Here is a 57,514-nt window from a genome sequence, read left to right as displayed (position 1 = left end):
CCAGTAAGGGTCCAGTGATGTCCTTCAGATAAGCCAGAACCAGTTTTTCAAACGACTCATGACGACAGATGTTAGAGCCACAGGTCTGTAGTCGTTAAGTCCTGTAATCTTGGTTTCTTTGGAATGGGGATGATGGTGGAGCGTTTTGAAGCAGGAAGGCACTTCACACAACTCCAGAGATCTGTTGAAGATCTGTGAAAAGATGGGGGCCAGCTGGTCAGCACAGGTTTTCAAACAGGCTGGTGTAACGCCATCTGGGCCTGGTGCTTTTCTTCTTTTGTTCTTCCTGAAGACCTGGTGCACATCATCTTCACAGATTTGAAAAGCAGGAGGTGTGGAGAGGGGGATTGCAGGAGGTGTTAACGGTTGTGTAGAGAGATGGTCAGAATGGGGTGTTGGGGGTTTCAAATCTACAATAAAACTCATTCAGGTCGTTAACAAGTCGTTGATTAGCCTCAGTGCAGGAGGATGGTGTCTTGTAATTAGTGATGGCTCTCAGTCCACTCCACACTGAAGTTGAGTCGTTGGAAGTAAACCGGTCTTCCAACTTTTTAGCGTAGGTCTTTTTAGCCGCTCTAATCTCTTTGTTCAGTGTGTTCCTGGCCGATTGTACAAGACTCTGTCCCCATTTCTGTAGGCATCCTCTTTGGCCTGACGAAGATGTCTGAGTTTTGCTGTAAACCATGGCTTATCATGTTGAATGTTAATAAGTCCTGGTAGGAATGCATATATCCTCACAAAAACTAATATATGATGTTACGGTCTCTGTGAGTTCGTCCAGATTGGTGGTAAGCAGCTTCAAAAACACTCCAATCAGTGAGGTCAAACAGGCTTGTAAATCCCGCTCTGTTTTCGCTGGTCCATCTCTTTACAGTCCTTACCAACAGGCTTAGCAGATTTAAGTTTCTGCCTGGTCGGTATAAGAGTGAACCAGACAGTGATCAGACAGTCCCCAAAGCTGCTCGTGGAACAGAGTGATATGCATCCTTTATTGTGGTGTAACAGTGATCCAATATATTACTGTCTCTGGTGGGACATGTAACATGCTGTCTGTATTTTGGCAGTTCACCGGAGAGATTGGCTTTATTAAAGTCAGCAAGAATGATTAAAACAGAGTCCGGGTGTTGTTTGGTTCTGTCTCTGTAATCTGGTCAGCGCGTTTTCTGTAAAGCCAGACGTACTACGTGCGCTTGCGGAGGGATATAAACACTCACCAGAATGAACGAGTGAAACTCCCGCGGCGAATAGAACGGCTTGCAGTTAATGAAGAGTGTTTTCGAGATCGGAGCAGCACATCTTCTTTAACAAAGTTACATCTGTACACCACCGTTCATTGATGTAAAAGCATGTCCCGCCGTCCGCGCGCGATTTCCCCGTTGATTCTGCGTCGCGATCCGCTCTGAACAGCTGAAAGCCCGGCAGATGGAGCGCACTGTCCGTATGGCTTCATTGAGCCAGGTTTTCCGTGAAACACAGAGCAGCAGAGTGTGAGAAATCCTTATTTGTCCGAGAGAGCAGAAGGATTTCGTCCGTTTTGTTGGGTAGAGAGCGGAGATTTGCCAGATGGATGCTAGGCAAACGGCGTTCGAAATCCGCGCTTCCTGAGTCTAACGAGCGCACCAGCTCGCTTCCCCCGTTTTGCGCGTCCTGAAGCGTTTGATCAGCGCCGCTGCTCCGCCGACAACAACGTTCAGTAAAACGTCTGAATAATTGACGTTTTATAATGTGAATATGTGCCTTCGCCCTTAAAGTATGTACTCATTTGGTGAAGAAAAAATTACACACTTTTGAGTGTGTAAGTAGAAGAGTAGGCAAGCTTCCAGCCGTACTGGAGAGAAAAGCATTAGCTCGTTGATCTGCCAGTCGCGGGTCTTTCATGCGGAGAACTCTGCTCATTTTCTGCATAATGATGCATTTAAAAGTTAAACGACCAAATGGATGTTTATAAAAGTTCACATTGCTGTTGCAGATGAAATATAACACGGATAACAATAAATAAATATATTTTTTACCAGGGTAAATGTTGATTATTAGTAACTCAAACGGCAAACCCCTTTTTGTAAAGCTCTCTACCTACCCGTAGATCGCGCGCATCCGCCACATTTGTAGTTTTTCTAACGCGTTTTATTCGTGTTTGTAATTCTGGACCGAATCCTTCAATGGATTGTGGGCAATTTTAGCCATTAGAGTGTGCGTGCATCCACACTTCAAAAATCGACCTGAAATAGTAGACCATCCGGGGACTTTTGGCATAGCCTACTCTTTTCAACATACTATGCTTTGGGACACACTTCTAAGATTAATTCTAATCTCAGATACTACTTAGGATGGATAGTATGAACATTGAGAGGCAGGGTTGATCATAGATTTCAGTCACGGGGCGGAGGGAAAAACATCCCTAGAACTGCAGCACAATCCTGTGTCATTTTATAATGTGTTTCAAACCACTGTTATTTAAAACACATTTAACAAGAAGAAAATCGAAGATATGTGAACAAACGGCAAGTTTTGGGCACTTTCGGTCCATGCACATCATCGCCAAACAGTGGGACAGTCTAAACGTTTATTGTAGCAGTGATAATAAAGCTCAGATTTACACCTGAATGATGATGCATACTATACAAGGCAATCAGATGCTCATAGAATAGATGCACCTAGAAATGGACATTTAAGCCACATTTGTTGTCTGAATAAAAGAATGAATTAACATTCACATGTAGGCTTTAAAAAAAAAAAAATATGGCAAATAAAACGTAAGTCGCAGCAGTTTGCCTCTTTTTTTTCTTTCTTTTTTTTTCAAAACTTTACACATAAATCCAAGAATTGCACACACAAAATGCAAAAATGCCTCACAGCTCATGCAAAATGAAGCACTGCATTCAAAATATCACAAACATATCTCAAAAGCAAACATTTGTAAACACTTTTGCCATAATATTAATTCCTGTTAGGTTTTTGTGTGTTACATAGAGAACTGTGTGTTGTGTTTTGCAAAAAGTGTTTTATGAAATTGAAAACTGAGAATTAGTGTATGGTTTTGCAGATTTGGTGTGTGCTTCTGCTGTTTGAGGGTCAGCTTTCAGAAATTGTGTGTCAAGGAAAGATTTTATGTGTAAGCAGTTGAAAAAGAACTGTAATTTGAATTTATTTCGACATCCATTCTGACTGATTTGTTTTTTTTAAGAAAAAGAAAATGTGAAATTAGCCTATATAAACATATAAGGTACTTTAAATCTTTATAAATGTAGATGGAATAGAATATAGAGATCAAAACAAGATTTATAATATTTTCATATAAATAATAAAAACTACAACATATAAAATGCATATTTAAATGTGTTATGCTCACACTGTTATAAATAGCGTTTTTCTTCATATGTGCATGTATTTTGTTGGATTGAAATAAATATGTGGAGGGCAAAATATATTTTTAAATGCTTAAAAATATATTTGTATTCTTAAAATAGAATTTTAAACTATAAATTTTTTTTAATAGCCAATGACCTTTAATGGCCTTCTTATTTACCATTTTGAAATGCCAGATGGGAAAAAAACTGGTTTCAGTTTAAAGTGTTCATGCTGGCTTTATGTTTTAGGTTTAGAGAGGCTTAAGTGTAAGTTGTGTTTGTGTCTGACGTGTGAGGCTGTGGAGCAGGTGATGGTCGTGTCCTTGACTCTCACACATGCTCTCCGCTCAGCACCTGATTTCAAAGGCAGGTGTCACTGCATTACACACCGAACACAAGCACGCTAGCCATGTGCTAGAGATTGACCTCATTTAGACTGGCACAGCTATACATTGGCGAGGGCAAGATTTACTGCTTCAAACACTCCATATACTGCAAGCAAAGCATCGCATCCATAGCACTGTCGATGGGTCTAATGATTCATATTAATGTGTTGTTTTGTATATAAAGGGCTTGAATTAGGTCATGCCACAACATCTGAATTAAAGAGAAATTACTTGTTTGATAGTCTAAAAAATTATTGTAAATACTCCAACCAGGGTGGGCTGCATGATTTGGGGTAAAAATCTTATTGTAATTTTTCTGGGGAAAAAAAGAAGTGAAAGCAATAAAAGGATTATATATCAATATGGTTATAAAATAAAATAATAATAAAATTATTATGATGATTATTTAGCGGTTTGGTATATTTTTATTTAGTAATAATAATAATAATAATAATAACAATAATAATTAAAAATTATTATTACTACTACTAAATATGACTACAAAACAAAATAAGAAATATTACTATTGTACAAAACAAAATAAGAAATATTACTATTGTAATATTTCACTGAAAAATAAAAGTATTTTTTTATATATTTTAATAATAATGATGATGATGGTTATATTTGTTATTAATATTAAATAGTATTATTATTAAATAAATTTATATATTTACAAAATAAAAAACTATATTAGAATAGTATTATAAAATGTACATTAACAACATTATTATTGTGAATTATTATTATTAAATAAAAATATAAAATAAGTAATAATTTTACATGAATTTTATATAAACTGTAAAATTACAGTACTAATATCCAATACTGTCTTAATGAGCAGATAATGTGCCGCTTGTGTGTAAAAGGACACAGACAGTGCCACGCCTCACTCTGAAACATGCAGCGCATTTACTCTTTTAATTAAATACCAGCCTTTGCTAATTTACTAATTACACATCAACATTTTGATTTTTATTAACTTTATGCAGCCGTAATGCTAGGTCTTTTTTTATTTCTTTTTTTTTTTTTTTTGGTCAGATATGTTCAGAATAGCATGCTACCATATTACTACCATTAATCTTACAGAATATCATATATATAGCATGTGAATGCCTGCATGAATAAAGATACCTAGCTAGTACTCACTCCACACATTTGTTGTAGGATAATGTTTGTGGTTGCACATACTATCATACTATTTTTAAACTATAGGAGGCAGTGCAGCGTTTCATTCTGAACATAGTGATCTTGTTTTTGATTTGTCTTGGCACATGTATTTAATGACAAGATGTATACTTTGGCTGTCCCAGCTTTTAGGAAGGCCCAGTATTTCACAGTTAATCCTATACATTCTCATGTTCAAATCAATTGTTATAACTATTTTGAGCCCACACTTTGTCCAGTAAACAAAACACTAGATATGAACATCACATTTAATTGTATATTATTAAAAAGTATTTTCTTATATAATGTAATTAAATCAGCAAGTACCAGTTACGTAATTTATTGGTACTTTTTGTTAAGTTCCCATAGTTGAGAAACTCAAAGATTCGATTCAACTGAACCAGTTGTTTCGTAAAATGATTCACTGTTTCGACATGTAAAAGTGTAGACCCTGAATATAAGATGACCCCATTTAAGATAGATAGATAATTCTGTCACTACTGTACACACACACACACACACACACACACACACACACACACACACACTAAATAGGTTAGAGAAGGTCATTTTAGCTTCAAGACATTGTATCACACTGGCTTTTCAACACATTTACACACACACACACACGCACACACACACACACACACACACACTGAGAGAAACACACACCAGACACATGCATGAAGGATTTATGTGCTGTCAGATGGCTGTTCTGTTTCAGTAATGACAGCTCAATGACAGCCATAGACATACCAAACACACACACACACACACACACACACACACACAAACTGTACTGCATCTCACTTCTGTCTACTCGTGAAGTTCTACGTATTTATATTTTTAGAAAAGACTGGCAGTCTGGCACAATCATGACACCTCACCCCCCCCCCATATCCTGAAAAATCTTTGATTATTAGTATGGTGGAATTGGATCATCGAAGGTCAGCACAATGACACTGGTTAATAAAATGGTTTGAATACATAAAGAATATCTGTGTAATTTTGTTATGTGAGTGAAGTATGAAACAAAGATATTATTCACAAATAAATCTCGAGCTGACAAATAAATAAAGAAAAGAAGGTAATCTGGAAGGATGGAAATGCACATTTAGAGAATTTAGTAGAAATGGTCATTGGTCAGAGCTGCAGAAACACACTGTTTATCTGTACATCATACACGTGTTTCCCTCCTGTCTTCTGATTGAGAGAGGAAAACCCTGGCGTCTCATCAGCAGGAGCATCACTATCATGTCAGTAGATCAAAGGTGAACACAAAGCACAGTGACCAGTAATAATGCAGTTATATATCAAACACACATCCTATTAGTTATAATACAAAACTGTTGACTGGCTGCAGCTAAGCGTTGGTTGTTTTGAAAAGACTGCCAAGTTACAAGTCATTCATCATTACAAGACATTAAAAATCAAACTAGCTTTTGGAAAAAGTAGTTACAGTAGCTGCACTAGTTACAAAAAATAAAGAAGAAAGTATCATGTATGCAAAAACGCAAATATTTGTATGGGGTAGTTAAACTGTGCTTGTACAGAAATACATTATTACAAATTTTAAATGCAAATTTACTATTTAAATAATAATAATAATAAATTAATAAATATTTGTCATTTAAAAATAATTTAGAAAATAATTATTAATTATAAAAACTAATAATTTATAATAATTGTGTGTATATATCTATATATAAATATATATCACATAAATATAGAATAATTTAATTTTGCATATATACATAATGTAATTTTGATTATTAGATTCATAGTTAGATCAATACTTTTGATTATTATATTATTATTTATATATATTTTATATATAATAGACAGCACGATCATTCCATAATTATAGTAAACTTATAACGACACTGGATTTATTTACAATTTTTACTATCCACGATTTACTGTCGCCATCCACGGATATTGACTAAATGTGACCCTGGAGCACAAAAGCAGTATTAAGTCGCTGGGGTATATTTGTAGCAGTAGCCAAAAATACATTGTATGGGTCAAAATTATAGATTTTTCTTTTATTCCAAAAAATCATTAGGATATTAAGGTAAAGATCATGTTCCATGAAGATATTTTGTAAATTTCCTACCATAAATATAATAAAACTAACATTCCATTGCTATATATCAGCCAAATATTGTTCTATCTTAACCATACATTAATGGAAAACTTATTTATTCAACCCTCAGATTCCAGATTTTGAAATAGTTGTATATCAGCCAAATATTGTTCTATCTTAACCATACATTAAAGAAAAACTTATTTATTCAAATTTCAAATGATGTATAAAATCTCAATTTCAAAAAATTGACCCTTATGACTGGTTTTGTTGACCAGATTCACAAACTCACAATTTACATTAGGACGCTGTGTGAAGGATAAGTGCTCTGCGGGCGGTTAAGGTTTCAGTGGAGACATCACATGCATTCTGTGCCATGCATGCATGTATTTTAGGCCTGCTAATCTCTGGATCATATATCTTATAAAAGTGTTAGAGTGGAATTTAATCTGTCAATTCTGAAATGTAATACACATTTGTGCCAGCTGCATCACACACACATACAGTATACACACACATACTCCTTTGTTTTCTTTACACCACGTTACTTTCTCAATGTCACTTTGTCATTAGAAACATTCACATGCGGTGTGCAGCTTCAGTGATTTGTTTCCTCAGGTGGGCAACAATCCACACAATGAATATAGACTAATAACATTTTATGGAATATACATAAAGGATTCTGTGAAGGTTAGGTTTAGAGGATAGACATATTGTTAGCTTGGTACAAAACATGAATAGACAGTTCTCACCATGATAAAAACAACCACATCTGTGTATCTAACCAAGTCAAAAATACAAAGCAAGCAATAAATAACACAAAATAAATAGATTGATAAATATTTTAGAATTTAATTAAATTATTATATAATTTATTATACATTTCACATACTATTCTAGATTTTATTACTATTTTGATTTTTTTTATATTTTGATAGTTTTTTATTTCAGTTTTTTTTTTTTTCCATTTTACTTAGTTTTAATAATTTTGTGTTTCTGTTATTATTACATTAAGTGGAACCGTGGTTCATAAGTTTTTTTATCTCTCTCTCTCTCTATGCAAAACAAAATGATTTTGGGTTAGGTAGGTTTGGGAATCTTTACTAATTAACATACTGATACTCATTTAAGTTATTTATATTATTACATTATTTATTTTATGTAGATTTTGTAGCAAACAGTGTTTTTTAGTATCATTTAGATATTACAGGTTTTATTCATTTTGATTTAATTTAAATTTTTGTGTTTAATTTTAAAGTTTTAGTAATTTTCTTGTGTGCTTAATAAATGTATTTTCAAATGTATGTATATAGTTTTTCATTTTATTTCTGTCTTAGCTTTAGCAATTTTAGTACATTAAGTGGAAATGTGGTTCATATTTCTATTTTACATTTTCAACTTTTTTATTTGAAGTGATATATTTTTGTAATATGGTTTAATTTACTGTAACTATAATAACCCTGATGGCAGCTTCCATTTACATCTGCAGGTATCTCTGTGTGTGTGTGTGTGTGTGTGTGTGTGTGTGTGTGTGTGTGTGTGTGTGTGTGTGTGTGTGTGTGTGTGTGTGTGTGTGTGTGTGTGTGTGTGTGTGTGTGTGTGTGTGTGATTTGACCCAGTTTGTGGTCCGTTACATCACTCCAGTGATGTGTCTGTCTGTGCATTTGTGTTTCTGATGTGCTGCCTTTATTTGGCCAAACCGTGACATTGGAAACGCCCTCCTTATGGTTTCTAGTGGCCATGTGCCCATCTCTCTGCACTATATGTCGGCTATAAAAGAGCCACTGCACCTTACACACGACGTGGTAAGGTGCATATCCAGACACATTACATACAGACAAACTCAAACTCAATCATCAAAATGCCTTCAAGCACAAGAATTATGGCGCCTCAAATCAAGAAGACAGGTAAAGCATTACTATCATAATTAAGAACTAACCCACAAATAAATCTCAGAAAGTATCTTCTGTAGTCAAATGAGGTTGTAATGTACAGGTTCTATTTTTATGCAAACATTTTAAATGTATATTTTGTGTGTGTGTGTTTTGTTACATTGTTATTTGTTACATTATTTAGCTGTAAAATTATAGGCATCGTACAGAAAAAGCAAATGTAGCCTACCTAAAAAACTGAATTAGTACAGATAGTAAATAATTAATATTTAAAATATTAAAATACATATAGAATGTTACAAAGCAAACTGAGTTCAGTCTGAAACTGTCTTAAAATAAAATTAAAGAAAAATCCTTAAAATAAAATTAAACTTGTTTTATTTCAGTTACCAACATTTCTCATTTTCATGAAGTTTGAGTTCTAAAACAACTATAAATAAACTAACACTAAAAACTGAAACTTAATTAAATGAAATGAAAATAGCAAAGTAAAATCTTATTGAAAATATTAAAAGCTACAAAGCTGTAAATAAAACAAAGATTTTTGGAGAGTGAGAAAAAACTTCAGTCTTTCTAGTTTCACGCTTCAAAATGTCATGTTTAATTCAATGCAGTTATATCATGTTTAATTTCTATGTCATTATTTGTGAAAAGTACTAGCAATTTCTACAAAAAATATAATAGTATATGTATAAAATGTATATTAGTATATCAGTGACTCTAAATCTAAATCTAAGTAACAAGCAACAGTTTCAAAGGGTGTGCATGAGGCCATTATGTCAAGTTTATTTATTATCAAATCAATGCATGCGATTTAAATTATAGCAAATGTGTCGAGAATGTCAATGCAACAGGGAGTACAATAACATGAGTATAAATTAAACTGAAGCATGATGTCAATTATCCAAATGCAGATGCATCAGTTTTGGGGTCGGGGTATCATTCAGCTGTACTGTAGGTATCAGGGTTGCCACATTATCAGAAGTACTGAACAAGTGTTATAAATCATTTCACACTGCTATTGGGTCGTGGGTTACTTTCACACACACTCATACACACAGTACATTGCCACATGTCTGAAACGGGTGCCAAAGATCATGTGTCTTCAGTGGCTTAACTATAGACTCATATCAGAGAGGACACAGACTGAACTTGACAAGAGGTCATATAACGTTTACCCATTTATAAAGTTCATCTATTGGTACAAACAAGGCCGTAGCCATGCCTTGATTTTTATAAAGCACAAAAATAAATGGAAATACTGAAGTTAATTTTTTAGATGGTAAAATAATTTTGAGAACTACTTGCAAATAATAATGTAAAAAACGTCATGTCTCGTCACATTTAGTTAGGATTTACAATGAATGACGAAATTGATACGCATTTTCATTCAAAACTGCACATATTTGAGAACAAAGTTGAGTAGATTGTATCCCTGGATATTACTGTCGGTCGTTTTTAACATTTCATGTCGTAAATCAGCTGAACAAATTTAAAATGTTTTGCTAGTACGATCGTCTTACCTTGCTCTCTTTCAACGTTTGACGCTTCGCGCTCTGCTTGCGTGAGCTGTAAACCCCGCCTACAAGCACTGCGATGAGGAAGATACAGCAAAAATTTACCATTTAAACATTTTGTCATCCTAACAACAAACAGAGAACTGCATAATAGAAAGAATATGTGCCTGTATTAAACTACTGGTTTTTTATTTCTTCCAGGAAGGAAAATCAAAGCCGGAAATACTCCTGCTGGTATGATGAATTCAACCTCTGTCTGCATGATAATGATAAGTATTATTTAACTTTATACGGATGAAATCTAAATCTAAACTGATATTTCTCATATCTTTAGAAAACTTCCAATTTATGAGCCAAACATCCCAGAAACCGACGTCCCGAGAGGAGTGCTCAAATGTGAGTCACACTCACAGACAATCAAACTCTAGTTAAATCAGTAAACACAACTAATTCCCTGTTCCTTTGGTCTTAGACTGGCTCAATATTTCATTGGACGAACGAACTGCCAATAAAGTGCTGTGGTTGACTGAGGGGCGGGGCTTAAAATTGTGGTCCCGCATGACAGATGAGGTGTGTCCTTGACCTGGACAGGCCAGAGAGATTTGACCACAGTCCTCAGGTAAAACACACCACACGCATGTTTGTTTTTTGGGGGGACATCCCATAGGCGTAATGGGTTTTATACTGTACAAACTGTATATTCTATTCTATCGTCCCTACACCAACCCTGCACCTAACCTACCCCTTACAGGAAATTTTGTGCATTTTGTACTTTCTCAAAAAAACTAATTCTGTATGGTTTGTAAACGTTTTGAAAAATGGGGACACACACACACACACACACACACACACACACACACACACACACACACACACCTACTTAGCAGAAAGACCTCTGTGAAAGACACTTAATTGTTGATTGTTGTTAATAATAAAAATAATTATAATTCACAGTGCATTGGTTATTCAATTAATAATTTGTCCAGCAGAAGTTTAACTTAATTAACTTACAGTACTTGTTTTATATATATATATAGATAGTATAATATATATATATATATATATATATATATATATATAATACATATTATACATACTACATACATACATACATACATATATATATATATATATATATATATATATATATATATATATATAATATATATATATATATAATTTAAATGTTTGCATAATTCTGATAATCATTGATCATTAAATAATTTAATAACTTTTAATTTAGTGAGCAACAAAACATAAAAGAATCTAATATTAATGATAATGTCTACAATTATAATAATAATAGTAACAATTATTTATCATTATATTAGTTTTCATTATTATCATAATTATTATTACTTACAGCATAATAAAACTTTCACACAAATGAATGCATTGCATTTTTTATTATTAACATTGATAACTTATAAACATTTAATTAACTTTTAAAATAGTAAGCAACAGCCAATAAAATGTACTCAATAATAATAATAATAATAATAAAAATTCAATATGTGAAGGTTTTTCTTTATTGGTAAGTATTATTATTATTATTATTATTATTATTATTATTATTATTATTATTATTATTATTACTTGCCAGTATAGAAAAACCTTCACAAATGATGCCTGTTAATTATTATTTTGTATTATTATTAATAATAACTAATAATTTACAGTGCATTAATTTAGTGAGGGTCTTTCGGCTAAGTGAGATGATACAAATGTCAACTATCATCAAAAATATTTAAAATGAACAAAACATATCTGGAACCATATGTTTTGGAGTTGTGGGCCGATTCAGCATTTAAGAATGCAGTAAAAAACACACATACAAGATCTCTCGCATGCATTATTTACAAAATAGTTTCTATCTCATCTTTTCATGCATTATTTACAAAATAATAACGAGCAGTCCTCTGTGTGTGTGTGTGTGTGTGGTGTGTGTGTGTGTGTGTGTGTGTGTGTGTGTGTGTGTGTGTACAGGTGCTATGTAAGGAGTCTGTCCTGGGCGTCGCGCTGTTATTGGGAGGTGCTGTACCTCTGGGCTGGGTGGTTATAGGAGCAGCATATGAGGTGCTGGGAGGAAGGCAGGCGACGGTCCCTGTGGCCCTCGGGGAGAACGAGGAGTCGTGGGGTCTGGGTTGGGCGGATCCTGCTGATTGAAGCCTGGCCTAAAGGAACCAGCAGCAGAGTGTCAGACGTGCCTCAGTGCTGCACTTATGGGGTGTATGTGGATCAGCCCGCAGGTCTGCTCTGCTTCTACACCGTGGAGACAGATGAAGATCAAAGAAAAAAGAAGTAAAACTTCTTCACAGGTTTTAAAAATCCTTAAAGGAGACTAAAATTCTGCCAGGTTTCTAGGGTGGGAAGGACAGTCTCTTGCTAATACTCAAGAAAGAGGAATGAGGTAGAGGAGGAGACATGTAATACTGTGGCTTGTATTATATTTTACACTGTAAAAACTCGGTATCATCACTTATATTTGAAATTACTTTTTCTGTTTGAAATTAAGATACGGTTTGAAATCTGTTTTTCATTATTAGTCATGCTAATGCCTTTTTTAAATTATGCATTTTCAGGTTCACAAATTTGATTTTAAAAATGCATCATGCATATCATCCATTCTAGAATCTAGAATTCATTTATGAATTAATTCTGACTAATTTTGCACATTTCTTTGCCTCGAACCCAGGCATGCAGCTGCCCTGTTCCAGGTTTTTGCTCTTGTCGGCATCCTAAAAATTGCTTCCTTCGCTTCTGTGTGTGCACTTCCCCCCCCCCCCCTTTTTCTCACCTTGATGCCAGCCTCTGTGACTCTGGGATAGAAAAAATTATAAAATAAAGATAAAATATATTCACAATACCACAGCAAAAAAAGCGTTTTTTCATTCATTTGTTACTGCTGTGCCAACTCTTAGTAATACTGTCACTTTTTTTGATCAGCAAAAACCACAAGCAGCTCACCTGTTTAATCTGTACATAAATGCATTTCATACAAGTGCTTCGACGTCAGTATGAAGTGAAAATGAAAGATTTTCTTTCAGCTGCTGTTAATGGATTGTAATAGTTAAGAACCAGCTGTGACTGTTAGCAGTAAATTGTGAACTGAAGCTCTTGGGGTTGAACATGGTCTCTGGAGACGGAGCGCTGCTCTATTCTGAGACGATCAGAATCACTAAAGCTGTCAATGCCATAATCGGATTTCAGAGCTCAAATGCACAGTTTCACTGTTGATTGGGTTCAAACGCTCTGACCTGGATCCGTTTCACTTCTCTGCTAATTTGAGTGATGAGACAGTTATGACGATTTGAGAGTGGTAAGTGTTCATTAAGATTTTTTATAGCTCATGAATGAACTTGTAATGTAATGTAATGAAACAACTGTAATGAAGAATGGAGTCTTTTTGCTGTAAGATGATGAATTAAACATATTCAAGCAGCAACACCTTTTAATATCCTGCTGATGCTCTTTGGGAAATAAAAAAAGTATAATGTAGAAATAAGAAAGAAAATTATGGCATTAGAACGAAATACATAATCAAAAATGTCTTTGATTTGAAAATGAACGTGAGTTTGATTAGTAGAGAGAGGATCATCCTAACAGTTCTGGGGAAAAAAAAAAAGATCATTACTATATATCCAAATAATTGTAATAATCTTTAAAATTAATGAGGACCTCAACAAAATTGATATTAATCTCATATTTGTTTCTTTCTTCTGTGAAGTGTGTGATAGTGTTTGATCAGCTGCAGCATCAGTTTCAGTCACTGTGACTCTGAACGACCGAGGTTTTTGTAGCCACGTTCTTTATCACTGTGTTGAACTCAATCTGTACTGTTGCTTTCATCGGAACTCTGACGCAGTAATAATGTCCAGGCAATCTTCACTACTGGACTACACTGATGTTCAGAGTGAAATATCTCTTTTAGATCCACTGCATGACTCTAGATGGAGTTCCGGACTCAAGGGTGTCTGCACTATAAATCAGGAGTTTAGGGGCTTCTCCAGGTTTCTGTACAGTACCAGGCAAAAAATGATCATTAATCAAATAATCCTGAACATTTCTGTGGTTTACAGGTGGATTTTGCCGTTTATCATGGTTGAGCGGCTGTCGTAGAGGGACTCTGAGTGACGCTGATCTGTCCTCTACACCTGAAACACCACAACAAGAAGAAAATCAACTCAAAACTTTGCAATATACTGGAGAAATGAATTGATATCAAACTTGTGTCTCCACAAACCTGGAGCAAAACCCGCTTGGGTGAAGAGTCCAGCTAGTGAAGATGCGATAGCATGAAGTCCATGGTTGGATGGAGATTGTTTGTGTGTGTCAGTGATTGAAGTGTTTAAAAACTCACAGCACTCATAAAACGCTCCATAGCACTGGAACACTCTAGATCAAATCACCTGCAAACAACACACTCCACATACGATTTACGCTGAATGACAGCCATAAACACCATTGACTATTCAATATTCTGTGGGCTAATAAAGGTATCATTGGTTATTTTCATTCAATTTCGAGTAATGTTTTCATTTCACAGCAACAGAGGCACTCCTGTTGTACTGTGATGTGTCAGTCAAATATGTTTATTCTTGGGTTGACTTTCTCGTCTCACAAACCAAATTATCAGGTGGCTTTCATTGCAGGACTTTTGATACTGATAGTGATATTTAATATCTGTGTTAGATAGAGGTTATATCATCCATGATACGTATAACTGGTGGACAAAGGTCGATAATAGGCATCAATTGAATGGCACAGTCATAGTCCATCTAAATCTTGGCTCAATATTTTCATTATAAAGCAGGCCGAGGAAATAATTAATCTAAATTGTGAGGTAAGTGTATGGTTTTGATGTGGTTCGGTTTTCCTGAAAAATTAATTTTGGTCCTCATGCAGATGAAGAAGTATTAGAGAACTGAAGAAGAACCAGTTTTGTGCGGTTTGTTGTGTTTTATAATCTTATGGCGATGAGTGATTTTGAGAAGAAGTTCCTGTTGATTGCTGAATTCAGTTGTGGGTGAGGAGTTCTGCTTGTCCCGGGTCTGGCCTCTTGTGGCTGCTGCTGGTAGTTATTGTTGTTTATTGTTTAGTTGCGTGGACGTAGGTGGTAATGTAACTAACCGTTGTCAGATAGAACTGAAGATGCTTGATTGTGGAGCGTTTGTGTGGAAGGAGACTAAACGTGGACGTATGCGGTAAGGGTTGCCGTGGGCTTCAATGTTTCTGTTGGGTCACGTATATAATGTATGAATATATTATTAGGTTATTAATTATTCACCTTATATTGCATTTTTAAGCTTTAGTAAGTATTTCCCCATCAGCGTCAAAATTTTGTTCATGAGTAATGTTCGAGGGCGATTTGTTAATTTTCATTCATGTGTTGCTGGTTAGGCTTTAGTGTGTTAAATTTTTGAAAGGTTGAAAAATGTTCATTTATTCTGTTTATTTTAAGGTTTAAGCTTAAGTATCTTGTAGAACTCATATTGTAGTTTTAACATATCTCATTTAAATTATGAATAATAGTCTCAGAGTTTCGTTTTCGTAGCATGATTGGGTAAAACATGTATCTATAGATGCACCATGATGTTGAATACTCAAATTTTTTCTTTGGTTTATATGTCATGAAAAAAGTTTTGAGTTAAGACTTAATGCGTACATTCGATCACGATCGCGTGTCCCACAGATTACACGGGCACAACATTTACGTTATTGATCACACTGTTAAGAAATCAACTTACATTTAAACATGTAAGTGTGTTGTGATGCTGGGCGTGTAGGTGTGGATGGAGTGATCATGTTTTAAAACAGGCACCCCGACGAAATCACACATGGTTTATGAACATTACAAATACATGGTAGTATTGCAAAATGGAAGACATTTTTGTATAATACAAATAATTACTGCAAGTTATTTCAATTTGTTTCTATCCAACTCATGACGAAATCCACAATATACTAAGGATTTATTCATGTGGACCAAGTCTTTTTTATAATAGTGAGAGTAAATGTTACCTGTTCTGTAATTACTAATCTGTGATATCAATCTAAATCGTATATTTTTATACTTATTTCAGCCCTTATATTCATCTTATAATTTTATATTCTTTAGAATGTGATTTGATTTGATATAATGAACTCAATTACATTCAATCTACATCGTAGTTGTTTTGAGAGCGAGTGTACTTGAACATACATTTATGAATTATTTCTTGATATGAATTTTGTCTGTAATTCTGGCAAATAACCCAATAAAGGGGTTGTGCGTAAGACACAGAACTGAAGAGCATTGTTTGCAATTAATATTCGCACTGCAAATTAAATTATGTAAAACGATTTAAAATAACAAGTTTAGTGATATTTATAGATTGTGAGTCTGAAAGTAGCCGTAATATTTTAAAAAGTACAAATCAATATTGAAATGCTCATCTTTTTCTTATTTTGCTCCTATACGACATATCACAATCTATTAACCAATTTTCTTGAATAATGTTTTTTTGTTTCAAGTTCTGAGGACCTTAATTTCAAATGTAATCTTTATAACATATCAAGTCAAATGATCCGTTTTGTTTTGTCATTTCTCGCTGTCGTGTTGTGGGTGTGTGTGTGTGTTCAGCTGGATCCCGCGATAGAAGCCCTGCTCCGTGTCTCTGCTGGCCGTTGGTGGTCCCTCTCTCTGTCCATATCTGCCTGGAGACTCAGCGCGGCACTGGGCTCTGCCCTGCTCATGCGCTTACTGCTCCACAGTGGGGCGCAGGTTAGCTGGAGTCGTCTGGAAGGGTCAGGAGGGACACGCGAGGGGGTTCATGAGCGTCATCGCATGAGATGCGAATCTTGACCCGGAGCTACAGCCGCAGCAGCGTCTGAGCCTCAGCAAAGCAACGTCTGGGAAGCGGCGAGCGCTTAGTTCGTGCAGAGTAAAACCATGACGGAGCTGATGACGAGACCTCGTTCTACACAAATCTCCGATGGCTGATGTCTCTCCATTGAAAGGCAGCCGGATTAACAGCATCCTCCTGATCTACCAGGCTCAATACTCTATCAGTCTTTCAATGTGCTGCCCAGTGCTGTTCATTCAAGAAAGCTTTCTGAACGCCTTACATTTGTTTTTCGAGCTGCATCACTGATCAGTGTGTCCTTCCTTCACTAAAGTTTCAGCTGATGTTTGAATGGAATGGTTGTATAGTTGAGAACCAGCTGTGTTATCAGTAAAGTGAACTGAAGCTCTTGGGGTTTGAACAGGGTCTCTGAGACGGAGCTGCTCTATATGAGACGATCAGAATCACTAAAGCTGTCAATGCAAATCTGATTTTCAGCTCAAACGCACAGTTTACTGTTTGATGTTCAAACGCTCTGAAAGACTGAAAACAGTTTCAATTCTGCTATGGCAGTGATGAGATAGTTATGAGGATGATGTGGTCAGTTTTATAAAACAAGTTTATCAGTGGAACAAAGTACAATATACAAAGAAGATAAAAAGCACAAAAAAAAAAAATACTACAATACTTGATTCGTGAAAGATTTGTGTTTTATCTAATTTGATATAAATTGTCACCGAACAAAGAGCCATAAATGTTTTGTAAACCCACTGTCTCAGGACAGATCTCAGTATAATGAGCTGATTTGACTCCTAACTCAGTTCTCTGAGCTCATGGTAGTTCTGGTCTCTGTGTGTCAGTAGTGAGTTGATAGTGTTTGATCAGCTGCAGCATCAGTTCAGTCACTGTGACTCTGAATGACGGAGGTTTTTGTACGACTCTTTATCAACTGTGTAAACACACATCACACTGTGTACATTCATACAGTAATAATGCCAGCATCTTCAGTCTGGACTCCACTGATGGTCAGAGCGAAATCTCTCTTCAGATGATTTAATGCCACTGAATCTAGATGGAGTTCCTGACTGACGGCTGCTTGTATAATAAAATAGGAGTTTAGGAGCTCTCCAGGTTTCTGTAAGTACCAACTCACAGCAGGAGTTCCGATTACTAGTACAGCAGGCATCACTGCTAAATGTGTACAGGTAACGGTGATGATGATTGTCCAGTTTGCGCGAGCAGCAATGAGGGATGTTTGAGTCACTGTCACATGCCCAATAGATTCTGTCAAATGAGAAAGATCAGAAACCACAAACAACTTTTACAAACATATATCTTCACAACATAAAAATAAACAAGTTAATAACACAATTAAATCCTTCCAGGACACAAACCTCTACATAATACTGTCAGCGTTCCAGATCAATATGTTGATGAAAGTCATTTCTGTTGGTTGTAGGGTCAGTTCTAGTGAGAAACAGTTGTTGATCATGTTTGATGTTTGTCAGAGTTATAAACACATGCAGAGCACTGAAGTGTGTGGTCGCTCATGTAAAAACCCACTCTCTATGCAAACACTTCAGGAGAATGTCTACAAGCAGAGGCAGACTCAGTGATTTGGGAGCCCTAAGCAAATTTTAGGTATGGTTCCCCAACACAATAACTATATGCTCTTTTACACATAACCCTTATTTTGCTCGCTCTGTCTCTCTCTCTCTCATAGGTTTTAGCAATAACTAGTTTATTTACCCCTTCACAGCGTAGTTTTGGTTTGAACATTGGAGGGGTTGAAGAGTGAGCTGTTTTAGTAGAGTCCCGGGTCACGCTCATTCATAAGGTTTATTTATTTGTTTGCTTATATATTTATTTTTGTGAAATGGTATTTTTGTGCTTTTCATCTATGCAAAGTTGGTGCACATAAGGCAAACATCATAGTTGAACAGTTACTTGTTTACATAGGATATAGGCCATATATGTAATGTATTTTATATTATTTAGGCATTATAGACTCTAGTTTGACAGAATGTTCTAATTCAACATGGCATGGGAAGTCAATATAGCTTAACATTTTCTTATATTGATAATGTTTATTTCTTACTCCATAACAGTTCATTCAGGCTCTGAATGAGTTTAATCTTGCTATCTTTTGGAATATCTGAAGGCCATATAACATAGTTCTTACCATTTTGTTATAAATAAGAACGCCTATTAATCATACAAGGCCAATAATGACTTTTTTTTGAATTAAGCATGATCACAGTAGCATTTGTTATAAAGAAACAACCGCCTGCATATTAGAACCATATCTACAACATGCCACAGTTGTAATATAAATTAAATCTATAGGGAAAAATCTATTCCTTTAACAGATTATCTAATATAAATTCTACAACAAGTTAGACTAAATTTTGACACAGTAAATAAGCCTACAATAAAACCGATATATTCTAGTAAAGGTGATCAAGTTTAAAACATTTGATGTTATTCCCTGGTTCAAAAAAAAATAAAAACGAATTGCATTTAATGTAATATATTTGAAATCAAAAACAAATAATGTGCATTTAGGTGGTCGAAAACACACTTAAGTGTGAATTTAATTCACACTTAAGTGTGAGGTTAAGGACATTGTAAAAGTTATTTTAGTTAACATTAATTGCTTGTCAGTACATTAGTAGTTGAACACTTTAACCATTATTCTAATTCGAAGCAATTATGAAAGTACATATAAAGATGTACTACAAATCCAACTTGAGTAGTTTAAAAAAATCACTCAATAGTTCAACTAATGGCATTAATATAACTTTAAAAATGTGATACATTTGAATTAATTAAAAATACAATGTACTTAAGCAACGAAAACATTACATTAATTTGCCCTTACGTGGGTTCTTTTAAAATATATTTTTTATTGCAATAAGTACACTTCGTAAAAGTATACTTAAGTGCACTTCTTTTTTACAAGGGTAAGCAGCACTCATTACACCTTCCCAGCGTCAATTCTTTTGGCATGCCTCCACCTCCCCATCTCTCATCTATTTCTGTTATTCTCCCTCTAGGTACGCAATGAACTGGAGGACAGACGAACTCATGAAACTCAGTTCTGAGCTCATGTGTAGTTCTGTGTTTGGTCTCTGTGTGTCAGTAGTGAGTGATAGTGTTTGATCAGCTGCAGCATCAGTTCAGTCACTGTGACTCTGACTGACCGAGGTTTTTGTACGACTCTTTATCACTGTGTGAACACACAGCTACTAGGACAGTGTACTCCCAGACAGTAATAATGTCCAGCATCTTCAGTCTGGACTCCACTGATGGTCAGAGTGAAATCAGTCTTAGATCCACTGCCACTGAATCTAGATGGAGTTCCTGACTGGAGGACGTTTGCTTTATAAATCAGGAGTTTAGGAGCTTCTCCAGGTTTCTGTAAGTACCAGGCTAGAGGCTGATAACCCCAACTCTGGTAAACTTCAGGACTGGTTTTACAGGACATAGTAACTGTGTCTCCTGGTTGAACAGGTTTCACTGCAGGCGTCTGAGTGACTGTCAATTCACCTCTTGATTCTATATTGAGAAAAATGAATAAACGTTCATAATTAAATATCTGTTGGAGGACAGTATTTTTAGCACAGATGATCAGTTAGAATAGAGTATGTTTATTTCCTCACCTGTGAAACAGTAGCTAGTGAAGATCCAGATGAAGATGGTGATGAAGTTCATGTTGCCTGTTGGTTCAGATTCTCAGAGTTCAAACTCACAGAGCTATAAAACCTGCTGAAGCTTGTGCTGCAATGCAAATCATCTCTATTTAAATCTGTGTACGAGTTACAGATGACGATGCATGCAAAACATAACAGTGTTTATTTTCTTATGTTATGAGTTAAAAACTCTTATTCACGTCTGAAGCTACAAACTTTCTGATGGTTCAAATGATTTGAAGAAAGTAGTTTGTCACTGAGGGCAAAGGTCATTCCAGAGGTGACAGGTCAACAAAACAAAACTGCTTTGATGATTAAAAATGAATTGAGGAATGCATGATCATTTAGAAACTCAACATTTGGATGTCTAATGAAAATGTGATTAATGCATTTTTTTGTTTATATGTTAAGAATGAATTACAAGTTTTCATGCATCAAGAGACATTTAGAAATTATGAGAAATGATTTTTGTAAAAGTCACTTTGGTTAGATGTTGAGAAGAGCTGCTGTTGTGTCTGATATCAGTGTGTGAGTCTCTTCTCTCTTTCTCTGCTGGAGTTTATGTTTATTTGAGTGTGACGGAGGATTTTGTACGATGCTTTCACTAGAATGAAGCACTGTGGTACACTTTTGGTGAAGGGAAAAAAATGATGATCAATAAGATCAGTAAATTCTATCATGGAAATGTAAGATATTTGAATTTGCTTTATTTAATTAAGCAAACATTTGGCAACAATTATTAGAAATTAAGTTAAAGTTAAATAAAAATAAAGTTAGAATGGTTTATTCATTAATTGCATTTCATGATGAGTTTAATCGATTCATAGTTAAAAGTAGATTTTGTTTGCTAATTAACAACTATGTATTAATATTCAGTGATATTTCATGACATTTCTTTTTTCCATTTAAATTCATATTTCATCTTTACATTAATAATTTCACATCTTATTATTGCTAACATTTCATTGCATTTTAATCCATTGATTTAAATATTTTGATATATATTCAATTATTCTGTAATAACTGAGCCCATAATTCTAGATAAAGTTGAACAAAATGATTATTAATAAATTTAGTTACTGAACTTTTTACAAATTAATATTTTAAACATACATCTCCATATAATTTTGATTGTGAGTGTCTGAGATGATCTTTTAAAAATTCATTTGATATTAATTCGTTTTTCTTCTTTTTTTTATAATCATGAATTTGCATATGGGCAATATTTTTAAAATCAGTTTTAGAATAATTTAAAATGTAACTCAATTTAGAAAATAGATCATTATTATAATGTTTTAGTGTTTGATCAGCTGCAGCATCAGTTCAGTCACTGTGACTCTGACTGACAGAGGTTTTTGTACCACTCTTTATCACTGTGTGAGCACTGGACCACTGTACACTCTGACAGTAATAATGTCCAGCATCTTCAGTCTGGACTCCACTGATGGTCAGAGTGAAATCACTGTTAGATCCACTGCCACTGAATCTAGATGGAGTTCCTGACTGGAGGCTGTTTGTTTCATCAATCAGGAGTTTAGGAGCTTCTCCAGGTTTCTGTAAGTACCAGGACACACATGGTGCTGGGCTGCAGGGTGCAGGAGTACTGAGTTTACAGCTCATCACAACATTTTCTCCTGGTGTGACAGTTTTCACTGAAGGAGTCTGAGTGACTATGATTCGAGCTTTACAACCTGAAAAACAAACATTTATTAATCCAATTTTTTTATTATTATTATTTGACATGTACTACAATAATTTTATTATTATTGTTTATTTTTAATATGCACTATTCACCTTGTAGTATGAAGCAGTATGAAAGTGTCCAGATGAAGATGATGATGAAGGTCATGTTGATGAAGATTGTTGTGTGCGTCAGTGATGAAGTGTTAAACTCACAGCACTATAAACACTCTCAGAGCACTGAAACATCTGATCAATATGCAAACACACTCCACATCATTTACCTGAAGACAGTAGATTCACCAACGCTATCTCACGACCAATTCGTACGTATTTTACGAGGTGGCTAAGTCGTACGAATTTGTATGTCCTTACTCGTACGATTTTATACGATTTGTATAAACCCCAGTGTCGGTTAGGTTTAGGGGCAGGGTTTAGGTATAGGTCATTCGTACAAATTCATTTATAAATTCTGCAACTCGTAAAGTACGCACGATTTTGCAAAAATAATCGTATGAATTTGTACGAGTGTGGTCGTACAAATTCGTACGATTAGCCACTTTGTCAAATATGTACGAATTGCCGTGAGATCGGGCTGGATTCACCATTGCCATTTTATTTGTTCCGAATTTTATTAATAAAATTCTATTTAATATTTTTAGAACCAGACATTTATAATTTGTTTCATGTTATTTAGGGTCAAGCTTCTCCCTCCAAACACTGTTTAATGTTTGATTCTGACTTTGATGCTGAGAGCATTTAATATCTGTTGTGCATATTTTAGCTATATCATCTATTATACTGAATAACAGGTCAAAGTTTATCTAATAGGGACTGACCAGCTTAATCTTGCTAAAAATTTAATTATAAAGCAAGTAAATGGAATTAGCAGAAATTAAAATCGCATGTGTACCAAAAATGCAATGAATGATTTCAACCTTCATGCAATAATACTTTTTTTTTTGAGATTTTTAATCCATGTGTGGGATATTGAGTCTGATATCAGTGTGTGCGTCTCTTCTCTCTTTCTCTGCTGGAGTTTGTGTTTATTTGAGTGTGAAGGAGGTTTTTGTACGACGCTTTCACTAGAATGAAGCACTGTGGTGGACTTTTGGTGGAGGAACTGAACTGGTGCTCAAAAGTAAGTCTTTCTTAAATTATTTAATAAAACTTTATGATGTTTTTGTTTTTTAAACTGAGGTTTAAGATTATTTAAGAACATTTGGCAACAAAAAATCTGAAGTTATTACAAAAAAAATTATTATTGAAAAGCTTAACTCTTATTATATTCAGTTTTTATTCTGTTTTATTAATTGATATCACCAGTTTATGTATTTAATTACTTCATTTTGTCTGCTATATTATCAGTGTGTCATATTTGATGATGTTCTGTTTTTTTAACTTTTAAAGCCACATTTCATATTAAATTGCATTTTTTGTTTTACATTATTTCACACCTAATGTTTAAATTAATTCCGATATTTATAATATTTTCAGTTATTTCTTAATATATTTAATTTTGTGCATAACACAAAAGTTGAAGAGTGTAGACCTTAATACATTTAATTTAATCTGTGTCATAACCAGACAAAAAAAAATCAACAGATAAACATTAAAAATTAATCATTTAACACATTTTTTGTTTGTGAGCAATTGAACTAATCAAAGATTATTTTTAAAATAACATATTAAATTTGTTTTCTAAATCAGAATGGAACATATTATAATTTTGAATGTGTTTCATGTTTTCTCATCAAACACTGTAAAAAACACTGTCAAATTTACAGTAAAAAAGGACAACTGTGATTGCCAAACTTGTTCCTTTTTAGTTCCAGAAACTTTAACAGAGTTTTACTGTAAAATTACATAAAACGCCCTGTTATATATACAGTATTTCATCATATAAGGGAACTTACTGTTAACTTGATTAACAGGTTTTTACCATAGCACTTTTGCAGTCTTTTACTATTAAAATTACAGTCCTTTTTTACATTTTACATTTCATAATAGCAAATATAAATTTATATAAATGAAAACATTTATGTGGAGTTACAGTAAAGATGTTATATGAATGAAAGAATTGAAGCAGAGATACAGAAAAACAGTAAAATGATGAACTGATTGTGATTTTTCCTGCGTTATCATGTCTGAAACTATGATCTACAGTCAGAATGCTAAGAGAGCTGGAGTGTGAGTTTGTGTTGTGTGTGTTTGTGTGTTTCAGCTGGTCCCGCAGTGAAGCCCTCCGTGTCTCTCTGCTGCCTCCCTCTTCTCTGCAGATCTCTGGAGACTCAGCCGCACTGCTCTGCCTGCTCAGCTCTTACTCTCCACAGGGGGCGCAGGTGAGCTGGACGCTGGACGGGTCAGAGGTCACCGAGGGGGTTCAGACCAGCGCAGAGAGCGAGCGGGACGGACGCTACAGCCGCAGCAGCATCCTGAGCCTCAGCAAAGCACGCTGGGAAGCCGGCGAGCGCTTCGTCTGCAGAGTAACACATGACGGAGCTGATCACGAGACCTCGTTCCTCAAGAGCTCCGAGTGCTGATGTTTCTCCAGTGAAGAGCAGCAGGATTCACAGCAGTCTCCTGATTTACAGCTCAATACTCAAGCAGTCTTTCAATGTGCTGCCATTGCTGTTCATTCAATAAAGCTTCTGAACGCCTTACATTTGTGTTCGACTGCATCATTGATCAGTGTGTCCTTCCTTCACTAAAGTTTCAGCTGCTGTTGATGGATTGTAATAGTTGAGAACAGCTGTGTTTAGGCAGTAAATGTGAACTGAAGCTCTTGGGGTTTGAACATGGTCTCTGGAGACGGAGCTGCTCTATTCTGAGACGATCAGAATCACTAAAGCTGTCAATGCAAATCTGATTTTCAGCTCAAACTCACAGTTTCACTGTTTGATTGGTTCAACGCTCTGAACTAGTTTTCCAGACAAATATCACATAATTTTTGTTTAAGAAGCCCCCAAAATAATACAACAAACAAATACAAAAAACAAAATACAAATATCATAAAAAACATCTTTGTTACTGGTGATTCACAATGACTTTACTGTATGACTTGTGGAATGGGATATGAGTGTAGTTTAAATGAACAAAATTTAAAAACAACAAAACAACCTGTGGCACCATTGTCATTTGATTACACCCTGTGTTTTCTCTGATTCTGAACATAGTTGAGTCAAACATCTGTCACAGGACAGATCTCAGTCTAAAATAACCGATTTGACTCCTAACTCAGTTCTGAGCTCATGTGTAGTTCTGTGTTTGGTCTCTGTGTGTCAGTAGTGAGTGATAGTGTTTGATCAGCTGCAGCATCAGTTCAGTCACTGTGACTCTGACTGACCGAGGTTTTTGTACCACTCTTTATCACTGTGTGAACACATCTTTACTATTGATTTGATGTAAACTCTGACAGTAATAATGTCCAGCATCTTCAGTCTGGACTCCACTGATGGTCAGAGTGAAATCACTGTTAGATCCACTGCCACTGAATCTAGATGGAGTTCCTGACTGGAGGGTGCTTGTTGCATAAATCAGGACTTTAGGAGCTTCTCCAGGTTTCTGTAAGTACCAGTTCAAAGCATATACCCCCTCATGACTGATTACATCTGTGCTGGTTCTACAGTTGATTTTGACTGTTTCTCCTGGTTGAGCTGCTGTCGTTGAGGGACTCTGAGTGACGCTGATCTGTCCTCTACACTCTGAAACACACAACAAGAAGAAAATCAACTCAAAATGTATATTATACTTGAGAAAATTAATTCATATCAAACTTGTGCTCCACAAACCTTGAACAAACGCTGTGAGAGTCCAGATGAAGATGATGATGAAGGTCATGTTGATGAAGATTGTTGTGTGTGTCAGTGATGAAGTGTTAAACTCACAGCACTATAAAACACTCTCAGAGCACTGAAGCATCTGATCAATATGCAAACACACTCCACATCATTTACCTGAAGACAGACGTTCATTAACAGACACAATAAACAATTACTGAAATGAGAAAATGTAAACTTTTTCCATAATATTTGATCTTCTAATTGCCAGTCTGTTATAAATTGTATCAGATCATTCACTTCTGAATTCATCCAAGACTAACTTTAGTATATGATCCTGACTCTCTCCTGTGAGAATATTTTTGGCTGTAGTTGAATAAAACCATGTCAATTCCTACATTTCATGCCAAATCCATGGATGTTCTTCAGGTTTTTACAGACATGAGGATCATTACACGTGTCTCTGTCAAGAATCAACTGAGAGTTTATTGTGAGTCACAACACACGATATAAATAAAACGTTAATTTTTTTTCATAAAGACAGTTTCATGTTTTAGTAATAACACAGACTGCATAAAGCAGATGAAGTAAATGCAGGTGATGTCTGCTGTGAGTGATGTGTTTGTTGGAGACTCAGTTGATGTGTGTTTTGTTCAGTTAGTGAAGCGTTCAGGAGGTTTTTGTTCAGCTGCTCTATTAGTTGTATCTCTGTGGGTCACTTTCGGCAGCGGCAACCAAACTGGATGTTGGCAGTAAGTCAATCATTATTTAATATTATTAATACAACAACTGACTGTTTTAACACTTTGCTGCTCTATAGAAATGATGCACTTTTCCACTTATTTATATATTTAAATTTTATTTTTAGTTCACACTGAATGTTTGCCAGTAAATATTGTAAATGTGGCTTTCATTGCCATGGCATCTTTGTTTTCATCTGGTGAACTACTGTATAATAATTTTGGTCATTTCTTAATAATTTGATTTTATGAGTTATTCAGAGCCTCAGTTCTTTTTTTTTTCCCTTTTTTTTTTTTTTTTTACTCAAATTGTTATAAAAAATATGCACTGAAATAAATAAAAATAATAGAAATAGTTTGTCATTTTGGCACCACTTTGATTTTTGTTTACTTGAAAATTTAAGGCAGTAATTAAACTTAAATTTTCAGATTAGTGTGTTGATTTTTTATTAAATCTTTCAGATACTTTCAAATTGGAAATTATGGTTGCTTAAATGTGTTTATATATATATATATATATATATATATATATATATATATATATATATATATATATATATATAATATATATATATATATTATATATTATATATATATATATATATATATATATATATATATATATATATATATAAAGGTTCATATTTTATAGTAGACATGACATACAAAAGTTTTTATTTTCTATTTTTTAAAACTAAATTTTGTACCCCGATTTTCACATGCTGTCATCACAAATGGTAATGAATTCCTGCTATTATTATGTTATTATGCACATCTGATCTTTGATGCTTTTTATAAAAGTGACTAACATTGAAGTTGATACTGAAAATAACTCTTCAATCAATCAATTTTTCATTGTTTTGCTGATCACAGGCTTTGAAAAAATTCATTCAGGTGACTTTAAGTTTAATGTATTAAAGTTTAATCACTGTATTAATTGTTGATATGTTTTTTTTATGAAGCTGAAAGGAGAGAAATGCTTTCTTCTTGACTGAGAGTTGACTGTTGTGTGTTTGTCAGGCGTCACTCGTCCTAAAGTAAGCGTCCTGCCGCCCTCCAGTGCAGAGATCTCCTCAAAGAAGACAGCGACACTGGTGTGTGTGGCCAGCGAGGGCTTCCCGTCAGACTGGAGCCTGAGCTGGAAGGTGGACGGGGAGCAGCAGGTCTCAGGAGAGCAGCGCTGGGCTCCTGGAGAAGGACGGTCTGTACAGCTGGAGCAGCAGCCTGACTCTCTCTGAGCAGGAAGTGGATGGAGAGCGTCTCAGTGAGCTGTGAGGCCACACGGAGCGGCCAGCCTGCGCTCACTGGACACGTGACGAGACAGCAGTGTTCAGAGTAGATCTGCTGCTCGTTCTCACTCATGTCTCACATGGAGACTAACAGCACATGAGCGATTCCCATCATTCTCCACATCCAGCTTCAGTCGCTCGCATCTGCATCTGCTCTGCTTTGTGTGCTTCATACAAGACTATATGTGTGCTTTATCATTCAGTTATGATTTCATTACAGTTCAGTCAATAAATAAAATACAATTGTAACTTTATGCCTTTGTGTTCTTTTTTGTCATTTTTGTTTCAGGTCTTTCTTTGGATCAGGGCTTTAGCTCGCAAAAAAAAAAAAAAAAAAAAAAAAAAAAACGTAAATTGACCATGAAAAAATCCTGCAGATACATCTTGAAACAACATGAATCACACAAATATAGTGATAGATAAAAGTGTGCTGAAGATAAAGAGTGTTAGATTAGCACATTTATAGCAAGTGGAAACTTGAATAAAATGCTTTATATTTCATTTAATATAACTCAAAACTTCACAGTTTGATCGGTTACACGCTCTGAACTGGAACAGTTTCACTTCTGCTCATGGACTGATGAGACAGTTATCAAGTGTGGTATTTTTATAAGATTTATACAACTTATGAATTAACTTTAATGAGAGATGGAGACTTTTGACTGCAAGATGATGAATAAACTCTTCAAGCAGCAACATTTTTATATCCTGCAGATGCTTTTCGGAATATGAATGAATATGAAAAAAATGATAATTATATAAAAATAATTTTAATAATTATCAAAAATAATGATGGACCTCAACAAAATTGATATTAAGATCATATTTGTGTTTCTTCTCTGTTGAGTGTGTGATAGTGTTTGATCAGCTGCAGCATCAGTTCAGTCACTGTGACTCTGACTGAAGGAGGTTTTTGTATGACTCTTTATCACTGTGTGAACACATAGTTACCACTGATAGAGTGTCGACTCTGACAGTAATAATGTACAGCATCTTCAGTCTGGACTCCACTGATGGTCAGAGTGAAATCAGTCCCTCCATATGCTCCATTCCCACTGAATCGACTGAAACCTGTTACCATAGCGACTGTTGTAAGATCATATTAATTTGTTTCTTCAGTGAATATATTCCAGCATCAGTTTTACACTCTATAGTGACGTCTCGTCCTTCAGAAATCCAGCATCAGTTTTACACTCTATAGTGACGTCTCGTCCTTCAGAAACAGTCAGAACTTCAGGCTGAGTCACAGTGATTCCTCTGGATGCTGCTGACAACAACATTATATGTGTTTCATCAAATTAAATCAACATTAAAGACTCAAAAATGAGCATCTTTCACTTCTGTTACCTGGAATAAAAGCTGCCAGAATCCAGATGAAGTTGCTGAAGAGATTCATTGTGTTTGTTGTTTTTGTGTACCGTGTGGTAAACAGCAGTGTGTTATAAAGTGTTTGAGTCTGAACTCTATAAAACACTCGGAGCGCTGAAGCATGTGCCGATGCAAAGTGACTCTCTCGGTGGAAAAACCCTCCTTCAGTCAGTCGAGTCAAAACCTAAAATTATTATATTTCTTCATAAGGACTCTTATCATCCACAAGGACACATTAAACAGAGAAAAAAACACAAAACACACAAAAGCTCATTGGGAATCACTGGACTGCAGCTGTTTTGTATGATGTTGAGTTTGTTTAAACAGTCATGAGTTTTATAAGCTTTCAGACTGTTAACCAGCATTATAAAACCTGAAGATTCAGTAAACGTGGCAGTGGTTTGACATGTTGATTAGCATGATCTGCTCATTTAAATGTATTTGGTGAAATTTATCTCATCAGAAATTAAAAATTCCCACATGGAGATGAAAACATGACATGTTTTTTACTTTTTACTAATGATTCTTGAGAAAGTGTCATTATTCTTTCTCCAATTTGTCACTGGATCAGAAAAATCACAATCCCTTTCATAGAAGGATTTTTTGATGATGCTGCTGAATTTTTGAAGGTGGTGGACATTATTAGGTTTAATTTTTATCTATGTTAAACACTACACTACCAGTCAAAAGTTTGAGATCAGTAAGACTTGTAATGTTTTTTAAAGAAGTCTCTTATGCTCATCAAGGCTGCATTTATTTGCCCAAAAATACAGAAAAAAAAAAAAAAAAAAAAAAAAAAAAAACACAGTAATCTTGCAAAATGTCAAAATGTTATTACAATATAAAATAATGGTTTCTATTTTCAATATACTTTAAAATATGATTTATTTCTGTGAAACATTGAATTTTCTATCAGCCATTAGTCCAGTATAAAGTTTCACATGATCCTTCAGAAATCATTCTAATATGCTGATTATTATTAGAATTATTACTGTTGGCAACAGTTGTGCTGCCAAAATTTTTTTTTGAAAACTGCACTACTTTTTAGGATTCTCTGATGAATAAAAAGGTTGTTACAAAAAAAAAAAAAAAAAAAAAAACAGTATTTATTTTCTCAAAATATGAATATTTTCTAACACTTTGCTATCACTTCTTATCAATTGTAACACATCCGTGCTGAAATAAAAGTTTTAATTTCTTTCAAAAAAAGAAAGAAATAAAAAATGTACTGACCCCCAAACTTTTGAACCAGTATAGTGTATATTGTTAGAAAAAGTTTTCTATTTTTGAATAAATGTTGATCTATTTAACTGTTTGATTCATCAAAGAATCCTGAAAAAAAGTATCACAGGTTTCAAAAGATATTAAGCAGCACAACAGTTTTCAGCAACTGATAATAAATCAGCATATAAGAAAGATTTCTGAAGATCATGTGACACTGAAGACTGGAGTAATGATGCCTGAAAATTCAGCTTTGCATCTCAGGAATAAAGTAGATTTTAACATATACAAATAGAAAAATTATGTTTTACATTGTAATAATATTTCACAATATTTTCTGTGCATTTTTGATCAAATAAATACAACCAAGATGAACATAAAACCAGACTTCTGCGATATTGACCCAATCATACCCCAAACATAAGAAATCCCGTAGTGTTTTATATTTATTTATATGTATTTATTTATTTATTTTATTTCGCTGGACCCTGGTTTGTGAGCTCATGTGTTTGAAGTTCTGTTTTTGGTCTCCTGTGTGGTCATGTCAGTAGTGGTGAGTGATAGTGTTTTGCAGAAGCTGCCGCATCAGTTCAGTCACTGTGGGGACTCTGACTGGGGACCGAGGTTTTTTTGTACCACTCTTTGTATTCACTTGGTGTGAACACACCGTTGACTGTTGATCCAGTGGTACTCTGACAGTAATAATGTCCAGCCATCTTCAGTCTGGACTCCACTGATGGTCAGAGTGAAATCAGTCCCAGATCCACTGCCACTGAAAATCTAGATGGAGTTCCTGACTGGAGGGTGCTTGTTAAATAAATTGAGGAAGTTTAGGAGCTTCTCCAGGTTTTGGTTCTGTAAGTACCAGGACACACAGGGTGGGCTGCAGGTCCCCTTGGAGCAGAAACTAAACTTTACAGCTCATCTCAACATTTTGTCTCCTGGTGTGACAGTTTTCACTGGAAAGGAGTCTGAGTGACTGTGATCTGAGCTCTACAACCCTGAAAAACAAAACATTATTAGTCCATAAAAAATATATTGGGCTTGGCAATAATAAAAAATAATTTAATTTACTATTATTTAAAATTATAAACTATTCACCTTGTAGTATAAAGCACAGTATGAAAGTGTCCAGATGAAGATGATGATGGAAAGGTCATGTTTTGATGAAGATGTTGTTGTGTGTGTCAGTGATGAAGTGTTAAACTCTCCAACAGCACTATAAACACTTCTCAGAAGCACTGAAGCCATCTGATCAGTATGCAAACACACTCCCATCATTTACCTGAAAGAGCAAACTGTCACGGACCACAGTCATAGGCCCCCCCTGTAATACTGAGGTGAGAGCAAATCTATTCTATCTTTCTTATTGTATTGTAGTTGGACTGAAAACCCCATGTTTCTGCAGGTTTGTTGTTTTTACCAGAGATATGAAAGATCAGCACACACATCTCAGTCATCACTGAATAACTGAATCATTGTGAAGTGCATCACAACATGGGTAGATATAAAACCATCACTTTTGTATATTCAGTTTTTTATTTTGATCAGTAATAAATGATGCAGACACCTGCGCAAATAATTCACGTAAAAAAGTACATGTGAAACTTCTGCTGTTGGAGTGGAATTGTGTTTTGTTTGGAGATTTAGTGATGTGGGTGTTTGTTCAAGTTAATGTGAAGCGTTCAGGAGTTTTTTGTTCAGTCTGCTCTATTAGTTGTGTAATCACTGTGGGTTACTTCTCTGGCCAGCGGCAACCATACAGGGGGAAATGTGGCAGTAAAGTCAATCATCATTTTTTAATGATTATGTTAATACAACAACTGACTGTTAACTGCATTGTGTTTCTTTTTTCTCCTATAGGAAGGATTGCCTTTTTTCCACTTATTTATATAGTTTTAATTTTTGTATTTTTTTTAAAGTTTACAACTGAAACTTGTTTTGGCAGTCCCAATATTGTAATGATGCATGTTTTTGTGTTTTTCAGCAGTGAACAAAGAATCATTTCTATTATTTTTCACCTTAATAACAATACTTTTTATGGAGTTTTTCAGTGCTTCAGCTCCCTTTTTTCCTCATTGAGAATTAATTAAATTCTAAATAAAGATTTAAATTATGTGCCTCTGAAAAAATCAAATTTCCCATTCAGTTTTGTCCCCCCCATTTTTTTGCAACCCACTTTGATTTTACTAGTAAATTTTAAGACAGTAATTAAACTTAAATTTTTTTAAGATTAATATGTTGATTTTTTTTTTTTAAGTAAAACCTGCAAGATATTGTCAAAAATGGCAAATTCTCAAATGTTTGATTTGTACACACTGCTCAAAAAAATTTAAGGAACACTTTTAATCAGAGTATAGCCCATCCATAGTAAATTAAACTTCTGGGATAATTGATCTGGTCAGTTACGTAGCAGAGGGGGGCTGTTAATTCATTTTCAGCTGCTTTGGTGTTAATAAAAATTAACAAACGGGTTTTGCACTAGATGGGCAATCATTAGAAAACCCCCAAAACAAGGTAATGGTTTTTACAAGTGGAAGAAACACTTTGGACCATTTTTTTTTTCCCCTACTCATCTTTTCCCCCTGATTGTTTTTCACCTAGTTTTAGTTTTTTTTTGCATTTGGCTAGAGGTTCAGAAGTCCCCCACTGTACTGGTAGCATGAGGCGATACCCTGGACCCTACAAAAGGTTGCACAGCAGAGTCCAACCTCCTCTAAGAACGGCACAGTTCAATAAAGTGTTGTGTTGTTTTTGCTGTGTCTCCCAGCACATTCTCAAAGAGCATGTATGGAGATTTCCCAGGGAGACAGGGCAGTTTACACTCCTAGGAGAGCTGGACAGGGCAGGGTTTAGAAAGGTTCCTTAACCCATCAGCAGGACCTGCATCCTGCTCCTTTGCTGTGCAAGGAGGAAAACAGTGATGAGCACTTGCCCCCCAGGAGCCCTACAAAAATGACCTCCACAAGCAGGCCACTGGTTGTGAATGCCTCTGAGGACAAAACAATTAGAAAACAGACTTCCTTCAAGAGGGTGGCACTGAGGGCCTGACCCCTCCTCTTAGTGGGCTCTGTGCTCATGCCTGGGCAAACCGTGTAGCCTGTTATGTGGCCCAAATTTGCCCACTGAACAACCAGCCAATAGGCAAGGTCCCCTCTGGCGCCTTCTGGCCAACTCTGGTGGCTTTTTTTCACACAGATGAAAATGAGGCATGGTTTTTTCATCCGGAATCAACGTTGTGGGTACAGACACATGTAAAAGTTTCTGGCTGGAAAAGCATTGGAGAAATGTTTGTATGCCTTGCCTTGTAACTGTGTTTCAGCAATGACCTGGTTTTTTTTGAAATGGGTGGGGGTCCAGTGGAATGGTTCCCCTGGGGAATGGCAAAATACTTCCCATTGAGTGAACACAAGAAGACCCTTCACAGCCTAGACCAATGGCACACTTACTGGCCATTAGGGTCAAATCGGAATGATGGGGGAATCCCTTAATTGGACGCCGTTTGGTCCAGGTGAGCCCTCTGCCCCCTGGTTGCATTGTGGGGTTTCCCCCCCCGTGGATTTTCCTCCCGGTGCACGTGCTGAGGTCTGCCTTGCGTGGGTGCCGTTCTGGCGCGGCTCAAACATCTATGTGTGAAGAGGGTTGTGTCGGGTGCAGACATTCCCTTTAGATATTGGCTGGTAGGTGGCAGGTTTGCATATGGATTTGTATGGGTTATAGGTTGTATGTTGTTCGTTAGTGCAACTTTGTGGTTTCTCGTGCGGTGCAGGGGTTGGTGGCGTCTGTTGCGGGGTCTAGGACGGCGGGTGGTTAGTTGGCAAGAGAGACACCTCTGTCTCGTTGGGGAAATTTGGTTGGGGGTGTGTGGGAATTCGGCCGAACCGGGCGGGATGGGTAATGGCAAACCCTCCTAAATGGTCGGGGGGGTAAAGCACCGCAAGGTGGATGTGCGCCTTTTACTAGTCTGTGATCTGCATGGAGCCACCGGGTAAAAGCGTGGAGGAGAAGAGTGTCGGCCGGAGGTGATGGGGAGTGGGGGGCCAGCCTTTTGTGGGGACCCACTCCAGGGTGATTGGGTCGGGCCCGTGGTTCTATGTGTCAGGCATTGCAGGGGTCATAGCACGTGGGTGGGCCAACAAACAAGTACTGCGGTCACCAGGGGGAGGTGGAAAGTTTGCTGCAAATGTGAAAGTTTGGGTCAGCTTTAATGGACCCCCCCTAGCCCTGCGGAATCCCCTTTGTTTTTTTTCCCACGGTTAATGTTGAGTGGGTGTGGGGCAGTGGTGTGGATTGCAGGCGGCGTGGTGGCGGGCTGTGGGTGGGGTGGGATGGGGAAGTGGCAGTGGCCTGAGTTAACGACTGGCACGGGGGCCCCCCAGGTCTGGATGATGTGCAGTGGCGGGCGTGGAAATTGACCCAGTCCCCCCCATAGCACGAATAAGGAAAAGTTATCCTGCAGGAGAGTTTTTTTGTCCCCCCATTGAAGGAATTTTCCGATGGGTGGGGGGGTTTTAAAATGGGTGTTTGTTTTGGTTTTTTCAAAGTGGGGGGGGGGGGGGGTTCCCCTGTTAATATTTTTGGAGCAAGTTGTAAATAAATTGGGTGTTACTAGTGCCAGGAGATGGGTTTTAATCAGGTATTTTGTTAGGCTATGAGTGGAATTTTAAGCAGAAGGCCAGCAACCAAAGTGATATTGTTTTGCCTTAGGGGGGGAAAAACAAATGAACACAGGTTTTCCCCTCAACATGCTGGCCCACCAAAAGTGGAAATGAAAAGTCCTGCAGGTTAGGAAAATGTTTTTTAGGGAGATTCCTGAATATGGTTTACTGTCCCCTTTAAAGGGGTTTAAGTTGTGCCACCCCGAAAAATGACAAAATTCCTTGGTCACCATTATACTACACACCCCCCCCCTGTCCCCGTTGTTACCAAAACCACGTTCTAAGACCTTGGTTTCCCCCATCCTCAGAACCACAAATTAAATATTTTGGGCTCCCTTCAGACCCTCCCAAACAGAAAACCCCAGACACACAACGAAAAAAATGGTTCCCCAGTCCCACCCCCCCCCAAGAAACATAAGCAAGGGAACAATCTGTCAAAACAGTCCCCCATGTGACAATCAGTGGTTTTCAGTATTTGTTAACAAGACTACGAGACCTACTGTTTTGTTGGGGGGCCCAAAGAAAACAATAATAACAAATACTTTTTATTCCACAATTTCTTGTCCCCCCAGCGTTTTGCGCGTTCAGTGGGGAGTAGGTCCCTCCCCAAAATTGAAAAACAAACGGTAAAAAACTCCAAGGGTACCAAGGAATTGTTTGAATACTTTTTTTTTCATATGTTTTTATTTGTTTGTGTTTTCTTTTGTGCACAAAGTAATTCCTCCGTTAGTTTTGTTGGGTCCCAAAAAAATTTTTGAAGGTGAGTGCGGCCACTGACAATCACCTTTTTTATTAAACAAAAAAAAACCGATGTCCTTGCCTAAATTTCCTGAACATGGGAAACATTTCAGGTTTGTTTGTTTTTGCTGGGTTCCTATGAGGGGTCCCCTGGAGAGCTCTTTCCCCCGGAAATTGGGGGGGGGGGAAAAAATCACAACAAAATAATCTTAATTTGTGTTTCCAAGATGGGAAAACCAAAGGTCCCCCCTTCGTGGGGGTTGAGTAATTAATGAACCAGAATTTATCATTTTTTTGGGTGAACAACCGCCTTATAATCAAAGTGGACTTACAATTGGAAGTTGATATTGAAAATTATTGGGAAAAAAAAATGATATTTCACTCAATTGGCTTTGCTGATCTGAGGCTTTAAAAAAATCATTCAGGTGACTTGCAGTTTAATGTTGCTAAAATGTTAACTGTTCCATATATTTTCTGAACCTGAAAGGAGAGAAATGGAAGCGTCGAGCTTCTACCCAGGAAGACTTTCATGCCTACGTCACAGTATTACAATTAGAGCTAGCCAATCGGCACTCACCACTGAAGAAATATAAAGCCCGCTACTCACCCTTCATTGTGTTTTCAGATACTGCTGTGACGTTCTTCTTGCTCAAAAACTGTCGCTTGACTTATTGCCTGACTTTCCATGGATTACTTGCATATAGTTAAGTTCGTCTCCTGCAAACTATTGCGAGTTTGACATTCCTCTCAAGATGCACACTAGATCGCGCTGGCATTGCTTCTGGTGTCGCGGTGAACGTTTACGGTTGTTTGGTTAAGTTTGTTGATATACAGGCTCAGAGGATGTGAAACAGTTCCGAGTGCTTTCCAGGGTTGCCAGGTTTTTCTCAAAACCGCCAATTGGCGTACTCAAAAGCTTCCCCAAATTGGGCGTTTCGAGAGGGGTTTTCCCGGTAAAAGTCACATACAAGCTGCTAATTATATACTGGCATTGGGGTCGCTTCAACCCGTTTGGACATGAAAATTGGGACAACCCGCAGGCAACAGAGTTAAAATAGTACACGTCGCGCAAAAAAACAACCTTTTCCGGTGCTTTCCAAGCTGTCGCGTGAGGCGCTGCTTAGGTCTATCTCGACCATAAGACCTTTATCAAAAATATGGACGTTAGTGTCTGTGACGTCAACCATCGACTCCCGAAAGAGGCGGTGTTAGAAGCTCAAGGTGTGCAGAGCGGAGCCATCGCCATTTTCTTGGCGCGCTCACCGCTCGACTCTCCCCGATTAATCGAAAATGGGCAACAAGGGGGAGGCTGTTGCTGAAGCCACGCCCCCACCTAGTGCGAACGCAGTAAGTGTTCAGCAGGTGTTCAATACCACCCTGTTCACTCAAGTGGCCATGGGGGGGGGGCCCTTTATTATGCACTTTAACCGGCCTTAATTAGGGGTCATTTACACGGGTGAGTATAAAAAAAATTCAACCCCTCATCACAGTTGTCATGAAGCGGCAAAAAATTAGCTCTATAGACCAAAATCACTTTTTTGCAACCATGTCTGTACAGCATGTTTTTTTATCGGCTAGTTAAAGGTTGGGGCATTTTCAAAATGGGGAGTCTATGGGACTGACTCCCTTTTGCAGCCAGCCTCAAGCAGCCAGCGTCGAAGAATTACATTTTTAGTCACTTCATTGTGTTGGCTTACAACGGAGAGAGCGGTGCCAGCTCGATATCAACAAATATTTCACTCGTCTGGGGGCTAAGGTAACCTGCTCGCATCGAGCGTGTAAGGGGCCTGCGTTTGGTGTTGGGCTGGAATGGTCCGCCTTCGGCCAATCATCTTCTTAGTATCAGGGTTTCTGCCTGCATGATTCATTCTCAGGACATATTATATTTAAGGCAATTAGCTCTAGCAATGCACAATATATTGATTAACTAAGAATTTCATCATACTTGTGTCTAATGTTATTCTTTTACTATTCTCAGGACATATTATATTTAAGGCAATTAGCTCTAGCTAAGCTATGTGGCATTAGTTTGCCCTGATAAATAACTCGCTGGCGCTCTCTTTTTCTGTGTGGTGAGCATTAAAGTACTCTCTCTTGGAACTTGTACTCATCGAGGCATTTCTACAGTCTGATGTGTTTTATGTGCTTGTCTATAGATGACTTCCTCTCCGGATTTCCTACTAAACTTCGTCAATGTATGCTCACTCATAACATCGGCATTCTCCAAAAATCTTTGTGTAAGGACTTTCTTTTACAGGATTCAATAGCTATTGAAGTTTAACTAGCTAGTAAGGCATCGTTGTTAAATGTAAAGCGTTCTTATCCTTCTGCAAGGGTAATGTATCAAGATTAATTTTTCTATCCTCCTAGTTCCATACATTACTAATATTCTTTAACTTGTATTTCATGCGATCTAGTTTCTTTGAATGTTCACTCTTCGGGTTCCCATGGATAAATGGAGTCGATCAAGCTTTTGTGGGAGTTAAGCCAGAGAATAGTTCTGTTTTACAGTTCCGATATTTATGCTTGTGTGTTTTTACGTTTTCTGCATAAAACTTAATTACCTTATTTGATCATTTTACTAACCTTTGCATTTTATTACAATGCAATCATTTAGATTCCATGGCTGCAGATGCAGAGAACGGCGACTCTCATCTCATCTTTACACAGCTCACTCTTTGGACTGGCGCCAGGGCTTAATTTGTGCCGGAACAACCTCTGAAATCCGATCCGGCACCTTATTTAGGCAGGTCCCCCTCCTCACACATCAATGAAAAACATTCGCTGACCTGTAGCATGCATATGTTTAATGAAAAACACATATAATAATGATAATGTCAATAACGTTATCCCCTTTAAAATATAAAATGATAATAAATCTATAAGGAAGAAAAAAAGAGATGCAAGTACTATCCATGTCAGGATTTGGAGGTTTTATTTCTACAGTAATAAACTTCTGTGATTGGAGGATGCTGATTTGCACGTGTTTGTGTCTGAGGGGAGGCTTCAGTGCTTAATTGGAAATGTGGATCAATGGCGAAAAGACAGCTTAATTTACGTGATTACTTTAGGCATGGCCCAACATCTAAAACCAAACAGGCCAGAATTATTATAGATACCGATAGCAAAGGTTCAAGTTCACCGCTTGATGATGTTAACACAAAGGAGGGGTTGCATCTGGGCTGCACATTTTGCAAAAAGGTTGGAAGCCTGGGTCCCGAAAAATCGGCGGCGGTGAAACTGGCCAAAGAGTGGGTGACATGCTCTGTAACGTCATCAGCCAAAGATCTTAGAGAACAACAGAGGGCATTTAGGAAAAAGGTTTTTGAACATTCTCAGACGAAGGCGCACATTGCAGCACTTAACATTATCGAAAAGGCAAAAGAAGACTCATTACAAAAAACAATAATAAATAATCTGTCTGATGAAGTGAAAGCTACTGCAAGAATTTTTCGTACAGTTTACACTGAAGCGAAGCGCCACAGACTGGCGTACGGCTTTGAGAGTGAAACTGACTGCCAGGAGTTAAATGGTCTTAACATGGGAAGAATTCTGCACTCGAATGTGGTGTGTGCAAACATACAGAGCCATAATTCACTTGAAATGAAAAATAAGTTATTCAAAAAGATTGTTGCTTGTGCTCCCAAAATTGGTCTGATGCTTGAAGCAACTAGTTTAAGCAGAGAGAGTGCTTTAATAATTTACGTCAGATTTCAGCTGCCCGACATGGAGTCGCCTGAGAATATTTTTGTTGAACTTGTTGAACTAGAAGACCAAAGTGCCCAAGCAATTGTCTACACACGAGGCTTTCACATCACAGTTTATAGAAACTTATGCAGGCTATCAATGTAATTGCAGCCCATCGGGCCTTCACTTTAAATGCCCTATCGAGGCTTCACATTACTCACCCTATAGCAGCTTTTGCTCATTTTGGCCTATTGTGACCATCAGTTAAGTGTGACTATTATTGTTTACATAACTGTCTATTATTGTCATTCGCAAAATTGGCCTGTGATGGCTTTTCTTATTACATGAACTACGCCATCTTTGTGTTAAATGGCTTAATGCGGCCTGTCATTAGATAGCTCATACAGTCATTCTCTTGTAATGTGTATGCATTTTGCTAAAATGTAATGCTGTAAGTTTAAGGTAAATTAAGCAAATACTGGTGGTGGTGGCGGCGTCACACCTATTCATTACATCTACTCTTTCACTGCCTCTCGCAGCCTTCCGTCACGGCCTCTTGTAGCCTTTCTCTCATGGCCAATCGGAGCCTTTCTCTCTGCGGCTGGTTCAGCTCTATTTAATCACCTTTAGAAGCTGCTGTCTGTCACTGCTTCTATACACCGGCCACTACTGCTGTTGAACGTGGAGTTCAAACATCAGATATCAAGCTACTGGGAAGATGGTCATCCTCTGCATTCGAATCCTACATTAGACCTGAACCACAAACCATCTCAAAGAATATCAAGCTCTCCTCAAGGTTATCTATATGCAATTACTGGTGGTGGTACAATACCTCTTCATATTACTCCCAACAACCCTTTATAGTTTACTGCGGCTTAACTTGGCCTTTCTTTATGTGGCCTGTTAGTTCGTGGCCTTCCCATCTCGTGGTGTTCCCACCGTGGTCTTTTTACATGGCCTTCCTCTCTGTGCCTTCACTGTTCGCATCTGCATCTGCTCTGCTGTGTGTGCTTCATACAAGACTATATATGTGTGCTTTATCATTTGGGTTATGATTTTATTACAATTCAGTCAATAAATAAAAATACAACTGTAACCCTTTTAAGTCTTTGTGTTTTTGTGTTCTTTTTTTTTTTTTTTTGTTATTTTTGTTGTGGGTCTTTCTTTGGATCAGGGCTTTAACTCACATTTAAAACAAAAAATTGGAAACTTAACTCAATGGACCATGAAAAAAACACCTGCAGATACACGATGAAACAACATGAACTTCACAAATATTAGACACATTTAATAAGATTAAGTGGGTTAGATTAACATTTAGCAAGTGTAAAAACTGAATCAATTCTTTATATATTTTATTTAATATCCATTAAAATTCCAAACTCACAGTTTCACTGTTTGATTGGTTCAACGATCTGAACTGGAACAGTTTCACTTCTGCTCATGCAGTGATGAGACAGTTATGAAGATTGAGTGATAGTTTTATAAGACTTACACAACTTGTGAATGAACTGTTTAGAGATGGAGACTTTTTGACTGGAAGACGACAAATAAACAAAAATTTGTGAGTGGAAAGTAGTATAGATAAACCATAAAAGATAAAAATTGTTTTTATAAAATACATATAATAATCTTAAAAAAAAATGATGGAGTGAGTAGAAAGAAGAAGAGAGATAAACCATAAAAGATCTAAAAATTTTTTTTTATCAAATTAAAAAAAAAAAAAATAAAATAATAATGATGGACCTCAACAAAATTTTTGTTTTTTCTTCTCTGTTGAGTGTGTGATAGTGTTTTGACGCACGATCACCCACACAACTATCACTAGAATCTGTTCTGCAATGAAAACTCTGACAGTAATAATGTGCAGCATCTTACAGCTACACTGCATATAATATGAGCACTCTGACAGTAATAATGTCCAGCATCTTCAGTCTGGACTCCACTGATGGTCAGAGTGAAATCAGTTCCATAATTTGCTCCATTGCCACTGAATCTAGATGAAGTTCCTGACTGTCTTGATCTAATGTAATAAATGAGGAGTTTAGGAGCTTCTCCAGGTTTCTGCAGATACCAGGCGAGACAGGAACCACAACCCCGTGATTGATCTCCAATTCCTCTGCTAGTTTGACAGTTTATAGTAACTGTTTCTCCTGGTTGAACAGCTGCTACTGAGGGAGTCTGAGTCACAGAAACTTGTCCTGTAGTTCCTGTGAATGACATTTCATCAGATAATAATCGACAGTTATTATCTGTATCCTGAACAAAATCAGTTTTACTATCAAACACGTGCATATAAATCACATTCTGAGTTATAAATTAACCTTGAACACACAAAGAATGAGTGTCCAGATACAGACGCCGATGATCATCATCTTCTTGTTGGTTGCTCTTTTCAGTTAAAATTTAGAAAAGCTCTATGTTGAAGTGTTAACCTCACAGCACTATAAAACACTCTCAGAGCACTGAAGCATCTGATCAATATGCAGCACATTTACTCCACATCATTTACCTGAAGACGCAGAAACATTTTTTTTTTTTTTCCATTTTGTTTGTAACAACAGTTTCTGCTAGTAGCAACACTAGGTGCTTTATGACTTGTTGCGCCATTTTGAACTCAAAGCTAAATTTTAATAGTGATCTTAGATTCTGAAAATGGTTCTTGCTTTAATTGTAATAGCTGTATGAACAGCCGTGTTTAGCAGGCAAATGTGAAACTGAAGCTCTTTGGGGGTTTGAACATGGTCTCTGGAGACGGAGCTGCTCTATTCTGGAGACTCCATCAGAATCACTAAAGCTGTCAATGCAAATCTGACTTTTCAGCTCAAACTCACAGTTTCACTGTTTTTGATTGGCTTTCAACGCTTCTGAACCGGAACAGTTTTTCACTCTGCTGGCACGCAGTGATGAAGACAAAGTTATGATTTTGTGAGCATGGTAGTGTTTTATTTATCCACGTTTTATATCAGGGATAGCATTCAGTAAGTTAGGAATTTGGCAACCTGCCAAAATCGATCAACATCTGGCCACTGGAAAAAATGTGTGCGTTTTTGGTTTTGATTAGATATTAATTAATCTCAACAACAGAGGCGCACAACTGAATTAAACCCCGTCTGTCTGAGGACAGATCTCACAGCGATCGCGCTTGATTTTTGACTCCTAACTCGTTCTGAGCTCATGTGTGATGCGGTGTTTTGGTCGCTGTGTATGTCAGTAGTGAGTGATAGTGTTTGATTAGCCCCTACAGCATCAGTTCAGTCCACTGTGACTCTGACTTGAACCGAGGGTTTTTGTACGACTCTTTTATCACTGTGTGAACACATAGTTACTACTGCTGATAGAGTGCCAAAGCGACTCTGACAGTAATAATGTACAGCTCTTCAGTCTGGACTCCACTGATGGTCAGAGTGAAATCAGTCCCTCCATAGCTCACTCCCACTGAATCTAGATGGAGTATCCTAACTGAGCGGGTGCTTTGTTTCCATAAATCACGAGTTTAGGGAGTTTCTCCAGGTTTCTGTCAGTACCTAGGCTAAGCCACAGGGTACAGGCTGCAGGGCATCAGCAGTACTGAGTTTACAGCTCATACACACCTTTTTCTCCTGGTGTGACAGTCAGAACTTCAGGAGTTTAGTGTCACTGGTGATTCTGGCTTTCACTCTGGAAACAACAAACCATATATGTGTTTCATCAAATATAATATATCTTATATATTCTTAAAATTATTTGCAATAATAGTTAGCATCTTTCTTTATAGACCATTTAACCTTGTAGTATGAAGCAGTATGCCAGAATCCCAGATGAAGCTTTTGCTGAAAGATTAATTGTGTTTGTGATTTTTGTACCGTGGTAAACGCTTTATTGTTATACAGGTCACACAGCACTATGAACCTCTTATAACACTGAAGCATCTGAAGCCTATGCCGATCACACCTCCTCATCATTTCGGTGGAAAAACCCTCCTTCAGTCGCAGTCATAGTCAACTAATATTTATTCTTCATACACCACTTCTTACTCTGTCGGCCCACTACTAAAAAATCAGACCGATCAACCCAACAGCCAAACCATTTACAAAGTCCCCACCCTGGCGAACATCCCCCCCCTGGCACCTGCACCAGGCGCAGGGGCATCTTTTTTGTTTTCCTGATACTGCTGCTACGGATTTTGGTTTTACACAGCTCAGGCACGATCCTTATATTGCCGCCCTTCAGGCAGACGATGCTTACATACAGCCACCACCCCTTTTAAACACCCATAAAGGTTGATTACACGACCTCACCAGACCGTGCCGCTGGTGTCCTTTCTTTTTCCTGGGGGTACCTCGTGATGCTGACTCACATGACTCTGCACCTGTCCACCTTTAAATGTGATTCTGGTGACCAATTTTGTACGTCAGCACCTACAGAACTGAATAGGTCCCACTGCGAGACGTACTAATTTTTTCTCTTCTGTCTTTTTGATTTTTTGTCGGTCTCCATACTAAAAATTGAGACAAGGTAATTTTTTCTCCGGTTGTCATGGTCAGGTTAAAATAGCTTTCATCACAAGGATTTTTCGATGTTATTGATGGTGTTCTATATTTAATAAAACTATTGATGTCTTTTTAACCCCAATCCCTTTGACTTCGTACATGGTGTTCCAGACACATAAAACAAAGTTATCAAGGTTCAACAGATATTAAGCCAGACACACAGTTTCCCACGCACTGTTAAATAACCCTGCGACCTCACTCCTCCGCCTGCACTCTATCTGACCAGCGCCACCAGATTTATTGTTGTAGCCAGTAGACAGACCTGGCACGCCATTACGCATGCCCGTGCACTAATTCAAGTCTTTGCCCGGCCATCACCAGGAATGAAGGTCTCAAGACTTTAATGTCGTATGAACCAAAATCTCAGAGACCCGGCACTACTCCCTTCTGGGGTACCCTTCGTAACACCACCCGTCATTGCACCCAATTATAAACATTTTTTTCCTGTCATTTCTGATTCACACCACATACCCAGCACTCTAGCACCCCTGCCCTAGGATGCATAACGAAACTCCTGTATTGTAGCACAAAGAACAGAGACTTACCGGATCACATTACAAAATCTGTACCAGCGACATAGTGCTTCTAAATTTCCCTAGTTCTTCCCTCTGACTTTTTAAACAAACAACCACTGGGCTGGGGGGCCGGGGGGCCGGGGGCCGTTAACGCTCCCGTAGCCCTGCGCACACACTGACTTTTGCACAGAGCTCCTGTGTAGGTTTCGTGTATTCGGTCCATCTGTGTGCACACACGCTCATGAACTTGCCTAGTGATTTGACTCACAGCTGCACACCCAGCCCATCAGTTAGTAACTGTTGACTCTGACTGGGACCGAGTGTTTTTTGTACCAACTCTTTATCACTGTGTAAACACATAACCACTCACTTGCAGCTGTGTACATTCTGACAGTAAATAAGTCCAGCATCTTCAGTCTGGACTCCACTGATGGTCAGAGCGACATCTGCTCTCAGAGTGAGTTTACTTGCCACTGAATCTAGATGGGTGTCCTGAGCTGGACGGCTGCATTGTATAAATAAATCATGATGTTTAAAGGGGGGAAGCTTCTCCAGGTTTCTGTAAGTACCAACTCACTAGCAGGTATTTCCTTAGCTAGTACGCAGGAATCACTGCTAAATGTACAGGTAACGGTGACTGATGGTCCAGGTGTGAGCGCGCAGCTGCTGAGGTGAGTTTGAATTCACTTGTCACCGTCCCAAATATATTCTGTCACATTTAGAAGAATCAGAAATCACAAACACTTTTTACAAACATAACTCTGCATCAACATAAAACTAAAAAGTTAATAACACAAATTAATCCTTCCAGACACAAACCACTACAGAATACTGTCATGCGGTCCAGTTATCAATATGGTGATGAATCATCTTCTGTTGGTTGTAGGTTCGTTTTTAGTTGAGAACTCATGGTTGTTGATCCATGTTTAGATGTTTTGTCAAGTATAAAACACAACGCAGAGCAACTGAAAGTGCGTGTGTCGCCTCATGTAAAGAACACACTCTCACTATGCAAACACTTCAGGAGAATGTTCTAACAAGGCAGAGGCAGACAGACTCAGTGATTTGGGAGCCTAAGCGAAATTTTAGGTATGGTTCCCCAACACAATAACTATATGCTCTGTTTACACATAACACATATTTTGCTCGCTCATGTCCTCCCTCTCTCATAGGTTTTAGCTATAACTAAGATTTATTTACCCCTTCACAACAGCGTAGTTTTGGTTTGAACCACTGCGACGGCCGGGTTTGAAGACCCGCCACCCCTGAGAAGCGTTTTTAGCTACGCAGCTCCCCCGCCGGTCCCACAGCCCCTACGACTTCCCATAAGGTCGTTATCTACCTTGTGCTGTCATTTATAGATTATTTTGTGAAATGCGTTATTTTGTGCCTTTCAAATCTATGCAAAGGTGGTCTGCAATAAAGGGCAACATCATAGTTAACAGTTTACTTGTTTACGGTAGGGATGGATAGGCCATATATGTAATGTATTTTATTATTCTTTAGGCACTTATAGACTCTAGTGTTGACAGAATGTTCTCAATTCAACATAGGCCATGGGAAGTCAATATAGCTTAAAAACATTTTCCTTAGATATTGAGAATGTTTCATGTTTTTACTCCTTAAACAGTTCCATACAGGCTCTGAAATGATTTAATCTTTGCTATCTTTTGGAATATCCTGAAGGGCCATATAACATAGTTCTTACCATTATTTGTTATAATAAGAATAGCACCTATTAATCATTACAAGGCCCAATCAATGTAACTGTCCTTTTTTAATTAATCATTATACAGTAGCATTTTGTTATGAAGAAAACAACCAGCATGCATATTTAAAACCATAATCTTTACAACAGGTCTACAGTTGTCAATATCAACGTAAATCTATAGGGAAAAAATCTATTCCTTTAAAACAGATTATCTAATATAACATTCTACAACAAGTTAGACTAAATTTTTTACACAGTAAATAAGCCTACAATAAAACATGATATATTCTAGTAAAGGTGCGATCAAGTTTTAAAACATTTGATGTTATTCCTGGTTCAAAAAAAAAAATAAAAAAAAAAAACAACAAAACCAAAAAAAACGAATTGCATTTAATGTAATATATTTGAAATCAAAACAAATAATGTGCAGTTTTAGGTATGGTCGCAACACCACACTAAGTTTTAATTATGCACATCTGTAACGTGTACTGCTTTAACTGACATTTAAGTAGATTTTACGGTTAACATTAATTGGGCCCCTGTTGCCCAATACATTAGTAGTACGACTTAACCATATTCGAAAGACCACGGCCAATTATCGAAAGTACATATAAAGATGTACTAACAAAGTCCAACTGAGTAGTTTAAAAAACATCCACGTCAATAGTTACACACTAATTGCCATTTTATATATAACTCTCTTAAAACATGTGATACATTTGACATTCCATTAAAAATAGAAAGTAGACAATGTGACTGTAAGACAACGGAAAAAACATACAATTTAATTGCCCCTTACGTGTTTTGTTCTTTTAAAATATAATTTTTTATGCAATAATTACCACTTCGTAAAATGTATACTTCAAGTGCACTACTTTTTTTACAACGGTAAGTGCAGCACTCATTACACCTTCCCCAGCCAGTCCAATTCTTTTGCGACCGCCTACCACAACCTTTCCCCATCTACTCCTCTATTTCTGTTATTCTCCCCGCTAGGTGTCTACTGCACCATGAACTGTGATTGGACAGGCACGGACGCATGAAACTCAGTTTTGTAGTCTCATGTGTATGTTCTGTTGTTTGGTCTCCTGTTTGCTGTCCAGTAAGCCTGACGTGGATAGTGGTTGAATCAGCTGCCGAAGCAGTTCCTTCTTAGTCACTGTGACTTCTGACTGACGCAGGTTTTTGTAACCACTCTTTATCACTGTGTGAAACACACAGCTACGAGGACAGTAATGTACTCCCCCTGACAGTAATAATGGCCAGCTCATATTCAGTCTGGACTCCACTGATGGTCCGAAGTGAAATCACGACTGTATGATGCCACTGCCCCACTGAATCTCCCGATGGCACCGTTCCTGGGGCATTTTGGAAGCGAAACGTTTGCTTTTATAAATCCCCTCACAGGAGTCTTAGGAGCTTAATCTGTCAGGTTTCTGTAAGTAACCAGGCTAACGAGGCTTGATAACCCCAACTCGGGTAAACTTCAGGGTACTGGTTTTACAGAGACATAGTAACTGTGCTCTCCTGGTTGAACAGGTTTCACCTGCAGCTTCTGACCCCCCGTGCTGTCACTTCACCCTCTTGGATTCTGACTATTGAGAAACATGAAATAAAAGTTCATAATTAAATATCTGTTGGAGGACAGTATTTTTAGCCAAAGCATGATCAGTGAAACGAGTGAAGTGTTTATCTCCTCACTGCTGAAACAACAGTCGTAGCTAGTGAACGATCCAGACTGAAGATGGTGATGACACGCCGTCCCCCTCCGTTTGCCTGCGCTGTGTGTCTGTGCCAGATTACCTGTCACGAGTTCCAAACGAACACAGAAGCTATATACAAAACGTATTTCTGCTATTCGACCGAATGCACTACGAGAGGCTGCTGAAGCTGTGGCTGACAAAACAATCACTCATCGCTGTAAAAGCCTCGCTCGCTACGAGCCTCTACCAGCATGCCCGACCGACAATAAGCACCACACAACCACTACACAATGTTTACTATCTTTTCTACTTGTAGATGCACGTTAAAACCACACACTTCCACTCCCCCGCCCCTCGCACCCAGCCTACCAAGACTTCGTCCCATGATGGTCTCAAACCATGATATTGCACAGACCAACGTAGTTTGTACACTGGACGCGGCCCCACCAAGGTGCCCATCTGAACACCGACCGATGTGCACCCAGCGTCACACACAAACAACACCAAACCCTGCCTTTGGACCCTGAACTTAAAAATGCACCCACTTCGCCACAGGGAAACTGCCCCCATGCATATATGTTTCCTATGCACCTCAACATCGCGGCACGCCGATGTCATAATGCAAAATCGTGACATAATACACGCCAAGTTTTTGTGAGTACTCACTGAGTAAGCCACATGAATACTACACGTTTCAATGCACTCACGAGACATTTAGAACATTAATCGAGAACTGTTTTTGTGAAAGGTCACTTTGTAGGATTTGTTGCGAAAGTAGCTGCTGTTGATGTCTGATAATCAGTGTTGTGAAGTTGGTGCTCCGTCCTATCTCTGGCTGGAGTTTATGTTTATTTGAGGGTGACGGAAGGCATTTTGTCTACGATGCTTTCACTAAGAATGCTGAAGCACTGTGGTACACTTTTGGTGAAGGGAACAACTGATGATACACGTAAACGATCAGGTAAAAATTCTACTCATAGAACTGTATGATATTTTGAAATTGCGTTTATTCCCTTAAGCAAACACTTTGGTCAACAAATTAGTAGCAACATTACTTAAGCTTAAACTAAAATAAAGTTGAATGGTTTGATTCATTAACTTGCATTTTCATGATGAGTTTACATCGCACTTCATATTTAAAAGTAGATTTTGGTTGCTAATTAACAACGATGTAATTACTATTCAGTGACTATGTCATAACCAGTACTCTATGGTTTCCAGTAACATTCATCTGTTTCAATCTTTCCATTAATAGGATTCACAGCTTAGTATTTGGCGTAACATTTCATTGCATTTTAAATCATTGATTTAAAATATTTGTGATATCCAATATTATAATTTTTCTTGTAATATAATGAGCCCATCCCATTCTCAGATCAGAGATTGAACCAAGAATGAGTTTTTGGAAATTTAGTTATTGAACTTTTTACACACCCGTATTGAGTAATGAACTAGAATGAGTATTAATATACTATTGATTAGTGAAATTTGTCGAGATAAATCTTAAAAACATACAATTCATTGGAATTATGATTCGTGAGTGTCTGATAGTGGGTGTATTAAATAACTGAATTTTGCAGTATGGGCACTATTTTTAAAATCAGTTTGAGAATAATGTAAATACTCAGGAATCAATTCAGAAAATAGCGCATTCTTAGTATATGGTTTTAGGTGTATTGAGTCAGCTGCAGCATCAGTTTCCAGCCTCACCTGTGCGAGCTCTGACTATCAGACACGCCATGTTACTTTTTGTCACCGACCCTACGTGTACACTGTGCTCTGCGCGCCAGCTAACGGAGCCACGCTTCCAGTAACACAATCCGTGACCAGAGTAAGTCACATGTCCAGCATCTTCAGTCTGGACTCCACTCTGATGGTCACCAGAGTGAAATCACTGTTAGATCCACTGCCACTGAATCTAGATGGAGTTCCTGACTGGAGGGTGCTTGCAGCATAAATCAGAGTTTAGGAGCTTCTCCAGGTTTTTCTGTAAATACCAGGACACACAGGGTGGGCTGCAGGGTGAAGGTTCACTGAGTTTACAGCTCATCTCTACATTTTCTCCTGGTGTGACAGTTTTCTGAAGGAGTCTGAGTGACTGTGATCTGAGCTCTACACCCTGAAAAAAAAAATGTATTAGTCCATAAAAATATATTACTTGGCATATAATAAAATTATTTAATTAATATTATTTAAAATATACACTATTCACCTTGTAGTATGAAGCAGTATGAAAGAGTCCAGATGAAGATGATGATGAAGGTCATGTTGATGAAGATTGTTGTGTGTGTCAGTGATGAAGTGTTAAACTCACAGCACTATAAACACTCTCAGAGCACTGAAGCATCCTGATCAATATGCAAACACACTCCTCATCATTTACCTGAAGACAGGAGAGATACACAATTTTGCCATTTTAATTCTTCAATATCTTTGCTAATACATTTTCATTTTTCATTTTCAGAAACAGGCATTTATAATGTTCTTCATGTTATTTGCAAAAAAAAGGGTCAATGCTTCTCTCTCCAAACACTGTTTAATGTTTCATTCAGAATCTTTAATTGCTGAGAGCATTTAATATTTGTTTGCAGATTTTATCTCTATATCATCCATGATAGTGTATAACAGGTCAAAGTTCATCTAATAGAGAATGACCAGATAAATCTGGTTAAAGATTTCATTATAGAGCAGGTAAATAGAATTAGCAGAGTTTACTGAAAATCCGATGAATGCATTTTGGGACTTATTACGAAACTAATGATTTCAGCCTTCATGGATTTTTTTTTTTTTAATTTTTTATTGTTTTTAAAGATAAATGATTTATGCCATTTTTTACATTAGTCCATGTCTGCTGTTGAGTCTGATATCAGTGTGTGAGTCTCTTCTCTCTTTCTCTGCTGGAGTTTGTGTTTATTTGAGTGTGACGGAGGTTTTTTGTACGAGCTGGCTTTCACGAGAATGAAGCACTGTGGTACACTTTGGTGGAGGAACTAAACTGACGATCAGTAAAGTCTCTTCAATTCTGTCATAAAAAATGTATGATAGTCTATTTTAATTAACTTAATTTTATTAAGCAAACATTTGGCAAAGTTATTATAAATTGTTATTGAAATTAAGAATAACGAAAAGGTTTATTCATGAATTGCAACATTTCATGATTAATTTGAGTAAATAGCTAATTTTGTCTGCTTTTTTAAATACTTATGTATTAATATTCAGTGATATTTCATTTGATATTTCATGGCATTTGTTTTTTTTTTTTCATTTAAATTCATATTTCATATCTTTTCAAATGTAACTTTTCATGAATAATTTCACACCTTATTATTGCTAACATTTAACTGCATTTTAACTCATTGATTGAAATAGTTATTATATATATTAAATTATTTTTGTAATATAATTATATAAAAGTTGTTTGAAATGCATGAAGCAAGTTTGATGATACAAAAAATAAATCTAATTTTGTAGGCAATCATCATCAGACAAAATTAATTTAGCAATTGAAATTTGTAAAAAACATGTAAATGTACATTTCCATATATATACTATGATTGTGAGAGCTTCTGATATGATCTTTTTAAAAATACAATTCAAACTTAAAATTATAATATATATTTTTTTTCTAAATATAATCATGAATTTGCATGTGGATATTGTTTTTAAAAATCAGTTTGACAATAATTTAATTAATTTAGAAAATATCCCCTATCCTTGTTAAAGTTTTCACAGTATATTATGTCTCCTTCAGATAATTATATTTAAATAAGATGTACATAATAGCCATTCAGTAAGTAGTAAACATTTATTTTAAAAGAGATAGTGTCTATGTGGCATATGAATGAAAGCAGTGAGGTGAAATTACAGTAGCGATAAAATGATTGTGATTTTTGACTCATTATCTTGTCTGAAACTATGAGCTACAGTCAGAGTGGAGCTGGAGTGTGAGTTTGTGTTGTGTGTGTTTGTGTGTTTCAGCTGGTCCCGCAGTGAAGCCCTCCGTGTCTCTGCTGCCTCCCTCTTCTCTGCAGATCTCTGTAGACTCAGCCGCACTGCTCTGCCTGCTCAGCTCTTACTCTCCACAGGGGGCAGGTGAGCTGGAAGCTGGACGGGTCAGAGGTCACCGAGGGGGTTCAGACCAGCGCAGAGAGCGAAGCGGGGACGGGCCGCCTACAGCCGCAGCAGCGTCCTGAGCCTCAGCAAAGCACGCTGGGAAGACACAAAGCGCCGTCTGCAGAGAGTAACACATGACGGAGCTGATCAGGAGACCTCGTTCCTCAAGAGCTCCGAAGTGCTGATGTTTCTCCAGTGAAGAGCAGCAGGATTCACAGCAGTCTCCTGATTTACAGCTCAATACTCAAGCAGTCTTTCAATGTGCTGCCATTGCTGTTCATTCAATAAAGCTTCTGAACGCCCTTACATTTGTGTTCGACTGCATAATTGATCAGTGTGTCCTTCCTTCACTAAAGTTTCAGCTGCTGTTGATGGATTGTAATAGTTGAGAACAGCTGTGTATGATGTATTAATATTCAGTGATATTTCATTTCATATTTCATGGCATTTGTTTTTTTTCATTTAAATTCATATTTCATATCTTTTCAAATGTAACTTTTTCATGAATAATTTCACACCTTATTATTGCTAACATTTAACTGCATTTTAACTCATTGATTGAAATAGTTATTATATATATTAAATTATTTTGTAATATAATTATATAAAAGCTTTTTGAAATGCATGAAGCAAGTTTGATGATACAAAAAAATAAATCTAATTTTGTAGGCATCATCATCAGACAAAATTAATTTAGCAATTGAAATTTAAAAAAAATGTAAATGTACATTTCCATATAATTATGATTGTGAGTTTCTGATATGATCTTTTAAAAATACAATTCAAACTTAAATTGTAATATAATTTTTTTTTCTAAATATAATCATGAATTTGCATGTGGACATTGTTTTTAAAATCAATTTGACAATAATTTAATTAATTTAGAAAATATCTAATTGTTATAATTTTCACAGTATATTATGTCTCCTTCAGAAATTATATTTAAATAAGATGTACATAATACATTCAGTAGTGGTAAACATTTATTTAAAGAGATAGTGTCTATGCTGAATATGAATGAAAGCAGTGAGGTCAAACTACAGTAATTATGAATTATTGTGTATTTTTCCTGCATTATCATGTCTGAAACTATGATCTACAGTCAGAGAGCTGGAGTGTGAGTTTGTGTTGTGTGTGTGTGTGTGTTTCAGCTGGTCCCGCAGTGAAGCCCTCCGTGTCTCTGCTGCCTCCCTCTTCTCTGCAGATCTCTGGAGACTCAGTCCGCACTGCTCTGCCTGCTCAGCTCTTACTCTCCACACAGGGGGCGCAGGTGAGCTGGAAGCTGGACGGGTCAGAGGTCACCGAGAGGGGGGTTCAGACCAGGCGCAGAGAAGCAGGCAGGGGCCGAGGGACGCTACAGCCGCAGCAAGCGCCCCTGAGCCTCAGCAAAGCACGCTGGGAAGACACAAAGCCAGCCGCCTGCAGAGTAACACATGCCGACGGAGCTGATCAGGAGACCTCGATTCCTCAAGAGCTCCAGTGCTGATGTTTCTCCAGTGAAGAGCAGCAGGATTCACAGCAGTCTCCTGATTTACAGCTCAATACTCAAGCAGTCTTTCAATGTGCTGCCATTGCTGTTCATTCAATAAAGCTTCTGAACGCCTTACATTTGTGTTCGACTGCATCATTGATCAGTGTGTCCTTCCCTTCACTAAAGTTTCAGCTGCTGTTGATGGATTGTAATAGTTGAGAACAGCTGTGTTTAGCAGTAAATGTGAACTGAAGCTCTTGGGGTTTGAACATGGTCTCTGGGAGACGGAGCTGCTCTATTCTGAGACGATCAGAATCACTAAAGCTGTCAATGCAAATCTGATTTTCAGCTCAAACTCACAGTTTCACTGTTTGATTGGTTCAAGCGCTCTGAACTGAAACAGTTTCACTTCTGCTCATGAGAAATGAGTCATGAATAATAAATTCACCATCAGCTTGAGATGAAGAAGCTACTTGAGAAACTGCTAAAAACATCTTTGTTACTGGTGATTCACAATGACTTAACTTTATGACTTAAAAATGGGATATGAGTGTAGTTTAATGAACAAAATTTAAAAAAACATAACAACCTGTGGCACCATTGCCATTTGATTACACTCTGTTTTCTCTCTGATTCTGAGCATAGTTGGAGTCAAACATCTGTCACAGGACAGATCACAGTCTAATAGAGCTGATTTGACTTCTAACCTCAGTTCTGAGCTCATGTGTAGTTCTGTGTTTGGTCTCTGTGTGTCAGTAGTGAGTGATTAGTGTTTGATCAGCTGCAGCATCAGTTCAGTCACTGTGACTCTGACTGGCCGAGGTTTTTTGTGACTCTTTTATCACTGTGTGTGAGCACACCTTGACTGTTGGCATGTAAACTCTGACAGTAATAATGTCCAGCATCTTCAGTCTGGACTCCACTGATGGTCAGAGTGAAATCACTGTTAGATCCACTGCCACTGAATCTAGATGGGAGTTCCCTGACTGGAGGGGTGCTTGTTGCGTAAATCAGGGTTTAGGAGCTTCTCCAGGTTTCTGTAAGTACCAGTTCAAACATATACCCCCCTCAAGCTGACTGTACACATCTGTGCTGGTTTTTACAGTTGATTTTTGACTGTTTCTCTCCTGGTTGAGCTGCTGTCGTTGAGGACTCCTGAGGACGCTGATCTGTCCTCTGCTACTCTGAAACACACAACAAGCTAAGAAAATCAACTCAAAATGTAATATTATACTTGAGAAAGTGATATCAAACTTGTGCTCCACAAACCTTGAGCAAACGCTGTGAGAGTCAGATGAAGATGATGATGAAGGTCATGTTGATGAAGATTGTTGTGTGTGTCAGTGATGAAAGTGTTAATCTTCACAGCACTATAAACACTCTCAGAGCACTGAAGCATCTGATCAATATGCAAACACAGTCCTCATCATTTACCTGAAGACAGCAGATTCACCCATTGTTTGTGCTTCTAAATGATGCTTATATGACTCTTGCATTATTTTTGAGAGCTCAGTTCAAAACTGTTTTTAATGAGCAGTTTCACTTGATGGAAACTCTTCACTGGTAGATACATATGTGACTGGACTGAAGTAGAGTGTAAATATTTAAGTAGACAGAAATGTGAATCAATTCATGATTCATATTTTTTATTCTTTTCACAAATAATTTTTGTTAATTCAGAATCACTTTAATTTACATTGATTTTGATTAATTAATTATTTGATTAATTATTATTATTATTATTTTATCAGAGGTGCCCAATCCTGTTATAGATCTACTTCCCTGTGAAGTTCAGCTCCAACCCTCATCAAACACAACTCTGAACCAGCTAACACCAAACTACTTCAAATTGGTTATTGCACTAAATAATTAAAAAGCAAACATATATACAAGTACATACAGACTGCTTTAAATATAACAAAGAGTGCAAATATAACAAATGTGCAATTCACTCTTATTTTGCGCTAATATGCTGGCTGACTGTATGACTGTAGTATTATAAAGAAAAAATTCTGATTATGTCAAAATATTTCTAACTATTTTCAAAATAGTTGTGTGTGTGTGATAGTGTTTGATCAGCTGCAGCATCAGTTCAGTCACTGTCACTGTTGTGTGTGTGTGATAGTGTTTGATCAGCTGCAGCATCAGTTCAGTCACTGTGACTCTGACTGACCGAGGTTTTTGTACCACTCTTTATCACTGTGTGAACATATTACCACCACTGCTGTGGTAACTCTGACAGTAATAATGTCCAGCATCTTCAGTCTGGACTCCACTGATGGTCAGAGTGAAATCACGGTCAGATCCACTGCCACTGAATCTAGATGGAGTTCCTGACTGGAGGCGGTTTACATAATAAATGAGTAGTTTAGGAGTTTCTCCAGGTTTCTGTAAGTACCAGGATAATAAGTTATAAGAACCACCGGAATAAACACATCTCTGCTGGTTTTACAGCTGATTTTGACTGTTTCTCCTGGTTGAGCTGCTGTCGTCGTTGAGGGACTCTGAGTGGCCGCTGATCTGTCCTCTACACTCTGAAACACACAACAAGAAGAAAATCAACTCAAATATACTTGAAGAAATGAATTGATATCAAACTTGTGCTCCAGGAAAGGCCAGAGCAAGCGCTGTGAGAGAGAGTCCAGATGAAGATGATGATGAAGGTCATCATGTTGATGAAGATTGTTTGTGTGTGTCAGTGATTAAGTGTTAAACTCCACAGCACTATAAACACTCTCAGAGCACTGAAGCATCTGATCAATATGCAAACACACTCCACATCATTTTACCTGAAGACAGGGAGAGATAATACAATTTTTTACATTTTATTTCTTCAATATCTTTTTGCTAACACATTTTTATTTTCCGTTTTTCAGAAACAGGCATTTATAATGTTCTTCATGTTATTTAGGGTCAAACTTCTCCCCTCAAACACTGTTTAATGTTTCATTTAGACTTTGATGCTGAGAGCATTTAATACTTGTTGTGCAGATTTTATATCATCCATGATAGTGTATAACAGGTCAAAGTTCATCTAATAGGTAAATGACGATCTAAATCTGGTTAAAGATTCTTCTAATATAGAGCAGGTAAATCGAATTAAAGCAAGAGTTTAAAAATCATGTGTGTACTGAAAATCCCCTGATGAATACAATTTGGGACTGATTATGAAACAAATGATTCAAGCCTTTATGTAACAACAGTTTTATTATTATTTTTTGAAGATTAATGTTTTGTGCCATTTTTACATTAGATCCATCTCTGCTGCTGGGGTCTGATATCCAGTGTGTGTGTGTGTCGTGGAGTTTGTGTTTATTTGAGTGTGGCTGACGAGGTTTTTGTGCACGGACGCTTACACTAGAACAAATGAAGCACTGTGGTACAATTTTGGTGGAGGA

At 37.1% G+C, this 57,514-nt stretch overlaps 3 long non-coding RNA genes, 1 pseudogene and 3 gene segments (V, D, J or C); 3 read left to right on the top strand and 4 right to left on the bottom strand.

Annotated features, from left to right (window-relative positions):
• Nucleotides 1–8,796: 8,796 nt before the first annotated feature.
• LOC122142302 lies at nucleotides 8,797–10,629 on the top strand. The gene is made up of 2 exons (XR_006158507.1): nucleotides 8,797–8,893; nucleotides 10,597–10,629. It is a non-coding gene; the product is annotated as an uncharacterized LOC122142302 (long non-coding RNA).
• A 9,672-nt stretch (nucleotides 10,630–20,301) lies between these two features.
• LOC122142289 lies at nucleotides 20,302–20,986 on the bottom strand. The segment is given in 2 exon segments: nucleotides 20,302–20,777; nucleotides 20,882–20,986. Coding segments are annotated over 2 exon segments (384 nt in total).
• A 529-nt stretch (nucleotides 20,987–21,515) lies between these two features.
• LOC122142262 lies at nucleotides 21,516–22,811 on the bottom strand. The segment is given in 3 exon segments: nucleotides 21,516–21,538; nucleotides 22,273–22,602; nucleotides 22,706–22,811. Coding segments are annotated over 3 exon segments (408 nt in total).
• A 775-nt stretch (nucleotides 22,812–23,586) lies between these two features.
• On the top strand, nucleotides 23,587–25,254 carry LOC122142297. Its single transcript, XR_006158502.1, has 2 exons — nucleotides 23,587–23,732; nucleotides 24,816–25,254. It is a non-coding gene; the product is annotated as an uncharacterized LOC122142297 (long non-coding RNA).
• A 568-nt stretch (nucleotides 25,255–25,822) lies between these two features.
• LOC109059604 lies at nucleotides 25,823–26,437 on the bottom strand. The segment is given in 2 exon segments: nucleotides 25,823–26,295; nucleotides 26,383–26,437. Coding segments are annotated over 2 exon segments (384 nt in total).
• Nucleotides 26,438–26,754: 317 nt separating this feature from the next.
• On the top strand, nucleotides 26,755–28,653 carry LOC122142261 (annotated as a pseudogene).
• A 924-nt stretch (nucleotides 28,654–29,577) lies between these two features.
• On the bottom strand, nucleotides 29,578–29,813 carry LOC122142303. The gene is made up of 2 exons (XR_006158508.1): nucleotides 29,747–29,813; nucleotides 29,578–29,663 (listed from the first exon to the last, which is right to left on the bottom strand). It is a non-coding gene; the product is annotated as an uncharacterized LOC122142303 (long non-coding RNA).
• Between the last annotated feature and the right edge of the window lie 27,701 nt (nucleotides 29,814–57,514).

This window comes from Cyprinus carpio, chromosome B24, assembly GCF_018340385.1.
Source record: "Cyprinus carpio isolate SPL01 chromosome B24, ASM1834038v1, whole genome shotgun sequence".
Taxonomy (NCBI): domain Eukaryota; kingdom Metazoa; phylum Chordata; class Actinopteri; order Cypriniformes; family Cyprinidae; genus Cyprinus; species Cyprinus carpio.
The sequence above is the reverse complement of the archived record's forward strand: the minus strand, read 5'-3'. Positions and strand labels throughout refer to the sequence as shown.